The following is a 71,261-nucleotide window of genomic DNA, read 5'->3' as shown; positions in this document are numbered from 1 at the left end:
ATGTGGATATGAACTTGTTCTGATCCCTTTTCTGATTGTCACCAGCTAACCAGTGTTTACCCACTCTGCTAAGGCCACAGCCTCAGGCATGGACACTGATGTCTGATTAAGTGGTGAGAAGCCTCTTTTCACCCTCCATGGCCAACATGGGCTTCGCAGGACACTGACTGGCAACTGAAATGCTGAGATGACGGGCACCACCTCCAGACCCTTTATGTTTGTAAGGGTGGCTCCTAATCCCCAAGAGATGGGGTATTGCCACTGATGTGAGGTCTTGGCCACATGGGGACGGGGGCAGTTTCAGAGGCTTCCATGTGACCATGTGTATACGACAGCTTCTCAGCCACTAGGTGAGGCCCCGGTATGGGACCGGTGACACATTCAGACATGCCCACTCTACTTACTCATTTAAGAACTGAAGACAGGGGATCCCTGGGTGGCGCAGCGGTTTGGCGCCTGCCTTTGGCCCAGGGCGTGATCCTGGAGACCCGGGATCGAGTCCCACATCGGGCTCCCGGTGCATGGAGCCTGCTTCTCCCTCTGCCTGTGTCTCTGCGCCTCTCTCTCTCTGTGACTATCATAAATAAATAAAAAATTAAAAAAAAAAGAATAAGACAAGGGTGTTTGTTTAAAAAAAAAAAGAACTGAAGACATAGCCATGGGGTGGGTCTGTGGACTGAGTGGGCCCGTTACAGACAGATTTAGTCAGGAATTCATTTGTCACCTGGTCCCCGTGTGCTCCCAAGTTAGTCAGGGAGCATGAAGATGCTTCGAGTCTCTGAACATGGATGCTGGCACAGACCAATGTACTGCCCTAACCAGACACCAAATATTGGACACCCCCTCCCTAGTGTCAGTAACTTTGTCTATACAAATTCTAGACTGTGTTTGTACTGTGAGCGAATTATGAAAATTTGCAGTATACCCAAGCCCCAGTCTCATCATTAAGTAAAAGAAAATATTAGAGCAAGAAAATGGGCAGATTTCTTATGAATCTAACCCTAAGCAATCCGATGATTATTGTCTCCTTTCTTGTAGCTAGATTAATATAAATCGCAGAGAATGCATGTGATAAAGTGTGATATCCCAAGAATTAAGTTGTTATGAGTTGCATTTAACTGGGTGATCCCCCAAAAGACACCGATATCCCTGAAAATATATAAAATGGATGCTTCACATCATCATGGAATGTTGAAGTATTTAAGATCACAGCATTCATGTAAGACAAGATCTGTTCTTGATAGAAAAAAAAGTGAAGCCTCAGTTCTCTGAATTTCCCAAAGATATGGGACGAATAATACCTCAGATATGCAATTCATTGGCATCAAGTTCTCCAGGTAATTTCTCTGGGATGAAGAGCAAGCATTGTGATAGATGACAGGGGGTCTGTTCACAAACATTTGTGTATCATTTTTTCCCCAGAAACTAGCAGTTATGTCCCCTAACAAAGAAAAGAACAGAGATGTAAAATATATTCCTATTGGATAGGCACTGTGTGTGTGTTGGGAAGATGGGAGCGTAGAATGCTGTTCCAGAAAAGATTCCTTCAAACTACATTACAAAAATCAAAATGAGCTTGTAAAGCTTGAAAACCTTTGTCTCCTACGTTTGTGGGTAGAGAATTTACGAGTTTTAACACAAAACCTCACAACCCGCCGTAAGTGTGCTGTCCTTCCAAAGTGCCTTATTTAACGGCAGATTCCAGGGAGCACTGGCATTTACTCTAGAAAGCACTTCCTGCTCTTTTTCTCCCTCGGATAGATCCAGAAACAAAACTACTTTAAGAAATGAAGTCACAATTCCGTGATATTTAGGAAAAATGGCTTACATAAAAGCATCCAAAATAATACTCCTTTTGTTCAAAATTTAGGAGGTAAATCATCAAGAATTAATATTAAAATAGTGTTATGTATGTTGTGAAATGTAAGGTTTTCTGGGAAATGACACCTGCCATTTTGCCAGGCACCCCCAAGTATTTCACTGGAAACAGATGAGGAATGGTTGGGTCATCCAGCTCCTTAGTGTGATGTGTGACTTACAAACAGAAAAACACAGCATAGAGTTTTAGATGTGTGCCTCGGGGCTTTCTTACAAGAACCCCTGAGCCAATGACAAGCATTAAGAACATTATAGATCTACCTTTGGATATAGAGTGAAAGGCAGGCAGCATTGTACAGGGGACTTGAGGCAATATTTTTAAACCTAGGATTTTCTAGTTTTTCTTGAATATGGCTCCCAAAGGAAAATGTACATGTCAAAACAAAGCAGGTGCAAGCAAAAGAATTCTCACAGAGAGAGATGCAATTGCAAGGGGATTCGACATCGCCTCCAGGCATGTTTGCAATAAGAGTATTAATGACCGGGTAAGAAACATGGCAAGAAATATTTGATGCTGCTCAAGGGACAATAAAAGACCTGGAAACTTGCCTTCATTCAGTGGAGGGGAGTGAAAAGTGGGCACATGTCTACTTGCTTCTATAAATCTTCATACAGTGTTACGTAAATATTACACAATCCCAGAAAGAATACAGGTGGGCCATGTGGGAACATGCGTTCCCAGGGCCTGGGAAGGGGCCAAGGTCCAGAAGCCCGCCGGTGCTGATGGTCATGCGACGGGGACTGTCAAGCAGCCAAGTCTTTAGTACTGATACACACGCCCAATTGTTCGGAATTGTATTTTCCAGATTTAAACCTTGAGAAATACATTCACAGAAAAGTGCTATATATGAAGAAGTCAGGGAATATATATATATATATTTTATATATATATATATATATATATATATATATTTTTTTTTTGTCAGTAGATCATGTAGTTCTGCACAACATTCCCTGGGTTCAACAAATACCAACTCATGAAACACACTACCATATTTTTAAAAGAACACACTAAAGTTGATAATTCGTGCTCACATGGGATACAGATACCAATCCCAGATGTGATATGCCCAAGAAAAAAAAAGGGATATAGAGAGGGAGCATGAATTTCTGCCTCAAGCGCCCCAAGCCACATCACTTACTAGCAACACAGTCTTGAGAAAGCCATGTAGACTCTTTCTCTTCAACTATTAAATTGAGATATTACCACTTGCTTTACAGCGTTGTTGCAAGATTTCATGCAATCATGCCTGTAAATTGCACAGTGCTGGGCGCATGTGGGGAGATGGGCACAAAAATACATTTGTATTCTTCCTGTGTCAGGTTCTGTGGCCAACGTCAGGGTACCCAACCCCTGGTTTGCTTAAAGTAAAATTCTTTGCAGTGCCTAAGTCTTTTAATTTATTCAAAAAACCATGATCAAATTCAAATGTGGATTTTTAGGCTACGAGTAGATTATGAATCCAATGCCTGAGAGAATGTAATTATTTCAGAAGAATAAGACACTGCTTTATGAAAGCATTCTAAAAAGTGCTCCAGACATGGAAGAAATTGCACTTAAAATGGATTCTTGTCCTTGTTATTTAATGCACTGGTGATGACAGGTGTGCTTTGGGAGTTAGATGTTTAATTGGGTCACTAATTCACACCATGGTAATAAAAAAAAAAGTAGTTCTTTTTAGTTTCATACTGAGAATAATGATTTCCTTATCTTACCCAGTTAGATTAAACATATTGTGCAGTCAGCTTGTCAATTATAATGATTGTGTGTATTGGAAAATGAGAGACCCTTCAGGGCATTTTTTTATGGTGTAAAAATTGAACTTTATTTTATTTGCTTATTATCTGACTCTCTGACTAGTATGTGAGATCCATGAGGCTGTGACCCTTATCTGTTTTCTTTGCTTAAACGGTGCCTGGTACATAATAAATATGCAATCAATTTATTTTGAAAGATTTGAATGAATGAAGGCTTTCACCTGGAAAGTGAATGGAATATTTGATCTTCGAGAGTGACTATCCTTGAGGCATGCATTAGACAAAGGTTATAAAAAAGAGGGGAGAAAAGACCCATCAATGAGTGTTCCCCCAAACGTTCCTGACTTACCATTTGAGAATTTATTTTCCTCTGTGCATAGATTTGTTCTAGGCCATTCTGGGGCTACTATTTTGCTTATGTGATAAAGATCCTCTTCTTTGGTGACGGGTTAACAGTAGCATTTCCCTCGAGGCTGCTACACTTCCCTTTCTTTTTATAATAGGAGAAGCAAGTGTTTGCAGAAGGAACCCATCTCTAGTGAATTTAGGTAAAGATACAAATATGAAAGCTGTGAATGCAGATTCTAGTTTTACCAAAAAGTCTGAACAGAATAGAGAATCCAGAAGTGGACCCTCAACTTTATGGTAAACTAATATTCGACAAAGCAGGGAAGACTATCCACTGGAAAAAAGACAGTCTCTTCAATAAATGGTGCTGGGAAAATTGGACATCCACATGCAGAAGAATGAAACTAGACCACTCTCTTGCACCATACACAAGGATAAACTCAAAATGGATGAAAGATCTAAATGTGAGACAAGATTCCATCAAAAATCCTAGAGGAGAACACAGGCAACACCCTTTTTGAACTTGGCCAAAGCAAGTTCTTGCAAGATACATCCATGAAGGCAAGAGAAACAAAAGCAAAAATGAACTATTGGGACTTCATGGAGATAAGAAGCTTCTGCACAGCAAAGGAAACAGTCGACAAAACTAAAAGACAACCTACAGAATGGGAGAAGATATTTGCAAATGACGTATCAGATAAAGGGCTAGTTTCCAAGATCTATAAAGAACTTATTAAACTCAACAGCAAAGAAACAAACAATCCAATCATGAAATGGGCAAAAGACATGAAGAGAAATCTCACAGAGGAAGAAATAGACATGGCCAACACGCACATGAGACAATGCTCCGCATCACTTGCCATCAGGGAAATACAAATCAAAACCACCATGAGATCCCACCTCACACCAGTGAGAATGGGGAAAATTAACAAGGCAGGAAACCACAAATCTTGATTCTATATACTGTAAATCCCTCCACTTCCCCTGGAACTTTCCAGTGCTGCTTGGTCAATAACTGGCTTTTCCCCTTACCTTCTAGCAATTCTTCTGGGGGAGGGTCCTGCTGTGCTGATTCTCAGGTGTGTGTACCTGGGGAGCTGCCCCGCCTTCTGCCAGGTGTACGGCTCAGTGGGAGTTTATCCTGTGAGCCCCCTGCTCAGTCCCAGGTACAGGGTGACACCAGGAGGGACAACAACAGTGCAGGCAGCCAGCTGTGCAGCCCTGGAGTCAGCTCCCGCAGTAACTACAACAGCCCCCAGTGTGCAGGGCCTGGGTGCTCCAGGGCGGGGCTGCTGAGCTGCACAGCTCTGGGCCTGGCAGCAGGAGTGACCTGGCTGTCCTGGGTCCTCCCGGCCTCTGCCTGTCCCGGGGGAGCAACGGATCCTCGGCTGTGTCCCTCGGCGCCCTGGGCCAGGGGGCTTGCGACACTGTGAATGGACCTAAAGTACCACGATGTGAAATTCAGAAGCATCAGAGTAAATTTTGTACCAGGTTAACTTATCCCTTATTACAAATAAAATATATAAGCCCTTACAAAAGGTTTACGAAAATCATAAAATAGAGTAACAATGCAATGACAGGGAGGGGAAGGCTCCATTGGGCTATAGCCACCACGAGCCCCGTGGCAGGAGCTGGGGCGGGCTCCCGAGGTGACCAGGGGGCTGCTCAGGGGTCGAAGCAGGTTGTTCCGGAGGCAGGTGGTGGCTCTGACACTCTGGGGACCCCAATTGCAGGCTCCTGGGCCTACTCCTCTGGGGTGGCCGCGGGTGCAGGTGGCTCTTCCTCATCGGGGCAGGGAATCATAGGTTCGACCAGCATCTGCACTACCTTAAACTCAGGAGCCAGCGTCTCGGCTTTGACCAAGTCCTCAGCTCCAGCAGCCAGGACCAGCTCCATCACCCTGAAGCTTCAGCAGGCCCCACAGTCGGAGCTGGGGCGGGCTCCCGAGGTGGTTCACAGGGTTGCTTCGGTCCTATGGCTGGTTGCTCCATCGAGTTAGGAGGCTGCTCGGGCACATCCATGACCTCGAGAGCAGGGGTGGCACCTGCTCCTCCTCCAGGCTCGCAGGGGTGCAGGGGGCTCCTGCAGGGCGGAGCAGTGAACTAGACCAGTGACGACTTTGCCTCCCCAGTGGGTGCCTCAGCGCAGGCCAAGCCCTCAGCCCCAGCAGCCAGGATGGCCTCGATCCCTTCAGGCCCCGACGGGGCAGTAGGCCCCACGGTCAGAGCTGGGGCACACTCCAGAGCGGGTTCAGGGTGTTTTGCTCGGTCCAAAGCTGTAGCTCCAAGAAGACAAAGTATCACCATCAGGGCAGACTGTCCACGTTGCTCCCAAATCAAGGCCACTCTTCCCACTGCTCCACATGTGTGGGGGCAAGAGCCCTGGGAGGTGTCCCCAGCCCACAGCCCGTGGGGTGGGGTGTGAGCCCACCCCCTGCTCCCGGCCCAGCTGCATAGAGGCTGGATCTGCCGGGCACGCCCTGTCCCTGCTCAGCCACCCCCTCTGGCTCCGCTGCTGGAGGCGTCTGAATTGCTGGAGGTAACGCAGGGCATGGAGTTCCACGTCCGAGCCTGGCATGCGCTGCCTCATGAATTCCAGAATCATCCTCAGGGAGGGAAATTCTGGGAGCTGACAAAATTCATCCCGAAAATAATCCAGCCATATTTCCAGCATGCAGGAGATGGCCCTGGGGAGGGACAGGAGGGCACAGGTGTCAGAAGACAGGGCACCATCACTCACAGGTGTCCTGAGGAAGCCCTGCAGGACCCAGGGACCTGGCATCCCTTGCAGGATGTTGGAGGCAAGTCCTGATCCTCGTCCCCTTGCCACCTGGCGGACCTGCCTGCCACAGGCCTGCTCCCCGAGGAGGGGCTGGCACGCAGCCTCTGTGCTGGGGAGCCCACGGCCAGTGGAGTGACCATCACCATCTCTCCTGGGGAAGCGGGGGTCCCTCCTCAGCCTGGTCCCTGCCCAACTGCCCCTTGAGTCCACCGGCAGGCGTACGGGGACAGGGGGCATCTGGCCTGTCATTGCCCTCACTGCACACACTGTCTTCTGGGTAGGTCCAAGCCAGGAGGGCTCGGGCTCTGTGTCCTGCCAGGGCTTGCCAGGAACTGCCCAGGACCGCCAACTTCCCTCCTGTGGCTCTGGGCTGCCTCACTCCCGAGGGGGCCCTGGGGGTGTCCTTCCACTGACTCTAATCTCCCATCTCCCACGGGGCGGGGGCCGCCTGGTCCGGGAGCCCCCACCAGCCCTCCTGAGCACCTGCTGTGCCCCCGGGTCCAGGTGCTACCAGATTGGGGAGTGCAATGCTTCCCACCCCCTCTGCTCTGGCCCCAGGTGTGGGGCAGAGAGAGGGTTGCGGGGCATGGAGAAGGACTCCTTAGGGGTCCCAATGCCTCCCACCAAGCCCGCATCCCATCCACTGCTCTCCTGTGCTCTTTTCCAGAAGGGGCCTTAGACCTTTACCCTGTCACAGGAATTGCAGATGTGTGGGGTGAGGGTGCAGCCTCCCCACCCCACAGGCCCCTCACTGCCCTCCTGGAGAGGGAAGGCCCTCCTGCAGGAGCCGGAGTCACTCACATTTTCCAGCGCTGCAGGACCATGTCATTGTTACCCCACGCATCTACGATGCACCCATATCTAGAGGAGGGCGGGGGCATCCCATGAATTGTGCTGGGGACGTGACTTCTCATCATGGGGGCTGTCACCCTCTGACCCCGACTAGGCTGGAGCCCCGGGAGCCGTCACCTCTGTTCGTGGGGCCACGGGCAGCTCCCAGAGAATCGCCCGCACCTGCTGGGGACTCCTGAAGGCTTGAGCATGAAAGGGCTCCAGCCAGGCCCATGGCCCATATCCTAGTGGGCCTGAGGCACCCCGGGGTCCCCCGGTCTGGTTGCCCCAGGACACAGACCCCCGATGGACTCTCAAACCTCCCTTTCAATGGGGAAACAGGCCAGCTCAGACCCCTGGTGATGGGTGGAGGAGGCACAAGTCTCCTCACAAGTGAGGAGGATGGCTGCTGAGCACAGGCACAGCCCCTCTGGCCGACCCGCCACAGGCCAGGCCCCGGGGCTGCCCTCCAGGACCTGCTAGGCCCTGGGTTACCCTGCTCCAGGTGGGGGAGAAGCCCGAGGCCGGGAAGCTCACACCATCCCCAGCCTCCCCACCAGCAGGTGGCCCAGCCCTGGGCTGCGGAGGGGCAGGTGCTCACTCGGTGGACAGCAGGTCCAGCACCTCGTCCGTGGTGGCGAATCCACGATAGTCGTCTAAGAAGCTGCAAATGGAGATGACATCTCTGCGCTGCAAGGCGAGCAGCAGTTGTCGGACTTTGTGCTCCAGCAACTCCGTCCGGCTGGACTTCATCAGGGCGATCAGATGCCCATTCCCGGCCAAGGCCCCTGCACCCTGAGGTGGGAAGAGGGGACATGCATCCTGCAGGGAGCCGCCGTGAGGCCTGAGAATCTATTTGCAGAAGATAAAATTGACATTCTACATGGAAGAGTAGCCTTTGTCATAGTGCATGAATTTCCCTAAGGAAAGTACAAGGTGTGTTTTGGGGGTGGGTGCATGGCTCCAGGAGCATGAGAGGCAGCACACTGTAGACCCGGGAATTTCCACACAATGCAGCTGAGCAATGGCTGATTCCCCACATGAGTCCAGGAGGGGCCACGTCCTGAGGTCTTCAGTCACCCCGTCAGGTGGCAGTGGGGTGGAGGACAATGTCTGAGGCCAGGAGCTGCCTCATTCACTATCAGTGTCTTCTGAGGATGAGGACACCTGTAGGTCACTGTGGAGGACACTCCAGGGGCCACAGACACAGGCTCCGTCCAACAGGTGGGTGGCAGGAGGGCCCTGAGCAGGTCCTGGCTTCTCAGGAGGAAGGATGAGGGAGCTGCGAGGAACCGGGAGCTCCAGCAGCTTCTGTCCAATCTGGTGAAGACCATTCTCAGGGGCTGAGTGGGGGCCCGCGCAGAGGGCGGCCGAGGGGGCTCGGTGCATGGCTGCAGCATCTCCAGGTGACGTGTGGCAGGTGTGGGCTGGGGGCTCTTGCTTGGCCAGAGGGCAGGTGTCTTCCTGGGCTGCGGGGGCCCAGCTGTGCATCCACAGGCATGACTGCTTCCTGGAGGACACAGATTCCCTGAATTCCCCACAGGGGCTCCCTGGATGCTCCTGCGGGTGTGCTAGCTGGGGCTCCACCGCGCTTTCTTTTGGGGGTTCTGGGTCCTGTCTAGGGGCATCTGGGCACATTTCTTGCCTGGAGTATGGAGGGGCATTTGGGAATTGTCTGCCAATTCGTTCCTGACAGCGGGACGGGTGTTCTCCTCAGGATACTTGGGTGGTGCCTGGGTGTGTCCTAACCCATGGCCCTGGGAGCCAGCCTGGAGCCCCTCGAGGGAGACTCTGCTGCACACCCAGGCTGTCAGCCCTGACACAGGGTTGGCGAGCTGGCTGTGGGGTGTCAGCGATCAGCACTTCCTGGGCACCGGGAGGTCCACCAGGTGGGCTGAGGCTAACTTTAGGGCTACTCAGAGGAGATGTGGAATGGGACTGGACAGTCTCATCAGGGGTCTCAGTATGTGTCTTCATTGGCAGGTTAGGCTCAGGGATTAAAACTTTCAGGTAAAAATGGAGATATCATATAGAACATCCTACACAAGCTTTTATTGAACTCCATGGGTACAGAATCAATATCCTAAAACATGGTGGCTTCAGAGATGACACTTTTATTCTCTTAGTGTCCAGGGATGACAAGTGAACATCAAGAATTCACCAGGGCCCCAGGGCTTGTGAAGCCCAGTCACTGACCAAGGCCTGTCAAAATGTTCCTGTTTCTCTTGGCCTCTGGTCAGTAAAGAAGACAAATAGACTTAGGTTTCAACCTTTCCTAGACTTATACAATTTCCTATACTTCATTATTCTTCACTATTCTATCCTGCACAAAGATGCCTCCTTTCCCAATGCAAAGGATCATGGTCACAAGTAGGAATGAATTGTCGTGACGACTCAAAAATGTTTCAGCAGAGACTACCAATTCTGTGGGCGGAAGAAGCCATAATGACACTTTCAAACCACAAGCTAACCAGGTGCCCTCCTACCTGCATCTACACCTGCCAAGCCCACAATGTGGAAAAAGGCACAAGCCTACAACATATTCCAACTGAATCAAGAGAATATAAAGGATATTGGGGTGGAATTCCCTGAGGAACAGTTAAAATGAGGCATATAAACACTGGATTGAGGATAGAGACTCTTGTAGGAAAGGGAGTTTCAAAGGAATGTTTCCCAAAAGCATAAAACCAGCCAGAGAATTTTTCTTGTGGTGGACCCGGGCCACACCTAGACAGAAACTGGTATTCATCAAAACCTTCACAATCTTTGTAGATTGGGATAATAGTCCAGAGAGATGGAAGTGTAGAAGCCAAGCAATGGATGCCATATTCCCAAATGATTGGTTACAGCTACAAACATTCTGGCTGGTGAGGAGAACGAGTTCCTATGTGATACCTGCGCTCCTTTGGGAGAGTGATCTTCCGTGTCCTAGAGCACTGACGTCTAACACTCCTTGGCTCACTTGAGGTTACTGAGGAAGAAAAAGGACATTCATAGAGATATCCATTGAACATAGAAACTGATCAAATTCGGTTCAGAAATGAGCAGGGGCAGTTAGGGAGGTTGTGAAAGACCTGAAGGTGCTGTCTGATGAGAGAGTCAAGATTAGGACCTGGGCTGGCCTGAAAGGTCTCTATGAGAAAGGGACCACACCCAAATCCCTTAATCCAATCAAGCAATTATAGCCGATTGGAAGATCTTGCTCTTTATGATATTTCAGTTTTTAACTGAAAGTTAGTTGACAAAATGGATATAACATCTTGAATAACCTCAAACCCTGACCCCATTTTTAATACCATTAGGTCTAAATTCAGCAGAAGTGTTGGTAAAATACCAATAGTTCAGGAAACATGAGTCCTGAGGCTAATTCCCATGCTAAAATGTACCAATATAATTTCACTTGCAGAAATTCCAATCTCCACCAAATCCACATGGACTCACACCTCCATTCACAGAGACACACACACAGGCACACACACGGAGTCATAGAAATCGCTCTCATGAGGACATCATTAGCCTGTTGAAGCTGCTGATTGGCTCAATCCCTGCAGCAGCTAAGAGGATTAGGTGGATGTCTTTCAAGTGGCTGAAATGTCACGTGACCTTGGGGCAGTATAAAAGTCCGGGAGCAACGGAAGTGGCCATTCCTGACCATCCCTCTCTCCCACGGGACACCCAGTCTCCTGCAGCGGAGTCTGTCCAGGACCTTTCTCAGCCTCTCCTGATGGGCGTGAGGACCACAAGTGCACTTCAGGTGAGTTTTCGGGCCACTGGTCCGACCTTCCCTGACAGAGCAATGGGACAGTGAGGAAATGATGGAGGGATTGGCCCTTCCTCCACGGGTTAAGGACTCTTTCTGGTCTAACATGTTCTGAGGACAGAGACTGAACCAAGGCATGGCTGTGAATGCCCTGGACACCCGGAGGTTCCAATGCCAGTGGAATGGGGCCTCAGGTGTCACATTGGTGTGGGGTGGTGGACGAGCAGGGACAGAAGGCCTGTAAATGTCTCACTGGGCCCTGAAGACCTAGAGAAGACACAGGATCAGGGCGCCTGGGCAGCTCCGTTTTTTCAGGGACTGACTTGGGTCGGGTTGTGATCTCAGGCTCTGGAGATGGATCCAGGCCCTCACTGGGTTTCTGATAACTGAGTGTCTGCTTCTCCCTCTGTCCTTCCTACAGCTCAGGTGATCACTCTCCCTCATACACACACACACACACACACACTCACTGTCCCATAAATAATTGACCTTTTTTTCAATAGAAGAATTACCTGGTTCCCAAGGTGAAAAGAAATTCACCTCCCAAACCTTCAATGGCAGTTAATTGGGGGCACTGCCACGAACACATGGAATGGAAGTGTTCAGATGGGCAGCTTCCCATCGAGTAGAGAAGAATGTGTTTTCCCAATGAATTTGGACTTAACTATGGCTTCCTCTGGAGTCACAAGGGGCATTCAGATATGAGAGAGGGAAGCCCACTTTCCTGACGCTTTTGCCCTTTGCGTGTTCCATGGTGCATCCCACTGGACCTCAATCGGGAGAGGTCCCGTCCCTGGTTTTGTTCCCACAGGGGATTTGGAGAGACTTAATGATAGTGTCAACAAGAGTCCTTCCTTAAGGGCGGCCTTCCTCAGAGCGGGGATGTGGCTTGGCCAGGAGAGCGTAGGCAGGAAGGAGGAAAGAGAAGTGACAGGGGGAAATGTGTTTGGCACCACTGTCCTGAAGCTCACTAAGGCCTCTTGGGAAGATGGTACAGTGAGGACGCCTAGGTCAGGTGAATAGGACTCTCTTGTTTCTTTTCCCTCAGGCTACCCGAAACCCATCCCTGAAGCAGACTGACTTGTCCCTCCAGAAGGTGGGACTGATGGCGGCTGGTCATGCCCACCTTGGGCCCGACAGTCCCTTGAGACCCCAGAAAGGCAAGAGGCCACAGATAGCAGGACTGGCCCTCAGAGTTCCCAGTCCAGAGGAGGAGGATCGCAGGGTGAGTGGGGAGGCTGGCATGGGTTTTGAAGCAGGAGCTCTGCCAGGAGTCTTGAGACAGGCTAGGCTCCCAGAAGATCGTGGCCCGGACTCAGTTGTCCATCGTGACATGGGCAGGAAATCCCCCAGGCTACACACTGGGACACTCAGAGGCTCTGAGCATCAGCCCCAGGGCACCATAAGATCAGATCGAGCCTTGTGTTTGTCCCGAGTCTTAATGATGTTTCCACCTGTCCTCAACCTGACACCTCCAATCCCTCTTCCCCTTTCCTTCCTTCCACGGGATGGGGAGTAAGCATCCAGAGGTCTTCACTATACTGACACCTCACTAGCAGATACGATGTCCCCTGTCCTCATCCCATGTGCCATTCCATGAGGATGGCCTCCCATTCGTGTGCTGGACAGATTCACTGGCATTTGAGTGGATGCACTGACCGTTGCCCCTTCCTCCCACAGGTGAAGTGCAGGGACTGTGGCGCCATTGGACACAAGGCATCAAGCACCAGATGCCCCATAAAACACTGAGCACGACACTCGTTCCCGTGGCCTTGGGCTCCAGGAGGCTGAAGGAGAATGTGGAGCCGGGGAGTCATCGGGACCCAAGACACCAGGCTGGGCTGTTGAACCAGGCTGAGAGGGAGAAGGCAGGGAGACGAAGGTGAGGAATGGGGATTGTGACCCGATGCCAGGGCTGATACGACAGACCCCGAGTCCGTGTGCATGCACAGTGTGCAGGGCGGCTGCGGGCAGAGCCAGCCTGGGCGAGGCAGGCAGAGGAGCTCCCAGACTAACAGGGTCCACATTTGGGTGATGGAGCTGTCCCTGCTGATTTGGTGTGGGGTTTGCGGCTGGACAAATGTCCCTGCACCAGTGAATGTATGGAGCTTGGCACATGCCAAGGCAGACCCTTTCAGACTCTGAATGTAAGAAACTGCCTGGACGACCTGTTCAGCTCCCGATAGTTAGGATGAGGGGCAGAGGTGGGCGTAGAGTGGCTGCGGAGGGAAAGGACCAGGTTGGCCCAAGCCCCGAGCAGGTGTCCGGCTGGAATCCAGGGAAGGGAGTTCCTTCTCCTTTCTATGCCTTCATTTCTGGTGCAGGCAGGAAGCCGAGCAGAGGAAGGCCCTGCTCCACAGGTTCCCCAGGAGACCCCGGGAGGGGCAGAAGCGCACCTGGAAGGAAGACACGGAATCTTGTGACTATGTGAGGGTGAGTGTGCGCTGCGTCCCGGGCTGTGCCCTTCTGGACTCGCTGGGCTCCATGGGCCTCCTGGGGGAGGCGGGGCTCCACTTCCTCTCTGACCAATGGCAGTTGAGCAGCGTGGATTTGCACACTTTTTTCCCTTGGTGCCCATGATGTTGCCTTATGCCTGGTATTTGGGCGAACACTGGCTGTTTGACCTGTGAAGGTCATTGGCGGGCACTCCTGGAGCACATACCAACCTCAGAGAAGAACAGGCCGCTGTCCTTTGTGACACATCATCCCACACTGCCCATCCCCACTCAGGAGCTCCCACCATGACTCTCCAGCTGCAGGACTCCTATCGCCTCATGAGCAGAGAGGATGGAAGCGCTGCTCCAATGGAGGAAGCATCGCTGTGAGGCAGGACTTTGCGTGTCCCCCCCATGTCTCAAGGGCATCAACAGCATCCTGTCAGGCCTTTGTTTGGACGAGCCCTGCAGCCAGATTCCCTACTCCTAGGTCAACAGATCCCAACTCTTTCTTTCCCTGTTCCGGGGGAGGGGGTGGTTACTAAGGTCGTGGGCGTTTGTTGGTTTCTTTCCTGAATGTTCATTTTGCCTTGGTGCCGGGGCCAAACTCATGGAGTCCCGTGTGTTTTCTTTTCCAACAGTGTCCACACATGCCGATGCCCGTCTACACCAAGAGGAGGCCTTCTATCCCTGAGCCTGCCCTGCCGATGGAACCACGTACTCAGCCTCCTGACATAAGACTCCGGTCCCATTCCACCTCTCGTCTCAGAAGCCCTCAAGTTAGCCTCAGCCCACCTGGTGGACGTCCTAGTGCCCAGGAAGTGCCGATCGCTGACACCCCTCTGCCGGCTCGCCAACCCTGTGTCAGGGCTGACAGCCTGGTTGTGCAGCAGAGAACCAAGAGGCCCTGCAGAGTCTCCCTCGAGGGTCCCCAGGCTGGCTCCCAGGGCCATGGGCTGGGACACACCCAGGCACCACCCAAGTATCCTGAGGAGAACACCCGTCCCGCTGTCAGCAACGCATTGGCAGACAGTTCCCAAATGCCCCTCCAGACTCCAGGCAAGAAATGTGCCCAGATGCCCCTAGACAGGTCCCAGAACCCCTGAAAGAAACCGTGATGGAGCCCCAGCCAGCACACCTCCGGGATCATAAAGGAAGTCCCTGTGGGGATTTCCGGGAGTCTGTGTCCTCCAGGAAGCAGACGTGCCCGTGGATGCACAGCCGGGCCCCGGCAGCCCAGGAAGACACCTGCCCTCCGGCCAAGCAAGGGCCCCCAGCCCACACCTGCCACACCTGACCTGGAGATGCTGCAGCCGTGCACCAAGCCCCCACGGCCGCCCTCTGCGTGGGCCCCCACTCAGCCCCTGAGAATGGTCTTCACCAGATGGACAGAAGTTGCTGGAGCTCCCGGTTCCTCGCAGCTCCCTCATTCCTTCCTCCCGAGAAGCCAGGCCCGGCTCAGGGCCCCCCTGCCCCCCACATGTCGGACGGAGCCTGTGTCTGTGGCCCCTGGAGTGTCCTCCACGGTGACCTACAGGTGTCCTCATCCTCAGAAGACACTGAGAGCGAATGAGCCAGCTCCTGGCCTCGGACATTATCCTCCACCCCAAGCACCCTGAGGGGGTGACTGCGGACCTGAGGACATGGCCCCTCCTGGACTCATGTGGGGAATCCACACTTGCTCAGCTGCTTTGCATGGGAATTTCCGGGTCCACAGCCTGCTTCCTCTCATGCTCCTGGGGCCGTGCACAGACACTGAACCCCAAAGGCACACAATGCCCTTTTTTTAGGGAAATCCGTGTGCTGTGGAGAAGGCTACTCTTCCCTCTGGAATGTCAATTTTCTCTTCAGCAAATAGATTCTCCAAGAAGTGGAGGGAATTTCGAATGAGCACTTGTCACTCCAATGGAAATAGAAACTCAGACTTTAAGCTCTCATTGGCATACACATGTCTGCATTTGGGTTTTCAGCTGCGAACAGCCCCTGTGGGCTCTGCAAATGGACACTGTGTTTTCTCCTGAGATGAGTTTTCTAGACTGTGGTGGTAGCTTTGTGGGCACTGTGATGGGCAATATTTCATCTGCGCATTTCGATTATTCTCAGCCATAATTTAGAATCGTGTGTAGTGTTTTATTTCCCTTAATAAAATGTTACCACTGATGAATAGCGTGCATGTGTTTCATTTGATTTGGTTTCTGGGTTTTTTTAATCTCAGCAATTCTGAAACTCTCTATAGTTAATTTAATTCCTCCAGCCTTAATTAACTGAGAGGAGACAACAGCGTGATAGTTTTGGGGGATCTGTAGACTTTGAGGGTCTCCTGCACACCCAGTCTCCTTGGTGAAGTACTGCATAGGGAACATTGACCCTGTGCACCCTGTGAGGGAGCCCTGTGTACTGTATGGGCCCTGGGTCACAGGTTGGTCTTTAATGGGATGAGTGGGTGGTTTCCCTCTATACATATTCTGGATCCATCTTTAATGTTGGATCATGATGCCTCCTTTCTGAGACCTGGGCAAGGAGATTTTTTACCCTCCTGATGATTTCCTAAGGAGGCAATGGTTGACAAGTCGTCCAAATAGCACGAGACCAAGGCCACATTCTCTATCTATCTATCTATCTATCTATCTATCTATCTATCATCTATCTATCTATCTATCTATCTATCTCATTCTCTCTCTGTCTCTCTTTCTCAGGGTTATCTCTGATATGGGCCCATGGGAAAAAACAATACAACACCATGCCAAATGAAACCAAACCACACCAAGCACCTCCATACTTGTATTTAGAGAATTTCTTTTTTTTGGAAAAACAACTGACTGCTCTTTTCTCACTCCAAAGCATCTGTTTAAGGGTGTTCCCTCTGTCTGTGCAGATGCCTGTAGGTGGAGGTAGAAGAGCTCCTCTATGAGCACACTAGGGTTTAAAAAGTCAGAATGCAGTAGAAAAGCCACAGTGTGCGATCCTTCTCCCACCCCCAACCCCTAAGTAACTCCCATTCAGGCAATCATTAAGTGACCCAGGTCAGAGTCTGGCCCCTTGAGCCTCAAGCCCATGTCTCATCCCATGGATGCCGCCCTATTGCTATCTCATGGCTTCTGAGGAAAATGCAGCTTCCTGGGCACTCATGGGATGTGTGCAGTAATAGAAATGTTCCCTACTTTCTGGAAGCCTCAGAAGATCCCAGAGGTCCAAGGGTGCGAAGGCCTATCATCATGAGGGGATGCTGGGATTGGAACTAGCAAAGTAGCCTAAGAATTCTTGGACGTGCAGGAATATAGGGCGCAAGGGTGAGGATGCAGGCAGGCTTGAGCATAGGGCTTTAATGCTGGGCTCTCCAGCAGAATTGGGACTTCATGTGCAATTGAGAGGATTCCTTCCATGTGCACAGGGAGTCCAGAGAGAAAGGCTAGCGGAAGAAGGTCTGAGCAGGCCTGTTCTCCCCCTCTAGTCACCTTACATGTCTTTTGCTTCCCTGCCATCAAAACACCAAACCAAACCAAAACAAACCCAACCAAACAGAGCCAAACCTATCTTCCCAAAGCAAAATCCACTCTCATCCAGATATGGAAGACGACAGAGTTATCTGAGCAAGCTGGTATAGGTTATGGATATTAGTAATAGATGGATTTAGCACAGTTGGAAGCACATTGGGTGAATCCTCCCTTCCTTCAGCCTTGGGGAAAAATGGGGCCACTTGAAGGTGGCAGGATTAGAAGCAGTGAGCAGCCAGCTTTGAGTGTGGAAATGATGCTGAGGACCTGGGGTCAGTGTGAGCATGTCTGACAGTGTCCTCATGCATCCCTCATCCCATTGCTTATCTTCTCTTTATATTGAAAGACCATTTGTCCAAACCAGCGTGGGTGGAGTGTTGGCAGCAATGTTTTTGGTCATATACAACCAGCACCGATTTGAAAACCCAGAGCACCTACACAAAGAAATGACAAACTACCGTGTAAGTCAATGACCTACAGCCTTGTATGGCGACAGACTTCTTTTCAGGAAATTATGGGCACAAAATATATATTGAGAGGTTAACCTATAAACCCGGCGTTTGATAATATTTGGAAATGCAAAGAGGCAATGAAATGCTTATATTTCAGGAGTTAAATGCATCCTGCCTGATTAGATCATGTTGATTGAATCACAGCCCCTTCACAATCCACCCCCACCTTTGACTGAAGAGAAGGTGCCTGGCAAGGACCCATCTCCCGCAGGGAATTGCTCCATATCCCAGCAACTCTAACCTGTCCAGAACACTTGACAGTCATCCGTCTGTGTAACAATCTCCTGACAAGGAAGAGGTGGGCACAGGATTTCAGATCACTTCCACTCCAATTTTGGTCCTTGGGTGACACCTCAGAAAGACATTCTCCACTGAATGAATGTGGGTTTTGAGGTTAACTAATGGGTGCTATGTAACAATTATATTTCTTAGGGGCAAGATTGACTAATGCATTGTTGAAAGGTAATTAATGCGTGATTATACAGATTCTTATGATTTGGGAGGCCATTCTCATGCTGTTTTAAACTTTGGTGACATATACATGCATTTAATGTTTCCATTATTTCCTTTAAGAATGAATTATAACATTCACGAATCACAGTTATTAGAAAAATAATGTGACAGTTTGAATTTTGTAGAGAAAATATCAGGGTTTTTAAAATTTTTATTTATTCATCAGACAGATTGAGATAGAGAGCTAAGCGGATAGATCTGTGCCAGTTGGAGAGTGAGATGGAGCCTCTCACTGAGCAGGGATCCAGACTGTGCACGGCAGACCCCAAAACCAAACCACATTGTTGGAAAAATCTTGAAAATGTCTCTGAGTTGGGAGGTGGATCGGACACGAGAGAGGAGGTCAGTGTAGCAAAGTGCAAAGGACTCAGTGCTTCCCACACCCTGAAATACTGAGTAACACCGGGCTCCCTGGATCTAATCGACTTGGATGTGGGGACATAGATGCCAAGACATGAACACGTTTCATTGTTTGTTTCTGTTTAAGATTTATTTGTTTATTTGTTTGAGACAGGGAGAGACCACAGAGTAGCGGGAGAGAGGGGGCCCGACAAAGAGAGGGAGAGAGATTCTCAAGGAGACTCCCCAGTGGCCGTGCTGCTGGATTCGGGGCTCCCTCCCACATTCCTGAGACCCACATGTCTGGCGTTATTTTTCATTTCCAGGTAAGAAGCATGAGACAGCAAGGCCCTCAACCAGACATTATCTAGGACACTCCAAGGGCAAAAGCAGCCACATTGGAAGGAATTGGCAGCATCGGATTCCCTCCTGACGGCGGGGCTCTTCCTTATCCACCACCGTCTCCCGTCTGTGCACCCAGAGTGTCTTCACTCCATGCTCTTCCTCCGTGAGGGATTTCTTAAAATTCCATTCTCTCCCCGAGTTCCCTCCCTTGCTTATGGAGTCTTCAGGTTCCATGTGTCCTTCAATTCTTTGCTTCTGTGTGATCGCTGACATGTGAGCCCCAACATGCTAGAGCCACCACGTGGAACTGATTTACTGAGATGTCTCCAAATGGAAAAATCCCTAATGCAACAAAATGTATTGATTCCATATATATTCCAAATCGTGTATCACACACAGTATCACTAAAAATTTTAAAGACAGCTATGGTTTTCTTTTTAATATTCCCCTGGCTATTCAGGGTCTTTTCTATTTCCACACAAATCTTAAGATCATTTGTTCCAAATCTCTAAAGAAAGTCCTCAGTGTTTTGATAGGGATTGCATTAAATGTGTGAATCGCCCTGGGTACCCTTGACATTTTCATAATATTACTTCTTCCAATCCTTGAGCTTGGAATATTTTTCCATCTCTTTGTGTCTCCCTCCATTTCCTTAAAAGTGTTCTGTAGTTTTTAGGGTATAGATCCTTTACCTCTTTGGGTAGGTTGATTCCTAGGTATCTTATGTTGAATAGCAGGGGTGAGAGTGGCCATCCCTGCCTTGTTCCTGATCTTAGGGGAAAGGCTCCCAGTGTTTCCCCATTGAGAATGATGTTTGCTGAGCTGTTTCCGTAGATGGCTTTTAAGATGCTGAGGAATGTTCCTCTATCCCTACACTCTGAAGACAGGATTAGCTCGGTCCACTGCCAGAAGAGTGAATGCAATGGCTTCTTCTAAGGAAACTAAAACACTGTATTGAAACCTTCTCATCTGACCCTCTGGTAACAGGAGGCTAATGTATTTTATGTCCCCTTATCACCACAGGGGTGGGGTTCTTTTCCCATTAAAATGAGCACTTTTAATAATATCACCGTGGAATGGATTGTTCTCATCTCCATGCCTTTACTGTGCTTGATTTCTATGAAGTGGAGAGGCAGAGCTAAGATGTGGTCCATCTGTGGTGTCTTCTATTGGAGCAGCTGGTAATGGGATGATGCACACCTCACAGGAGGAGACAATCTCCCTAGAAGCTGTTTCCTGTCTCCTGCCTGAGCTCAAACCTGCCACGAGACACATGCCCTAGGATATCTCCTGTGAAAAGTCCTGACTTTGTTTTCTCCTGCTGGACAACAGAAAAGCTCATGAAGGGGAGTCAGGTAATCCTTCTGCTTACATTCACCCACCATGGCCAGGAACCTACCCTCCTTGTCAAGCTCACAGATCATTAATTGGATGTGGCCTCCCAGATTAAACCTCCATATACTGCCATGGAATCTAGCCTTGGGGCTGTCCCCAAAACCCAGTTTCAGCCCAGATTTCTATTGTGAAAACAATTCCAGCCTGAAATCTTGCCGCAGGTTGATGGAGCCAGGACTCAACACATTGTAGCCTGGAAACAGGTATGAGGTCCACCTAGAACTCCATCCAGGATTGGCAATTCCAGTTTCCCAGGTAAGAACTCATGAATCTGGGGATCTCTGGGTGGCTCAGCGGTTTGGCGCCTGCCTTTGGCCCAGGGCATGATCCTGGAAACCCGGGATCGAGTCCCACGTCAGGCTCCGGGCACGGAGCCTGCTTCTCCCTCCTCCAGTGTCTCTGCCCCCCTCTCTGTCTATCATAAATGAATGAATGAATGAATGAATGAATAAATAAATCTTTAAAAAAAAAAGAACTCGTGAATCTGTTCTGTGGGTCGCTCTGCAGATTCTTTGGTCTGTCCTCATGACTAATAGATCTTGATATAGAGAGACACCCCTCGATTGACTAATGGATACCTGGACAGGATGAGCATTGACGTCCAGACACCTAACCAGAGAATCCATCTGCTGACTGCCCAGCCTCCACCGTCCCCACAGTGTGCTATCCAACCATCTCCCGTCATCCCTCCTAGGGGTCTCAGCTAGCCTTGGACAGAGATGGTGTACTTCTGGTTCAATCTACTCCCTCCCCCTTAATTTATCATACAAGCATCTTCCTGGTCAGAGCTCTCATAATTGAAGAGACCCTGAAGAATAATGTCCCTATGTCCCATTGCATTTCTTCTTAAATGGCTGCTGGCGCTTCCCCTATATTGAGCCAGTGAGTAGGAGTGAGAAATTCCCATGGGGGGAGGATATGAATTTGAGCTGCAGGTGACCTAGAGGTGGCTGTGGAATTCCACTCAGGGGAAGCAGGCAAAGAAGCCTCTGTGAGGAGCCAGCCTGGAAATAAAACAACTGTTTCAAGGTTCTGAAATACTGGGGAGAAAAAGCCTGCACACCAAATCATATGTGGGAATTTTTTATTAAGAATAAAAAACCACACAACTTCGTAATAACATTTTAGAGCAAAAACAAACAAAGCAGATGCAATATTCTGAATAACAATTTCAGAGAAATAATATCAACAAGTACAGAAAATGTCTTCTAGGAGAAAACATGGTGTAATTTGCAGAACTCTGGATGGGATCTTTTTCTAAATCAGAAATTCAGACATTTATAAAACAATTTCAGATTAACTTGTTAATTTCTGTTTACAACCAAGTTACAAATTGCCAGGATGATTTCCCTACATTTGTTAGAAAATGGATTTCACTAAGACAAACTTGACATTCCGGATTGGGAAGCACGCTTTGACAGTCCTATAGATTTACCTAACGAAAAACTGTAGCATCTGTGTAGTGGGGGGAGTGTATGTGTAGGCGCACAAAAGCAGGACACCCAGCACGTTGTGGACTTGACCGTTTCCATCCAGTTCAGCGGAGGAATTGCTGGTTCACCACAACAGTCCAGGTGGAGACATATCCTCATTCCCACAGACACCTCCTCAGGGTCCTCTGCTGTGGAGGACAAGTCCCCGAGTCCATGAGCTGTCTCATTCCCTATGACAGTCTTCAGAGGACGGGGTACCTGCAGGTCCTCTTACGGAACTCTTGGCAAGACATGCACACAGGTTCCCTCACTTTTTATGACACAGTAAACTGTAATGGTCAAAAGAAACACAATTTCCAGACATGAAAGAAACCCTGACACTTTATATCTCTAATCTGTTTTTGTTACATGAAAATCTAAAAAAAAGCGTGATTTCTTCTGCACAGATCCTATTGTCCCTTACTCTCCAGTAAGGGTGCATGTCCAAGTTTGGATACAGAGTGAAAATAACATTATGATGTGATGTTACAACTGCACATCTACGGTCACACTCAGAGGCGTTTGCTGGTCATGCAATAATTTCCATTCTACAAAGAACTTGTCAAACTCCTCTGTAAGAAATGAAATGATAACACAGAACACCTATAACCTGACCTCAAAAAGCTTTTGCTAGATTCATGAACTTGGCACTGTTTTCCAGAGGTATCAACCCAGGTCCAAATTTGAATTTGAACTGGTCTGAAATCCAGAGTCCACTGCTTCTGGGTCAGGAGGTGCCACAGAGCAGATGGTAGCAAAATAGTCATAAAAAGTTATGTTCAGTGGGAGGCTGGGCATTTCCCTTTGGAATAAGAGTCCTTGTTAGTTTGCTTTTCTTCAGTCTTAATGTGGGAGAGAGTGAAGGGAACATAATAAAATCACTGTGGTTCAATCAGGTCTGGATGCAGTTATTGCCCCAAAAGTAAGTACTTAATTTCCTTCCTACAATTTCCAAGCATTGACCAAGACACATCGCTAGCAAGACCCAATACATACTTATGTGTTCAGACAAAATTCTTTCAATATAAATAGAAGAAAAGCATTGGGAAGTGGGGAGCATGAGGAGAGGGTCAAACATACTGACTTCAACCCCAGGTCCTCAGCATCATATCCACTCTCAACCCTGACTGCTCACTGCCTCTCACCTGCAAGTGGCCCCCACTCTCCACAAGGCTGAAGGAGAGGCAGGTTCCTGGATTGACCCCATATGAAATCCACACTATCCCAATATAAGATCATGACAAAGACCCAGGTTTAAATATCAGTGTCTCCTAGTTTCAGTTGAAGGCCATATCCCATGAACACACCAGATAGATGGTTCTTCCATACATACAGAACACACACTTCACACAACACAAAATATTTCCAGTATGGGTCTGTGTTCGGGTTTGGAGTGTGTGAGTGACGCTGTGTGTGTGGGTGTGTGTGCCCATGTGCACCAAAGTTAGGAGACACATCCCTGGACTGCTTCCCCAGAACTCTGTCCCTTCTTGCTCGTCCTCTTGGTAGGTCGGGCTCTCCCTGGCACACGCGGGACTTTGGCCACGTCCCCGACCACCTGAGGTGGGAGCATCCCAGCCGCAGTGGTGAGCAGGTCGACGGTCGGCTGAGGATGATTCTTCGGCATCTCAGGTCTGTATTTGGAGTGGTGAAGGATGACTGCGTTCGCAGGAAGAGCAATTTCTCTTCTCCTGACATTAAGTTCAGGCTTAGGGCGGTTGCATTCTTGGAGGCATCTCCACTGGTCTAATGTCATTTGTTGCCTTGAGGTCTCTTCCCCACGCTCCTCCAACTCAGGAAGGTTCACGGAGGGATCCGTTGCCGGCTCTCCTGAGGCCTCACCCACCACCATGGGGTCTGCCTCGGGAGATGCGAGTCCTCCCTCTTTGACTGACTCCCTCCCAAGGTCTCTCTCCAGATCAGTCTTCTGCATATAAAAGAGGACATAGGCAGGTTGGCGCAGCGCGCAAGTCACATCACAGGCGCTGACCTTAGCATCATCCATTTTATACCACTGGCCATTTCCTGCCTTTACGAAACAGAAGTAATGTCCGCTGTGGCAACTCCTCCCAGCGTGCACCAGCACGGCATAGAGCACATAAACCAAGGGTCCTGCCCTCTGCTCAGACAGGTAGTGTTGCATGTCAAGGCGCTCAGGATATTGCACCTCCTTAGTCATTTTGTTGCCTGTCAAGTCTGAGAATCGTCTCAAGACCAGGATGAGGACCTTCGGGGAAGTGTGCAAAGTCAACACCTTGGACGCAGGCACCTTCTCCAGACACTTACTACAATGGTAGGCATTTTCAGCTTCCAGCAGTTCGGGCTTCACCAACTGCTCCAAAGCTTGGCTGACGCTGTGAGCATCCCCGATGTCCAGGCTGATGTCCAGGTAAGGTTCCAGAGTGCTCGAAATGCCTTGGCAGTGGAGACACTGGATTTGAGACCTCCAGTACCCCCCAAAGAGTTGCTGGATGAGGGTGCTGTCCTGAGGACACTCAGGGTCTGAGAGCTTGTCCTCAGGCAAGCATGCTTGCTGCATTGCAACCAGAATGAACATGAGATACTCATGGGCATCTTCCTGCTTGTGTCTGTGGAAGGCGGCGAGCAGGAGTGGCAGGGGCCGGAGCACACGTCCAGGATGGCAGAGAACCCGCATCAGGTGAGCCTGCAGGGTACACAGCATGCAGGATGTCTGCCTCCTACAGGTGGTCCCGTGCTGCTGGGACAGCATGTAGCTGGCGAGGGGCTCTGTGTAGGTCAGACACTGTAGGGTCGCATTCACATAGCAAGTGTTGCCCATGTTCTGAAGCCCGGCTCCCACCTGGGAAAGGCTCTTCCAACTCAGAGGCGTCTTGGTGGGAGGCAGCCCTGCTGATGCGGGAGCCAACGGGTCAGTCGGGGAGGAGAGAGTCTTTGATGCAGGAGATGTCCTCTCGGGCACAGAGGGTCCTCCGTGGACTTCAGCACCGCCGATCCTTGACCAGTATGCCTGGGGTTTGGGAGAGGCGCTGAACTGAGGCTCCTCTGAGGGGTGGAGGTGGGCAGCCTCCATGTCTGCAGAAACAGTGTCCACAAGATACATTCAACCAGGAGCTTCAGGTCGCAAAGGGATGCTCCTCTCACTGAGCCGTTTTCAAATGGCAGATAGTGAACCTCACCTCCACCTTTATGGCTTTTGGGCCCTGGGATAAGGCACAAAGTCCTCTAATCCACTCTAATTGCTTGATTGGATTACGGGATTTGGGTGTGGTCCCTCCCTGACGGAGACCATTCAGGTCAGCCCAGCTCCTATTCTTGCCTCCCACAACAGGCAACTTTCAGATTATTCTCAACCACATCAACTGTCCCTGCACCTTTCTCAACAGAATTTGTTCAGAGTTTCTATGTTCAGAGGAAACCTTTTTGAATGTCCTTTCCTTTGAGTAACCCCAAGGGAGCCAAGGAGTGTTAGACGTTAGTGCTCTAGGACAGGGAAGATCACTCTCCCAAAGGAGCTCAGGTATCACATAGGAAATCGTTCTCCTCACCAGCAGAATGTTTGTAGCTGAAACCAATTATTTGGGAATATGGCATCCATTGCTTGGCTTCTCCACTTCTATCTCTCTGGACTATGATTCCAATCTACAAAGATTGTGAATGTTTTGATGAATACCAGTTTCTGCCTTGGTGTGGCCCGGGTCCACCACAACAGGAATTCTCTCACTGGTTTAATGTTTTTGGGAAACATTCCTTTGAAACTCCCTTTCCTACAAGAGTCTATATCCTAAATCCAGTGTTTATATGCCTCATTTTACCTGTACAAGACCGCGGGACCTTGAACACAAGGCACCAAGCACCAGATGCCCGGTAACACACTGGGGTGCAACCTTCCTTCCCCTTGCCTTGGGCTCCAGGAGGCTGAAGGAGAATGTGGAGCCGGGGAGTCAGCGGGACCAGCGGCACCAGGCTGGGCTGTTGAACCAGGCTGAGAGGGAGAAGGCAGGGAGACGAAGGTGAGGAATGGGGCTTGTGACCCAAACGCCAGGGCTGATACGACTGACCCCGAGTCCGTGTGCATGCACAGTGTGCAGGGCGGCTGCGGGCAGAGCCAGGCAGGGCGAGGCAGCCAGAGGAGCTCCCAGGCTAAGAGGGGCCACATTTGGGTGATGGAGCTGTCCCTGCTGATTTGGTGTGGGGTTTGTGGCTGGAGCAGTGTCCCTGCACCAGTGAATGTATGGAGCTTGGCACATGCCAAGGCAGACCCTTTCAGACTCTGTATGTAAGAAACTGCCTGGACGACCTGTTCAGCTCCCTGTAGTTAGGACGAGGGGCAGAGGTGGGCGTAGATTGGCTGAGGACGGAAAGGACCAGGTTGGCCCAAGCCCCAAGCAGGTGTCCGGCTGGAAGCCAGGGAAGGGAGTTCCTACTCCTTTCCCTGCTTTGATTTCTCGTGCAGGCAAGAAGCCGAACAGAGGAAGGCCCTGCTAAACAGGTTCCCCAGGAGACCCCAGGAGGGGCAGAAGCGCACCTGGAAGGAAGACACGGAATCTGGTGACTATGTGAGGGTGAGTGTGCGCTGCTTCCCGGGCTGTGCCCTTGGGGACTCCCTGGGCTCCATGGGCCTCCTGGTGGAAGCGGGGCTCCACTTCCTCTCTGACCAGTGGCAGTTGAGTAGGGTGGATTTCCACCCAGTTTTCCCTTGGTACCCATGATGTTGCCTCCCACCTTCTATGTGTGTGAACACTGGCTGTTTGACGTGTGAAGGTCATTGGCGGGCACTCCTGGAGCACATACCAACCTCAGAGAAGAACAGGCCGCTGTCCTTTGTGACACATCATCCCACACTGCCCATCCCCACTCAGGAGCTCCCACCATGACTCTCCAGCAGCAGGACTCCTATCTCCTCATGAGCAGAGAGGATGGAAGCGCTGATCCAATGGAGGAAGCATCGCTGTGAGGCAGGACTTTGCGTGTCCCCCCCATGTCTCAAGGGCATCAACAGCATCCTGTCAGGCCTTTGTTTGGACGAGCCCTGCAGCCAGATTCCCTACTCCTAGGTCAACAGATCCCAACTCTTTCTTTCCCTGTTCCGGGGGAGGGGGTGGTTACTAAGGTCGTGGGCGTTTGTTGGTTTCTTTCCTGAATGTTCATTTTGCCTTGGTGCCGGGGCCAAACTCATGGAGTCCTGTGTGTTCTCTTTTCCCACAGTGTCCACACATGCCGATGCCCATCTACACCACCAGGAGGCCTTCTATCCCTGAGCCTGCCCTGCTGATGGAACCACGTACTCAGCCCCCTGACATAAGACTCCCGTCCCATTCCACCTCTCATCTCAGAAGCCCTAAAGTTAGCCTCAGCCCACCTGGTGGACCTCGAGGTGCCCAGCAAGTGCCGATCACTGACACCCCTCTGCCGGCTCGCCAACCCTGTGTCAGGGCTGACAGCCTGGTTGTGCAGCAGAGAGCCAAGAGGCCCTGCAGAGTCTCCCTTGAGGGTCCCCAGGCTGGCTCCAAGGCCATGGGCTGGGACACACCCAGGCACCACCCAAGTATCCTGAGGAGAACACCCGTCCCGCTGTCAGCAAAGCATTGGCAGACAATTCCCAAATGCCCCTCCAGACTCCAGGCAAGAAATGTGCCCAGATGCCCCTAGACAGGTCCTAGAACTCCCGAAAAAAACCGGGATGGAGGCCCTCCCAGCACACCTGCAGGATCATTGAGGAAGCCCCTCTAGGGATATTGGGGAGTCTGTGTCCTCCAGGAAGCAGACGTGCCCATGGATGCACAGCCCGGCCCCTGCAGACCAGGAAGACACCTGCCCTCCATCCAAGCAAGGGCCCCCAGCCCACACCTGCCACACCTCACCTGGAGATGCTGCAGCCGTGCACCGAGCCCCCACGGCCGCCCTCTGCGCCGGCCCCCACTCAGCCCCTGAGAATGGTCTTCACCAGATTGAACAGAAGCTGCTGGAGCTCCCGGTTCCTCGCAGCTCCCTCATTCCTTCCTCCCGAGAAGCCAGGCCCTGCTCAGGGCCCTCCTGCCCCCACCTGTTGGACGGAGCCTGTGTCTGTGGCCCCTGGAGTGTCCTCCACGGTGACCTACAGGTGTCCTCATCCTCAGAAGACACTGAGAGCGAATGAGCCAGCTCCTGGCCTCGGACATTATCCTCCACCCCAAGCACCCTGAGGGGGTGACTGCGGACCTGAGGACGTGGCCCCTCCTGGACTGATATGGGGAATCAGCACTTGCTCAGCTCCTTTGCATGGGAATCCTGGGTCCACAGCCTGCTGCCTCTCATGCTCCTTGATAGGTTCAGGGGATACGTAGACATTGAGGGTCTCCTGCACACCCAGTGTTCTGCGTGAAGTACTAGCCAGGCAATGTGGATCCCTGAGCATCCAGTATGGGTGCCATGTGCTCCACATGGGGCCGCGGTCGCACATGGTCTGTAATGGGATGAGTTGACAGTTTCATTCTTTATATATCCTGAAACCCACTTCAATGTTGGGTAATGATGCTTCCTTTCAGAGGCCTGAGCATGGAGATTTATCTCTCTCCAGATGATTTCCTAAGAAGGCAAAGTTTGACTAGTGGGCATGTAATGGTCCAAATAGCACAGGACCCAGGACTGGGTAGTTCCCTCTGACTGTCTGTCTTTCTCTCTCTGTCCCTCGTTCTCAGGCATATCTCTGAAGTGGGCCAATGGAAACAATACAACACCATGTGATACCAAACCAAATGAAACTCAGCAAAACCAAACCAACCCAAACGAAACCAAACCAAAGCACATCCATAGTTGTGTCGTGAGGATTTCTTTTTTAGGAAAAACATTGACTGCTCTTTCCTCACTCCAGAGCTCCTGTTCAAGGGTGTTCTCTCTCTCTGTGCATATGGAGGGTAGAGGAGCTCCTCGATGTGCACACTAGGCTTTTAAAAGTCAGAGGGCAGTAGAGAAGCCACGGTGTGGGATCCTTCTCCCACCCTCAAGCCCTAAGTAACTCCCATTCATGCAATCATTATGTGACCCGGGTCAGATTCTGGTCCCTGGAGCCTCAGGCCCCTGTCTCATTCCATGAAAGCTGCCCTATTGCTGCCTCATGGCTTCAGAGGAAAATGCAGCTTCCTGGGCACTCAAGGGATGCATGCCACAACAGAAATATTCCCTACTTTCTGGAAGCCTATGAGGATCCCAGGGGTCCAAGGGTAGGAAGGCCTATCCTCACAGGGGATGTCGGGATTGGAGCTAGTGAAGTAGCCTAAGGATCCTTGGACCTGCAGGTGTATAGGGCACAGGGGTGAGGATGCAGGCAGGCTTGAGCAAAGGGCCTTCAGGCTGGGCTCTCCAGCAGAACTGGCACTTCATGTGCTTGAAGGGGATTTGGTCCATGTGCCCAGGGAGACCAGGGAGAAAGGCTAGCGGAAGAAGGTCTGAGCAGGCCTGTGCTCTCCCCTCTAGTCACCTCACGTGTCTTTTCTTCCCTGCCATCAAAACACCAAACCAAAGCAAACCAGACCAAATCTATCTTCCCAATGGAAAATCCACTCTCATCCAGATATGGAGGAAGACAGAGTTATCTGGACAAGCTGGCATAGGTTATGGATATACCATGAGCCTGAGACACTAAATCTCAAATTGTCAAGAAGCAAAACTTATATATGGAGAACAATAAAATTCATTCCAGTGACAAGAACCAAACATAAAGAATGTATCTATAAAATATGAGTGTAAAAAATTGAAGTTACCAAATGTCTTAAAATCAAAGAGTTGAGAAAACACGAAACCAGTGGAAAAGGGGAAAAAGACAAAAAAGCATCACGGAATTTTAAACTGCAGATATAGGAATCATTAGATGAACAGTCAAATTCTCTATACTGTGTTGTCCCACACCTGGAATACGCAGCCCTTTGATGTCCATACACATGGTGTTCATGGCATCTTGGGAGCTGATCTCCCGGGGGAGGGGCCTGCTGCACTGATGCTCAGGGTCTGTTCCTGGTCCGGCTTACACGTCCCCTTGCCTCGGGGCTGGGCTCACTGTGAGCTCTTTCTGGTTTTCCTGCGTGGCTTTGTTCCCTGAAAGCCCCCTGTGCCTCTTTAGGAGACCAACACGAAATGGCTGGAATCTGATCTCCAGCCTGAGAGCAGAAAGATCAGGGTCCCGCTCTTCAGTAAGCACTCAGGGCCAAGCAGGAGTCACTGGGGTGTGCCAGATGCTGCAGATGCCTGTGGTGGGCGCCCAGACCAGTCTGCCAGGAGAAGAGAGAGGGTTGCCCTGTTACTGTTCCTTCCAGGGTCTCTGCACTGAGACCTGTCCCCCGGGGGTGCACCTACACTCTCTGCCTATCCCAGGGGAAGGGGCAGGGTCCCCACTTCCCTGTCCTTTGCAGGATTCCCATGTGGAGAGTGGTCAGCCGATTAGGCAAAGTGGTTCCAGTTTTAGGGCCAACTGAGCTGTGAGGCACCTTGCACTCTTGTTGGCCATGACCAGTGTCCACACCCCAAGGCTTGGGAACCCCACCCCCGTGGGCACCCCCATTCTTTCTGGGACTCTGAGAATTCTGAGACACTGTGTCCAGAGTAGTGTCTGCCCATTTCACCACCTGAGCTCATTTCAGGCAAGGTTGTGTCTCACCGGATCAGATTGCTAAGGCAGATTGAAATGTGGGCTCTGTGGCCCTTCCCTTTCCCGATTCTGGGGTGCGTAAACTGCCCGCCCTGCCATTCACCTTCTGATATATCACTTTGGATTCACGTCTCGCATCTCCCACCTTGCAGAGGGTGGTCGCTTTTCTACTGAAGAGTTCCAGCAATTCTTTTATTAAACGTCAGGTGGGATTCCTACCTTTTCACAACGATCGGATAGCATCTACCTACCATCAAGGATCCAGCTGAGCGGAGGTCCCCAGTTTTCGACAATCTTGCCCCTTCACTATCTTATTTCTTTGCAATTGTAATTTTGCCAGTGTTTTACACAGTTGAGCTCACTGAATTTTTAAATATATTTATTCTTGCGATAACAATAATCAATTATCTCAGGTTCCTCGGGGAGTTGGTACATACACAAAGCCTAATATATTCAGTAAGTAATTATGAAAATACAAGTATTGTGATGAATCAATTTTGAGTTTATGATGTGCAGAGGAACAGGGTTAGAGGATGACAATACCTTAGTTCAAATCCAACAGTAGATACGGATGCATTTATCGGAAGCTGGAACGCCCACTGTCCTCCTAATTTCTGTTAAATGCACCGAATCCTATTTGGGAATTTTCAAATCGGATATAGAATACGCTTCTTGCTCAACTGTTGTTTAACTGATGTAGCAGGATCTGATGACTCTACCTTTGCTTATTTAATAGAGGATGCTCAGGCATAGCTGGTGGTTTCCCTATCCTGAGGAATCCACACACATGTAGAGAAAGTATCCTCTTCTCTTTTATAACGTAAAATAAATATGTGTCACTTGCTTCAAAAAGTTAAAATACATTGACACCAGACCTAATGAGGTATGAATACATGTGGAAAACCATTTGACTTTCTAATACAGCATTTATAATCATTCCTTTATGTATGAATGTGTGTATTCTTTGAGTATCTGTGTGTGTTGGGGGTTTGTTTCAGGAAAGAGGGTCTACCTGGAGGAAGAGCAGACCTTGCCCATCCCACACCCCTGTCCTCCAAAGCCCCAACTACCCTGAAAATTCTAGTGATGAGTGACCTGTCACTCTTCCTGAAATTTTCTCTCTCCGACAACAATCATGTCTAAGTCGAGTTGTGACTCTGAGCCTGGGCTGTGGATCTCCTCCTAAATAGTTCCCTCTGTGCCCTGAAATCCTGTGTCAGTCATTCTGGCCGGAGCCGCTTTGGAAAACCAACCATCCTCTAAAGCCCTGGATCCAGGAATTCTAGATGAATGAAGACTGACAAGTATTTTTGGAATTAAAGGGTTTAAATTCACAAAGTGGAGTTAGATTTTGAATGACTACATCCAATGAAGTGTCTTTTATTGTTGATTTGATCTGAACTGACAGGAATCTTAAGTGAAATGGCAATAGGGCAGGACACATGAATGATGAAGGAAAAAGCCACAGAAAAATCCACATATGCAAGTCAATGTGTATAAATTTCTGTATCCAAACCTCTGCTGGATTAACATCTGCATTCAGACACACACACACACACACACGCTCACACACCCACACTATGAAAACCCACAGAATCATCCATTCAGCTCCCTGCACGCTGTGGCCAGCACCTCCCGGATGACCTTCTCCCACCTGTGCTATCCACACCTGAGCAAGTCCACCCACCTATTCCCATTGCATAGGGGAGGTCACAGGAAGGAGCCTTGCACCGTGAGCTCAGACCAGCAGAGGGCGACGCTGGCCAGCCCAAGTTGTTCCTAGGCTTCCAGGAGGACCCCACTTTGTGCAGCTGCTCAGGCTGGCAGGTGTGCAGCTCCACACTTTGGGCTGCAGCGTGTGCATTTGCTAGAGCTGCAGAGGCACGATGAGTATTGACAGAAGGTCTGGGGACGTGGTTCCCACCTTGCAACTCTAATGTTGCCACAGCTGGACACTGCCTGCTGAGGAAAGGAGAAAAATCTTTCCTGTGCTGTGCTTCCAATGCTCCGCAGTCCTTGCTCATCCCCTGTGCAGCCCCTGCACCTGGGGAAACCATGGCTTTCATTGGAAGCCTGGAGGCCCTACTGGGAGGTCAATATTGGTTTGGAAAAGAGTAGATCAGGTTGTGACCCTGTAAGTGCCAGGAAGTTTCTGATAATATTGCCCTGCGAGTAATGGGTCCTCCTGCTTCACCGCCGGCCAGGACCTTCCAAGCAGGGAAGGAGGGCTGAGGAATAGCTCTCAAGAGCAATGTTACTCCCTATCCATTTCTCCATCGACTGTGTGTCCATCTATCGCTGACGAGCCTCCCTGTCATCCATCTCTCCTCCATCATCTCTCCATCATACACCTAGAAATTTCTCATTCCTCACAATGCACATATTGACTTTCACATAATAGGAGATGAGATGACTTTCCTGCCGCTCTGCACCTGATTTCACAGAAACTACTAAGGCAGGACTGTCTTGGCCCAGTACATGGTAGTTTTTAAACGTAACTGTCTCATGTTTTCAAATGACTTAGCCTGTGAATAAATCCATTGAAAATGACATTGGCACAGGCATGTTGACTCCTCTCTTTCCTAGAAAGTCCTGCCTGCAAGGCTGCTGCTTCCTGGTGAATAGCTCCATGTCCAAGAGAAGAGAAAAAGGAAACACAGGAGCCCCCGTTTGGACAAACACCACAATGTCCTCCATTAACCTGGTCATGAACATGTCTGCACGTGGCCTGGCCCAGAGCCTGATCCTTTGTCCTCCTGAGCGCTTGCCCCATGGCCCATAGCCTTCCCCATCGCTGTGACACAGTCAGCACACGAGCTGCACTGGAGCTTCAGTTCTGTGAAAGCAAGCGTTCCAGAAGACATAGGACAACCACCCCCTTCTGGACTCTTCTAAATAGCACATGAGATAGTGAACATGCGTGTCAGCATAGATATCATTAAATTCGGAATAATTTGTGTGGAGTCAGTCTTCTTGGATGTGTAACTCATGAATCGAAAGTTGAGGAATAGATCGGTTTTCTGAAATAGCTGCAGTTTTGAACACCTGACCCAGGGTCACAGGGCACAGAGGGTCCCATTCGGGAGCAAATCCACAACCCGAGACTCAGAATCACAACAGGAGACCAGACGACACCTTCTGCAGGGTTTGCCTTGGATTCAGGAGCCTAGGATCCTGGGAAGCTGTTGCCCATCCCTGCCCAAGGGGACTGTCACCTTCTGGGCCTCCAGAATGAGGGTACCGGTGCCCACGTGTGTGCACAGAGGACCTCGTGGACCTGGACGCATGTACACACCAAGGAAGAACGTGTGGGTGGAGGTATGTCCTGCAGGTGACACCCGCCTCCAAGGTCATAGACATGAGGCCACAGTGGCCTGGGGACATCTGGGGGAAGCACCCGCTAGGATACTCCCTGTCCCACAGTCAAGACGCCGAGCATCCCCATGGGCACAACGGCTTGTTGGTGTCAAACCGGGGAAGACTGGACAGTCATGTCTGAACCCAGGCGTGTGTCCAGGCTGGGGTCCTGGGTGCACACAGTCCTTCCCTGGGGCCTGTGGACAGGGCTGCGGTCGTGTCCCTGTGTGCACAGGCCATCGCCTGCAGGGAGGGGGGAAGCATTGGCAGCACGAGCACTGCCCCTGCAGCTTCCTCCAGGAGTGGGTCAGGAAGGGGGTCCCAGGGAGTGAGGTCACTTCCGTGTCACAGAGCCCAACAGAACTTGGAACCCCCGTAACCAGGCACCCGCATCCAGTGCAGCCCCAGCTCAGGCTCACTTGGCTGGAGACATCTGCTACTGGAGGATGTTCTCTTGCTGCCGGCCCACCTCTCGGGGCTCTGGCTCCCAGGAACCCCGGGGGAGCCGCTTGTTCCAATGCTGTAGGCATTGGCTCCAGGATAGATACCAAGGCGTCAGGGCGGTGATCCGGAGGCGCCGTCAGGTAACACAGCGCAGGCCAGCGCAGGCCAGGCCAGGCCCTGTGCCACCATCCTGGGAGCCTCATCCCCTCCTCCTCAGTTTCAGGGTACCAGGAATGTGTGGGCAGGTCCCATGCAGGCTGGGGGACGCTGCAGGGCGGCACATTCCCCGGGGATCCCTTCAGGGTCACCCTGATGTCACAGTGGGCAGGGGGGAAACAGGGTTCCTGAGGTCCTCTACCCCCCCCGGAGTCACCCCGAGGCCCTGCAGCCACATCCCTTTCCTCTCTCCAGGGGCAGTGGGTGCCGCCTGCACTGTGGGGTGTCTGGGTGGAGGCAGCTGGGGGTGCGGCCCAGGCGAGGGGGCCAGACCAGGCGCTGAGGCCTCCTGCCTGACTGCCGGGCACTGTCTCCACAGAGCTCCACCAGGGACGTGGGGCGCGAGCGGGAGGAAGGGGTCGTCTGCCCCACCGCCTCCAGGAGCAGGGAGGTGCCCTGCGCAGCTAACAGAGGCCAGCGCGGGCTCAGGGTGAGTGCAGGGGCTGGGACCCCCGACACCCGGGCCCTGATGCGGCAGGAAGGGCACCGGGTCCCAGAAGCCAGCCTGCTACCCCCTGGGCCCCCCGACACTCCTGCTCCCACATGAGTCTGGATCCCCTCCTCCCCACACCTGCCCCCATGGCCCTGCCCCTGCCTGGGCCAGATGCAGAGTCCCTGCACACAGATGTGTGGGAACATCAGAATAGAGCCCTCAGGGGAGGCCTGGTCCCCCGGGGGTTAGCGCCTGCCTTCCGCCAGGCCTGATCTCCGAGGCCCGGGATCGAGCCCCGCCTGGGCTCCCTGCACGGGCTGCTTCTCCCTCCGTCTGTGTGGCTGCCTCTCTTGGTCTCTCTCTCTGTGTCTCTTGAGGTCCTCGTATTGATCCAAATATTTTGAACATTTATCCTCTGAGATTGTTTCTTTATTGCATAGTTGGTCCTGTTTGTGTAAGAGACAGGCAGGGAGCTTGAGCGGGAGAGGGAGCCCCAGCTCCTCAAGCCCACAGGGCCCCAGCGCAGGGCCTGCCGGGGCGGGATCCCAGGTCTCCTGGCGGCTCCCTGCAGGCTGCACGTCCCCTCTGTCCCACCTCAGGGTGCTGGGGCCGCGGCCGGGAAGGGGCATCAGATTGTCCCGAAGAAGCTCAGCCGGACGGAGCTGCTGGGGCACGAAGACCGACAACTGCTGCTCGCCTTGCAGCGCAGGGACGTCATCTCCATTTGCAGCTTCTTAGACGACTATCGTGGATTCGCCACCACGGAGGAGGTGCTGGACCTGCTGTTCACCGAGTGAGCACCTGCCCCTCCGCAGTCCAGGGCTGGGCCACCTGCTGCTGGGGAGGCTGGGGATGGTGTGAGCTTCCCGGCCTCGGGCTGCTCCCCCGCCTGGAGCAGGGTCCCCCAGGGCCTAGCGGGGTCCTGGAGGGCAGCCCCGGGGCCTGGCCTGTGGCGGGTCAGCCAGAGGGTCTGTGCCTGTGCTCAGCAGCTGTCTTCCTCCCCCATCATGAGGCCTGGGCCTCCTCCACCCCGTCACCAGGGTCCTGAGCGGCCTGTTTCCCATTTGAAAGGGAGGTTTGAGAGTCTATCGGGGGTCTGTGTCCTCGGGCAACCAGACCGGGGGACCCCGGGGCACCCCGGGCCCACTCGGTTATGGGCCATGGGCCTCGCCGAGCCCTTTCATGCTCAAGCCTTCAGGAGGCCCCAGCAGGTGCGGGCGCTTCTCCGGGAGCTGCCCGTGGCCCCACGCACAGAGCTGACGGCCCCCGGGGCTCCGGCCTAGTCAGGGGTCAGAGGGTGACAGCCCCCATGATGAGAGGTCACGTCCACAGGACGATTCATGGGATGCCCCCGCCCTCCTCTAGATATGGGTACATCGTAGCTGCATGTGGTGACGACGACACGGTCCAGCGTTGGAAACTGTGAGTGACTCCGGCTCCTGCAGGAGGGCCTTCCCTCTCCAGGAGGGCAGCGAAGGGGCTGTGGGGCGGGGGGGCGGCTGCACCCTCACCTCACACATCTGCAATTCCTGTGACAGAGTAAAGGTCTAAGGCCCCTTCTGGAAAAGAGGGCAGGAGAGCCAGGATGGGGTGCGGTCTTGGTGGGAGACACTGGGATCCCTAAGGAGAACTTCTCCATGCCCCCCAACCCTCTCTCTGCCCCACACCTGGGGCCCAGAGCAGAGGGGGTGGGGAGCATCGCACTCCCCAATCTGGTGGCACCTGGACCAGGGGGCACAGCAGGTGCTCAGGAGGGCTGGTGAGGCCTCCAGACCAGGCGGCCCCCACCCTGTGGGAGATGAGAGATTAGAGTCAGTGGAAGGACACCCCCGGGGGCCCCTCTGGAGGGAGGCAGGCCAGAGCCACAGGAGGGAAGGTGGCGGTCCTGGGCGGCTCCTGGCAAGGCCTGGCAGGACACAGAGCCCGAGCCCTCCTGCCTTGGAGCTTCCCAGAGCGACAGTGTGTGCAGTGAGGGCAATGACAGGCCAGACGCCCCCAGTCCCCGGACGCCTGCCGGTGGACTCAAGGGCCAGGTGGGCAGGGACCAGGCTGAGGAGGGAGTCCCGCTTCCCCAGGAGAGACGGTGATGGTCACCCCGCTGGGCGTGGGCTCCCCAGAACAGAGGCTGCATATCAGCCCCTCCTCAGGGAGCAGGCCTGTGGCAGGCAGGACCGCCAGGTGGCAGGGGCACAAGGAGCAGGACTGGCCTCTGACACCCCGCACGGGAGGCCGGGTCCCCGGGTCCTGCACGGCTTCCCCGGGACACCTGCATGTGACAGAGCCCTGTCTTCTGACACCTGTGCCCGCCTGTCCCTCCACAGGGCCATCTCCTGCATGCTGGAAATATGGCTGGATTATTATGGGGACGACTTTTGTCAGCTCCCCGAATTTCCCTCCCTTATGAAAATTCTGCAATTCGTAAGACAGCACATGCCAGGTTCAGACGTGGAACTCCGTGCCCGGCGTAACCTCCAGCAATTCAGACGCCTCCATACAGTGGAGCCAGAGGCTGGGGGTGAGGAGGCCTGGGGGTGACTGAGCTGGGGACAGGGTGGGCCCCGCCGATCCAGCCTCCATGCAGCTGGGCTGGGAGCAGGGGGTGGGCTCACACTTCACCCCACGGGCTGCAGCCTGGGGACACCTCCCAGGGCTCATGCCCTCACGCACGTGGAGCAGTGGGAAGAGTGGTCTTGACTTGGGAGGCACGTGGAACGTCCGTCCTAATGGGGATACTTTGCCTTCCTGGAGCTACAGCTTCAGCCCAAGGAAAACACCCTGAAGCAGCTCAGGAGCAAGTCCCAGCTCTGACCGTGGGGACTGCTGCCCCTTCGGGGCCTGCGGGGATCCAGGCCGTCCCGGCCGCTGGGGCTGAGGGCTCGGCCCGCGCTGAAGCGCCCGCTGGGGAGGTGAAGCCCCTGCAGATAGTGGTCACTGCTCTAGTTCACTGCTCAGCCCTGGAGGAGCCCCCAGCACCCGCGGCCACCCCAGAGGAGGAGCAAGCCCCGGCACCTGCAATCGGGGTCCCCAGAGTGCCAGAGCCGCCACCTGCATCTGGAACAACTGGCTTCGACCCCTGAGCTCGCCCCAGCTCCCAACGCAGGGCTCGTGGTGGCTGCAGCCCAACGGAGGCTTGCCCTCCCCTGGCATTTCACTGTTTCTATATTTTCCATTTTTCTTTAACCTTTAACCTGTATAATGACTTATGAGTTTTATTGTAATAAAGGATAAGTTAACTTCACACAAAATTGACTCTGATGGTTTTAAATGCTACATTGTACTTAGGTCAATCACAGTGTGGCAGGCTCGGAGCCCAGGGCACCGGGGGACACAGCCCAGGATCCGGTGCTCCCCTGGGAAAGGCAGAGGACGGGAGGACACAGGACATCAGGTCACTCCTGCTGCCGGGCCGCGGCAAAATTTTGAGGGTACTCAGGCCCCTGCTAATTTGTTTTCCAGTATTTTTGGATTGCAAGAGCAGTTGCAGGGCACCCAAATGACATTAGAAATTTTATGCGGGCTCTAGTGAGGCAAGGAGGGTTGTGTGACTCTCCCAGGTCTACAGGGAATGGTGCTGATCTCTGGACGGAACGTGTACATTTTTCTAGGATCTGCCAACCTGGGGACATTATCCACTTGGCTTCCCTGCCCTCATGGAGGGTATATGCCTCAGGAGAGGAATGTGGAACATGCTGAGAGGGTTTCCGCATGAAAGGAAACCAAGCAGTGGAGTGGGAGAACTGTAGCCTCGTTGTGTAAAAGTCTTCTGGGGAACAATCAGAAATGGTCTCCAAATATCAGACCCTCCTCTTGAATAGAAAATGTAGTCAGTGTTTTATAACAACCACCCATGAACAATCCATAATAAGAGACATAATAGTAAAAGTAATAATCAAGAGCAATGTAATGATTGGAGGACGATCACAGTGACTTTAACGCTATTAAAGCAATTAATACTGCCAAGTCTCCTACAACAAACCTAAGAAGTTGGGAGATTCCGGTACATATTTCTCAAATTCCTTGTCAAATCACAAGATATCAGGACCTTCTTCCTGGGGTATCTCAGGCTCTGAGCCCCATGTTCTGATCAAGAAAATTATTTCATAAGGCCAAAACAGGTAGCCTGTGGCATAGAAAGTCAAACCAACTAGGTCCAGGTAATGGGGGATCTTGGGAACTTGTGTGCACATACCAGTGGGGGAACTTTAAAGAATGGAGGTGGAAGGGGGTCTGTCTGGGTCTGACCAGCCACATGATACCCATCAGATTTCAAGTATTTGGCCAGCCCAGGGTGCATGCAGAGAAGGCAGGAGCCAGACTCACAGCCAGGGTCCATGAACCATGCTATGACTCCCACTAAACCCCAGCATTTTCTTAGCCTTAGCATCCCATTGCCCTTCTTCCACCTCTTCCATCCAACCACTGGAGGTCCAGGTAACCATATTTGCATATAGAGGCTCTGGGCTGTTGGAGTGTGAGCCTCTGTCAACCAGACCAGCAGGGGTGACAAAGGCAAGCATCTGAGTTTCATATTGCCTTTGGGTGAACCCAGGAAGTGCTGAAGTTGCTGGAGTAGGTGGGCAGTCACCACCCGGTGCCTTCAAAAGGCAAGTTCCCCTTTTTTGGAACAACGAGAGGACTTTAAACATATCCAGGGACTCAGGCTGGCTGAGATTGTCCAATGGTGGTTCCCTGACGCTGAGCTGAAGTACAAAATTCTAAGGATATTTGGGCAGGTGTCAGCTGAAACCTCTCCAGGAAGACAAGAGCTGCTCCTTGGTTCCCAAGTAGACTCGAAAACATTTGACGACTCTGGCCATCCAAGAACAAAATCCCTATGTCTTCCCGCTCATCACAGGAGGTATCTGGACCTACAGGAGCTCTCATAAAGTTTTATTAGAGATTCAGTTAGGTCATGGGAAGCCTGGTTGGATTTCAAGTTTTGACACTATCAGTTCTCAGGGTCTGAGCTGAAGCAGATAATTCTGAGGATGCTTCAGTTCAGGATAACTTTCTCCATCATCTTCACAGAGGCGAGTGATCCCTGGGCCCCCAAGTGTTCTTTAAAAACTTTGTGGAGGTTCTGGTGGACCAAGGATGCCCGGAAATGGCTGCAGCTTGCTATGTGGAGAGGGTTTCTAGGAGGCGTTCAGAGGGAAAACCAGGCATAGCTCAGTTAACTCCCTGAAATGAGGATGGAGTAGAGATGGAGCAGATAAAAGGAGAAGGGAGAGCTACTTGGGGAGGGAACCTGAGCTCCATGAATAGGGACCACCAACCCCAACTGTCAGAGTAGACAAGCACATCTCCCCACCCCTCACCCCTGCCCCCAGCCTTATCCCCTGGGTGTTCAGGCACAGCCGTGGTCAGTGCTTGCTTTGGAAGTGGTGCTGTTTAGAGAGCGCTACAGAGTTCCTGTCCTGCTCGACGTGACATTCTCCCCAGGGCTCATTCTTTTCTCTTTTTTAATATATCTGATTTTGTTTCCCCCTTTTCTGTGTTTCAATCCTAAGCTCTCTGCCTTTTGTTCGACGCTCTTAAAAAGTTCAGTCTGATCAGGTATGTCCATCAATCTCATCATCTTGTAGAACTCTGTCTCAGAGATTTCTGAGGTGTCACAACCAATATTGTTGCCAGCTGTGCATGTTGCTCCCTGTCGCATGGAGATGTCTCTTGGCTCTCATCCTGGGATTCCCACCAGAGTGTTCTCTTGAGTTTTCCACTAGTTTCCTATTGTCACTGTAATGAATTACCATACACTTAGTAACTAAAAACAACAGAAAATATTTCTTTCTTTCTTTTTTTTTTTTTACAGGTTTGGAGGCCTAAAACCTACAATGAGTCATTTTAATAGTCGTATGGCGGTATCTCACTGGAGAAACCCCTATGGATTCTCTATGTTTCTTACATACTTCATTGTCTCATTTGATGAAAATACTTTGCTGCAGTTTTCACAATTGGCCTTGGTTCTTTAAAAGCAAATAACTTTGCTTAGTAAAATTATATATGGAGAAAATATAGAAGTGAAGTATACATAATTGTTTCATTGAAGATCTAGTAGGTTCCTTGAGACTGGAGAGTGTGCCCCATTTGTCCATAAGTCTGCAATGTGTGTTAATAAAAAACTCCAGGACCACCGTCATCATTACTCTTCCCCCATTTTGAGTTACTACCATTGGTAATTAAGCACTGTTGTCACCTCTGTGTCTACTTCATACATTTCAGCAAACCCTAGGTTTCTGTTCATCAAAACAAATGAATAAATATCCTACCTCAAGTGTAATAATATCGCCTATTCCTCCTTGAATATACTTGGCCAGGACTTTTAGATACTGGCTGTTCTCTTTTATACTTCCAGTTCTTTCCTTGGTCAAAAGCAGGGAGTCTGATGCAGGCTATGGTAAGGCATGGTTGGACAGGATGGTTAAGACCTCTAGTTCCTGTTTCTACCCTAAATGTAGAAGGGCACATTCGGTTTGGGAGTCAGCTGGAATCTCAGGAGGAATCCATTTGAGAAGACCAGAGTTGAAAGGTAACAGGGGGAGCCAAGGGTGGAATAAAAACATAAAAAATGACTTAAGCCCCAAAGATCAGTTGTATGGAGCTAATTTTCTTAGACTCAGTTTTCCTATAAGTAGATCCTTATCATTTCCCATTGCCTGGGCCCCCGAGCTGTATCATGGCTCTGTCATGCTATTATCTGAAAGTCACTAACTCTTGGAGAATATAAGCAGAGGAGGTTTGGAGACAAAAAACACTGTTAGGAAAATGCCCCATTTTCTGTTACCCATCTCCTGTTCTGTTTCACTGATGGAGTACAGATGGTTCTAAACACCTGGAAAGCCCCTGACTGCAGTTCATCCAAGTCCATCTTACCAGACCTAGGATGTGATGCACACAATCAGGAGGGAGCATTCAGGTACCAGGGAACTATGGTCTCTCAAACACTGACTATCCCATAGGACGTAGTGGGATGTAGGTAGTGTAGGTCGTGGAGTCTTTGGCCTATGTGTAGGATTCTCTCAAGTGCTCAGTTTCTCAAACTGAATAAGTCTTTTATAAACTTGTTTTGTTACCTGAGGAGACTTGGTTCAAAAAAGAATAGATTTGCACGAAGATAGTAATGGTTCTTATGGGTGATGGTGTCCATACAGACAGGTGGAAAATGACTTCATTTCAGTCCGCACTCACCAGGACTAGTAGAATATCCCTGCATCATGAGGACATTTCAATACCTCCCTACAGGTATCTGAGGACAGGGGTGTCCTATGATAGCAGAACGGCCTTCAAGGGAGGACAGAGAGTCCTTGTTATTTTGGATGCTCATGGAAGTGGGCAGTTTTGAATGGAAGTAATTGTCAAATGGGAACATAAGCTACGGACACTTTGGCAATAAAATGGAACAGCAATCTTTCAGGTCAGTTAAAGTGATTTTGACTAGATTGACAAGAAGTTGGTTTGAACGAGGACAGGGTATTTTGTCTGAGAACTTGTTTCAGACTCTGCTAACTAAAGTGAAACTCAGTCATTCTGTTCTGAGCTCCCACAGGCTTCCCATCAGGCTGTGGAAACTGCCATGTTCTATGTTACTTTGCTGGACATGTATTTTCCAATGAAAGTCTGAGGTTCTAGGGCACCTGGGTGGCTCAAACGGTTAAGCATCTGCGTTTGGCTCAGGTCATGATCCTGGAGTCCAGGGATCCAGCCCCGTTTTGCTCAGCAGGGAGTCTGCTTCTCCCTCTGCCCCTGCCTTCCCACTTGTGTATACCAGCTCTCTCTCAATTGAAAAACAAACAAACAAACAAACAAATAAGTAAATCTATCTATAAAGTCTGAACTTCTCTTTCCCGAGCAAGGAGGTGAGCCATTTGTTATGTTCCTCTCAATATCTCCTTTTCAAAAAGTGCAGGACAGTGAAATACCACTGGGCTGAAAGACAGAACTTCTAGATTTGAGTTCTGAAGCTCCACTCTGGCTTCTAACTGGAAGTGTGGGACACAGAACCAGGGCACTTTCAAATCTCAGATGCTCCTCTGGTCGGTGATCTATAGTTGCCAAACATCACTATGCAGGAGATTTGATCGGACATGTGGTTTTAAAAATTCAGATTCTTAACTTAAGAATTCCGAATATGAAAGTGTGAGAGTCAGGAACAGACCTCTGATTTTCAAAATTATTCTAGGTGACTAGAATCAACTTTCTAAAAAATATTTTTTTTATTTATTCATGATAGACACCGAGAGAGATGCAGAGACACAGGCAGAGGGGGAAGCAGGCTTCCTCTGGGGAGCCCGATGTGGAACTCGATCCCAGGACCCCGGGATCATGATCTGAGTCAAAGGCAGATGCTCAACCATTGAACCACCGAAGCATCCCTAGGTGACTGGATTCAATTTGGCTCTAGAAACACTGATTTATATTACCTCCAAGGCCACTTCTAGCTCTAACATTTTAATATTCTAAGAATTCTTGTAAATCTGAGTGTGACACTTATCCTTAGTTTTTATGATTGAACAAGAAACCCGGTCTGTGGGTGTGTATGCGTGTGTGCATATATGCATAATATGTAGCATGAAATGTAGAACCATATCCAATCCCTAATTCTTGGTAAATGAGAACAATGTTAGTGAGGAGAGAGAAGGGAGGAAAAGGTATGGCACAATTTGCACATACTGGGGAATAATCTATGTACATTTATGCTGTGAGGGAATTGTGTGATTTGTAAGGGACAAGAAGCCTGAGGAAGTCATTTTTAACTTGAGTGCCTGAGTAAGTGGTAACAATATTTACTAAGATCTAGAACAGTAAATGAAGATCAGTTTTGGAAAGGAAGGGATAAAGTGCAATAAAAACTAGTTATTTGTGGGTGCCCATCAGAGATCCAGTTAGGGAAGACCAATGCCCTGTAAAACTTTAGCATGAAGTTGAAGTTGGAAATACAGTGTAGGATTTTTATCAGACAAAGCTCATTTAGGTCAACAAAAATCATGCTGGGTATTCAGAACACGAAATTTAATGCAAAGGATTGCTTACACAGGTAGCAGATGGTCAAATGTCCACAGAGATTAATAACTACGGGCCCAGAGGAGGAAATGGGAAAGGCGCTATCAGCGGCAGGGGTCCGAAATCCTGGTGTTAGCTACCTACAGCTGGAGGCTGGATGTGTGAGTATGGGACACAGCACAGCTGGTGCTCAGACCTCTAAGTCAAGAACAGCTCATGAATGATGCTTAAGACTTTAAGGAAGGAGTGCTCCATGGCTGGGGCCCAGACAAGTGGGGTGGAGACATCCTGCAGCCAATGTTCAGACTTTTGAGGAGAAGATACGGCCAAACAGGGGCCATGGAGAACCAGGGTACACAGCAAAACAGGTTGTGGCCCAGCCATGCCTTTATGGGTGCTGGGTGCTGTTAGTTCCTTCAAGGGTTATTGCAAGGCTGCTGAGAAAGCCAAAAGGAGTTGGAGCCTGGAGCCAACCATCTGTTGCTGTTGGGGTGCTGCTGGCCAGAGCTGGAAATGAAAGGGACTGTCTTCACCCTTCATCTTATTTTCCTGTCTACTGCCAATGTCTTGCATTAAAGGGGCTAATGGGAAGCAACTGGCCTCAAGGTCTGGAAGATGCAGTGTGCAGGGCATCCATGCACTGCCGTGGAGTGGAGTAGAGAATGGAGGCTTGGAGCCTGGAAAGGCTGGTGAGGAGATAATGCCACATCAACAGGAGAGGCTGAAACCACAGGAGCTCCTGGAATTGCTTAGAGACATGTGTAATATGAAGATGGATGAATCCAGGGTGTGTGCAATCGCAGGAAAGGGAGAACATAGGACAACAGGGAAGAAGAGAAAGAAAGTAGCTGGAAGACTTCTATCTTCAAGGGCAGAGGAGACAGGAATGAAGGAGGAGACAGACCACATTGTGAAATGCTTGCGATGTATCGAGGTAACAAGAGATACCAACCATAGATTGCTGAGGGTGCCCCTGGAGTCTTTACAAAGAGCATGGTGACCAACACATGTCTAAGAGGTCATGGTCTCCTCATTAAGAGAAATCCCAGCAGGCTGAAGGTGGTAGAGGATGTTTCTGTAAGTCGAGAAGCAGAGGAAGACACTATACACACCACTGTTAATTTTGCAAGGAAACAGGAGAAAAAAAAAAAAACAGAAAGAACAGGGTATGAGGCCTAAATACATTTAGATTCTCAAAGGCAGTTAGTTTTATCTGAGGCCTGGGTAAGCAACTTCTGGGAAGACCCCAGGACCTGTGATACTTGCAAAAAGAGAGCTTCTTCCACCCACTCGTCTCTTGTGTAGTTTTCAGAATAAAAAAATCAGCCCATTAGCCATGAAGATATGTAGCAGCACCAGAACATTTTTTAGAAAAAATGTTTTGATTTCTTATTTTACAGCCTTTATAAATTGGCTCATCCTTGGAAGTAAGTTGTGTTTTATTCTGCTCTCCTTTATTTACATCTCTACAGAAAGCAGGCTTAGTCAAATAGGTAAGGACATTCTCCAGACTGAGCCAAGGGGCTGTCTTTCTTCTGTTCTGGAGCAGTGTGCTGTCAGTCTAGGATGACAGTGGCCTATGACATATATATTGCTAGCCCTGAAAGCTGGGAGTCTGAATTTTGGCAAATAAGGGCAAAAGCAAACCTGTGTGCTGTTACCATCAGCCCAGACAAGCAAGGATCACAAGGTCACAGGAGGGATCTTGGAAAGTGTCCAACTCTTCTGCAGCTGTTTCCACTTCTTCTTCCACCCAGCTGCTCACCGGAGCTGCTATAAATAATCCCTGTTCAGGCTTCTGCTCTCAGCCAGGACCCCATTTTGTGGACAGGCTAAGAACATAAGACCAAAAGCCAAAGTGTTGCTGTGACTAAGCCGGCAACAGTGGCATCTTCTGGGGTCTCTATCTCCTCCGCTGTAATGAAGGTGTTGAATTAGACTATCTCTAGGAACCCTGCTCTTGAAGAGGCCATGACTGCTACATTCTCACTACTAGAGACCAGCATGAAGACGCTACCCAATCTTTGGCCAGCTTAAACTTTGACACAGGCCCTTTTCATTATGGCACTTGATGTTCCAGATTGAAGAGGGAGGGGAAGCCATGCTAACAGCTATCTGTGAAGGAGCCGGAGAAGCATGAGCCAGCAGGACTGCTAAGGCGGCCACAATTTGTGTCCATCACATGGGCATGTACTATGTGGTTGAGTCGTCTCATATTACAGAGACCAGAGTCTGAACGACAAAGACCCAGGGTCACAGCTCTGTCTGAAGCCAGGGTTTTAGAACATTTCAACCATGGTCCCACCTTTCCATTCTACCTGTTTAATCTGTTAATCTGCTCACTCACTTTATCAATCCATAAAATAATTAAGGGGGCCTCTGCCAGCAAGTGAGGATTCCGAAGGTCAACATAACACAGTGCCTTCCCCCAGGCCCCTCACGGCCTACAGATCGTATTTCTCTGCAGTGTCAGAAGCTGGATTGACAGCTTCATTCAAAGAATGCCCATGTTGGAGGTCAAGAGAATAAATCCAGAGATGTTTGCCGCATGGAGCTCACAGCCAGAGGATCTTTGCTTCTCACTTCCTGTAGCTCCGGCTTGGCTTTTAATTATTCTTCCTTTTTTTGCAGCAAAGTGGTGTCAGTTCAGCTCTACAGCCCCCAATCTTATCTTCAAAGGAAAGGCACTCAACCTCACAGCGACCATCCATCTTCTGACACTGCATCCTTCTGTGTATAGCTCCATGGGCTGTGTGGAGAAAGCAAGGCCTCAGTTATCCAGTACTTGGTGACCAGAAAGCAACATAACATCACCCAGGCCAAAATCACAATTCCCTATTACCGAGTCTCCTGCGGACACCGAGTACACGCCTAGCGATCAAAAAAGCACATGTCACCTGAGCAGCTGTATGGGAGCTCAGATTCCCTGCACAACTTACACAGTGTCCCTACTGGGTATTCAATTCCTTTTGCCATATTCATTTCTAGGATATCTAGAAGCAGAGTATGTCTTCCTGGGATGGAGGCAGTCTACTTTCTATTTTCAATAACATTCCTTCCCAATGTGTGATTGTTTTCATGTCTCCAAATTAATAGTCTCAGATATATGACAAAAGGTAAAGATGGTGCTGTTTATACTGTAGGCAGGTCAACGATAGCCCACATGCAACGATAGACCACAGCCATGTGGCTGTGGAGTTTCAAAAGTTTAGGTGCAAAGATAAAAGAAACCTGAGGCTGATCTGTTCTGTAAGAAATATCAATGAATAATGGGTTTAATTCTGGAATTCAGGGTGATGTGGACAACAAGTTTTTCTTCAGAATAAAGATTAAGCTGAAAAGAGTAAAGGTATTTTGAGATAAATGATTGAAAAAAGTTTTTGGTGATAGATGTTCTCAGGAGAAATAATACAAAGAACTGGCAGTCACTCCCAAAGGGAGTTCTTGGAAAATACAGGTTTGAGGAGGAGAAAGAACACATATTGCTGTCATATACCTGAGATAATGCCATGCTGAAGAAACACTGAGCCTGTTCGTACCCCAGTTAGGACTCAGACCAACAGAAAGGAATTGCACAGCCTTAGATTTCTGCTCAAAGTAAGAGGAAATTTTTAATAGAGTCCAAAGTTGAACTGGGGATATTGTAATAGACTACTGAAGTTCATCAGGCATCTAGCTAATCAACTGACATGGAATACTCATAAGGTGTTTAAATACTTAATTGAGGCAGATAATAAGAATGAGAATGATGATTTAAAAACAATGATAAGCAGACAATAATAATATTGTACTTTCTCAGGGCACAGAGGATGTGCCTGCCTTTGTTTAAGCAGAGTATAAAAACAGAGGGATTGTTAAACCTTCCCAAACAGTTATTTCTCACTTCAAACAATGAGTAATGGAATCTCTGGATAACACAAGGAGACTCAGCAAAACACATCAGTCCCAGGCCCCATGTCTCTGTATGGTTGCATTGATAAGTTTGGACCAATGAAACAGGAATCAAATGATGCAGATGCTTCTGTGCAATATTTTTGATCAAGCGCTTTACTTACTTTTCAGCCCTTCCTGTCAGAGCATCTTTAGAACCAGATGGAAGACACATGTTTAGGACACAAAGTTGACCTTCCTCCCTAGACTCAAAGTAACTTGGTGGAGAAGAGTCTTCTTTCTAACCATAATAGTCAACTTACTTGTTTTTTGGATTTTTCCCTAAAAGAAAAATAAACTATTTTTTCATTTACTCTCTTTTTAAATGTCTTTGTTAAAAAAAGTTTGCCTCTAATTAACATAACAAGTATCTTAATCTTTCAAACAATCCTATTATTATTATTACCACTTCTAGAAAGGAAACTGAAGCACAATGGTTTACACAACTTAGAAGGATTAGACCTGAGATCCAACTTCAGGTGTTTTGGTGTAAAAAAATCTGTATTCATTTCCTCTTCTCAGTTCCAGCTCTGAGATTCTGTGTGGTTGTTGTGATTGTGGCGCTCCTACTTTGAGCCCACACTAGGCTTGTTGTTAGGATTCAAATGTACCTGAGCTGAGTTTGGGAACAAAGGACCCTTAATGAATCAGAGACTTGTTGAATGGGAATGGAGAAGATGGCTTAAAATGTGCTTCTCTACCTGGATCCATTGTCTGACCTCCAGGAAAAGACAGGAGCAGAAACCAAGTAAGTGACCTGATAAATGAGACTTTGAAATGTAAGGGCATGTTTTTATACCTGTTTTCAAAAGTGCAAGGTGAAGAACACTTCCCAAGAAGGCCCTTTGGATCCCACAGTTAGAACCACGGTTCTACTCCCATGGCTTTCCTTTATAGTCTGCATCATTTATGGCACTTCTGAGAACTGTTTTTGTGTTATAGTTTTTATGAATCTTCTCATATCACCCATTCACTTATTTGTACATTTGAATTTTATCAAATACTTATTTAGTATTCCAGGGAACCTATTTTTTACCAACACACAAATAATAAAATAGTAAACTTCAAGTAAATTAAGCATGAAGATCATACTCTAATTACATTTTTTATCTCCATTTTACCTGCTTTTTCTATAGTGCCCAAACAATTGCTTATTAAGTGCTATATGTATTGGTCTGGTAGGCCTATTAAGGCCCGATTGTGTAATAAGTAAGTGCAGAAATCCGGAAATCATGAAGTAGTAAAGTGCTTCATAATACATGAGGAACCCCCATTAGTCATGACTTAATAACAGAAGTATAGTTGAGAAGGGATGGATATAAAAGTTTCTTGGTGGGGGGGCGATGGCACCTGACTGTCTCAGTTGGGCATCAGACTCTTAATTTTGGCCCAGGCCATGATCTCAGGTCATGGGATTAAGCACCACATCAGGCTCTGCGTTCACTGGAGAGTCTGCTTGAGATTCTCTCTTTCCCTCTGCCCCTCTTCCAGCTCTCCCTCTCTCTCTAAAATAAATAAATAAATCTTTCTAAAATGTCTTAGGGATAGAGTCTTGGCAGTACTGAGCAAAAAGAGATCATTTCAAAGCTCTCAAACATGTAAAAGCAAACCAATCAAGATGTTAGTTGTTTAAATGACATAATTTTCTATTCATATGTGAGAACTAGAAAGAAATTCTAAGTAATCTAAGATTAGGAGATTTAGACCAACTAATAAAACATAAAAATAGGAAAAAAACACAAAAAAAGAGACTAAGAATCTCTTATCATAAGTTTTTTTTTTTTTCATTTAGGCTACAAAAGCTACGTGTGCTTGAAATTTGCCTCTGAAATTTTCTCTCATTTTAGAGCTATCACTTTGGCACACACTGAAGCTGTGTGGATGATTACAGAAGATGGAAAGAGAGCTAACTGTGAAGAGAAGTCTGAATCCCTTGGTGGAGCTTTGAGGGAAATTAACCAGATACCCTTCTGGGTGGAGATAGTTCAGCTCAGTAATTTTGTATTTAAGCTCAAGAAAAGATTTCTAGTAACTGCTTTGTGCTGGGACATTTTTAGAATACAGGGATTAGTCATGCACTTTTCTAAAGCCTGAACTTTCTCTCAAAAGACAGATTGCCACCCTTACATCTATTAGGATTTCCCTCTTACCTGAGAAAATGTGAGCAAGGAGAATGAGAGCAGCAGAAACTAAGAAAAAAATTCTCATGGCTCCAGACATCAGTAGAGAGAGGATAAAGGAGGTATAGTTGCTAGAATCCAGCTCTTTTATCAAGGGAAGTTGATTAAAACAAGTTCTACAGCTCTGAAAGGGCTGGAAGTCAACTTCAGTTTGAAATGTCCATTAAAAGGAAGCTATTCTTCATGCTCCACTGAGTAACGTGTGGGCTGCTGGATCAGGTGTTACCTCAATGATGTCTCTCGGAGAGTAAGGCACACAGCTAGTCCCCCTGCCTGCATTCCTACATTCTATGTCTCTGCCTAGGCATCTATTCTCTGAAGCCCCATCTCAGGTGCCTACACTTCCAGAAGATCTATAACCCCCACTCCTTTTCTTCTTCAAGATGTTACTTGCAACTTGGTCTCTTATAAGATTATCTTGGCAGTTACTAATGGGTACCTGTAATAATTGCTTTTCAAAAATTATAGTATGTGAAGAATTTTTATCCATCCAGTTTGACTATCAACTCAACGGAAGAAACCAATTCTCCTTCCATCCTTCTCTTTCCATTGATTCCTCATAAAGTGCTTTGCAGCAATAGCCGTTCAAAATATACAGGTTCTTTGACTTAATTGATAGCTGTCTAACTAGGGAAACTCCTGAATAGTCAAACAGTTAATTCACAAATCTTACTGAACTTTTAAAGATTTTACATTTGTAAATATTATTATTAAGGATAATGGTATTATGACAAAATATGACCATACCTCATATGTTATGGGAATAGCTTTCATTCAACAAATATGGGTTGGAGAACTATGTATATGTTTATTTCATTTTACTAAGAAATTTGAATTTTATCCTAAAATCAAGGGGAAACTATTGAAGGATTTTTAAGCAGGGGGGTTATTTGAAATATTAAAACTCAAATGAGGAGTTCCATTTCAAATAAAGCAAAGTGAGCTCCTGACAAGAAGACCCTCCCACTAATAACAAGTGAAACTGTGGGAAAAAAAATTACCTGAAGAATATGAAAGTTAAAATAAATACAGGCGTATTTAACTTTTTGGAAAAAAAGTTAGAACTTGGAAAAATTAAACAGCAAAGAGTACATTCTTTCTGATTGCAATGTGGCATGGAGAGGCTAACTCAAAACAAACAAAATTATCTATCCTCTTTCTGAACTTATAAAGGCAGAGTCAAGGAAGACCATGGCTGCTGGAAATGAAGACTCAGAGAAGGGAGCTTAGGTTCTTTGTATGAACTCTCCCCATGACTTTTGTTGACTCCCAAACCATGCATGCATCTAATTAAGGTAAAACAAAACAAGATAAACACACAAATACCTCTGAGATTTGAGCTGCTGCTCATTACACACTAGGCAATACCTGTCAATTGAGTTTATTTATTTATTTTTTTTTATTTTTTTTTATTTTTTATTTTTTTATTGGTGTTCAATTTACTAACATACAGAATAACACCCAGTGCCCGTCACCCATTCACTCCCACCCCCCGCCCTCCTCCCCTTCTACCACCCCTAGTTCGTTTCCCAGAGTTAGCAGTCTTTACGTTCTGTCTCCCTTTCTGATATTTCCCACACATTTCTTCCCCCTTCCCTTCTTTTCCCTTTCACTATTATTTATATTCCCCAAATGAATGAGAACATATAATGTTTGTCCTTCTCCGACTGACTTACTTCACTCAGCATAATACCCTCCAGTTCCATCCACGTTGAAGCAAATGGTGGGTATTTGTCATTTCTAATAGCTGAGTAATATTCCATTGTATACATAAACCACATCTTCTTTATCCATTCATCTTTCGTTGGACACCGAGGCTCCTTCCACAGTTTGGCTATCGTGGCCATTGCTGCTAGAAACATCGGGGTGCAGGTGTCCCGGCGTTTCATTGCATTTGTATCTTTGGGGTATATCCCCAACAGTGCAATTGCTGGGTCGTAGGGCAGGTATATTTTTAACTGTTTGAGGAACCTCCACACAGTTTTCCAGAGTGGCTGCACCAGTTCACATTCCCACCAACAGTGTAAGAGGGTTCCCTTTTCTCCGCATCCTCTCCAACATTTGTTGTTTCCTGCCTTGTTAATTTTCCCCATTCTCACTGGTGTGAGGTGGTATCTCATTGTAGTTTTGATTTGTATTTCCCTGATGGCAAGTGATGCAGAGCATTTTCTCATATGCATGTTGGCCATGTCTATGTCTTCCTCTGTCAATTGAGTTTAATAGAGATACTTTCCTGTTAAAACAAAATGTCAGCCTTCTTCAGAGGGTATAGGAGTATTCATATCCTCTTTCACACAACATTCTCTGTGTCCAGGACTTCAATGATGTTGAAATAATCAGACAAATGACTTTAATATATTCACTTTAATCTGCTCCAATAGTAAAGAAAATACACTTGCAATGAGTATTAAACATGGGAAATGTCATTAGAGAACAGAAAATATAAAGAAATGTTGATACTGAAAGATATAATACCTGAAAAAGATTAACTGAATAAATTTGATAGCATAGCAAATATGACAGGATCAAGAGTCACTGAATCAATAAAAATTATGCAACCTATAGATCAGAGAGAAAAAAGATTGAGAAAAATAGACCTTTGAGGGTCTGAGGGATAATATCAAAAGCTAGAGCAGACAGGTCATTGGAGTCTGAGAATGAGGAGAGAAACCGAATGCATTAAAAAGTAGTTCGAGGAAATAATGGCTGAAAACTCTCAAATTTGGTGAGAAGCACAAACTGACAAAACCAGGAAGCTCCTTGAATCACAAAGAATATAAATACTATGCTCAGGCACATCACAGTCAAACTTCTAAAGTCTAGAAAAGGGAGAAAATTGTGAAAGTACACAAAGAAAAAAAAAAACACGTCCAGTTCAGGGAAATAGCAATTGGCTTCTCCTCAGAATTGAAAGAGGTCAGGTGACTGTGCACACATCTTGCAGCAGCTGAAGGAAGACAAGCACAACACTGCCACAGCCCCAAACTCCATCTGCAGGAAAGATTCCTTTAAAAAGGGAAGATAGAATAAACATATATTCAGGGCAAAGAAAATTGAAAGTATTTTTCTCTAGGAGAGATTCCCTACAGTAACTATAAAAGGAAATTCTTCAGGCTGAAGGGAAATACCAGAAGGAAATGTGGTTTTCAAGGAAAATGAAAAACATCAGAAAAGATAAATATCAGTGTAAGTACTTAAAAAATACATTGTCTTTTAATTTATTTGAAATTTATGTGACTTCTTAAAGCAAAATCTGTAACATTGCCTTGTGGGTTTATACTGTATGTGGATGTGATACATACAAAAAATATAGCAAAAGACTATGAGAATAGGAAGAAATAGGTCTACCTATATGATTACAAGCCTTCCAAATTTTAAGAACAATGGATTAACATCAACCCTAAGTTGGATGTGTATTGATAATACCAGTGAAGCCATTAATTATAATACATATATTTAATGCAAATTTTGACACAAATATCACAGTAATCTGAAGAAGATAAGAGAGAGAACAGAGGAACAAAATCAAGTAGAACAAAGATGTCAAAAATAGTCAATTGATAGACCAACATCCTACTAATCTATCATTAATTACGTAAAAATGTTAAGGGACTGAATATTCTCCTTAAACAGCAGAGATAATCATATGGATTAAATAGGAAGACAAAACTACATGTTATCCATAAAGGAATCTTCTCTCCAAACATTTTTTTCCTTTGAGATAATTATAGACTCACAATAAGTTCCAAAAATGGTACAGAGAGGTCTTAGGCACCCATCACCCAGCCTACTGCAATGGGGACATTGTCCATAATTGTGAATTGTCAAAGCTAGGAAATAAAGTGGCAGAGTAACCTCAGATCACAAATTATACGGAAAGCATTAAATATAAAAAGACAAAGAAAGGCTGAAAACACATGAATGGAAAAACATAAACTATGAAAATATCTAGAATAAGGAGGCTGGAGTGCCAATATTCATTTCAGATAAAAAAGAATATTATCAAATGGAGAGTGGGATGCTGTGTAACACTTTTACACAATAACTGGATGGATTAAAATGGGGAAACACAGTTCTACAATGAGAGCAGAAGATTTTGATGTCATTCTTTCCAGCAAAGGCTAGAACCAAAATTAACAAACACGGGTTTGATGTAAACAACACTACCACCACGTTGAGTGAATTGGTATTTATGGAATACAACCCAAAATGACTGCAAAACACACATACACACCTTTTTCAAGTACATATGACACATTCATCAACACAGATCGCATGCTGGGCTATAAAACACATATACTTTTGTTGAACTATTGATTTCTCTCTTTGGTGTGTCAGTTCCCACTTCATGTGTTTCGTGGCTCTTGTTAGGTTTGTACATGCTTATAATGGTCATGTGTTCTTAAGGGGTTGACGTGTCTACCACTATATGGGGTTCTCTTGTCTCTCGCTCCATCTTTTTCCATCCTTCTACTTTTGACCTCTTCATTTCATTGAATCCAGCGTGTCCCTTTCACACAGGCACACAGCATATAGTTGGATCTTTAAAAACTTTTTTTAAAAACCATTCTGCTAGACTCTACCTGGAGTATTTAATTCATTTGCATTTAATAACATAATTGATGAGGTAGGATTTACATCTGCCATTTGCTATTATAGTTTTCTTTTTTATTATTATGCATTTATTTATCTATGGGGGGGGCGGGAGAGAGAGAGAGAGCTTAAGTGGAGGGTGGGGAGGGACAGTGGGAGAGAGAGAATTCCAATAAGGCTCTGTGTTGGGCTCAGATTCACAATCCTGAGATCATGACCTGAGCCAAAATCAAGAGTCAGAAGCTTAACCAGCTAAGCCACCAGGTGCCCCTGCTATTTGTTTCCTAAATTTCTCCTCCACCCACCTTTCCTGCATTACTGACTTCTTTTGTGTTAAACAGATATTTCCTGAGGTACCATTTGAATTTCCTTGTCAAATATCAGTGACTCTTGATCCTGTCATATTTTCTATACTCTCACATCTATTCAGTGAATCTTTTTCAGGTATAACTTTCAATATCAATATTTCTTTCTATTTTCTGTTATCTACTGATATTTCCCTTGTTTAATTAATTATGGCACTATGTATGTTTATGTTGTAAAAGAATTTGCAATTAATTTTAAACAACTAGATTCCAATGGTGAACAAAAGCATTATTCTGTATAGCTTGGTTTTCTCCTCTTTCTTTTGTGCTGTTAGACAGAAGTAGGAGTTTTGAAGTACAAGAGACACTCTGGGTGACCTTGAAGGAGAAATCTGCCATTTTATGGAAAGAGCCACAGGTCAGGGAATGCCAGGCAGCTTCTGTGTGCTCAGCATAATACCTGGCCGACATCTTGCAAGAAGACAGCAACCCAGTGCAGGCCAACAACCACAAGGGACACAATTTTTCCCCGACAGCCCCAGGGGGATGCAAGGGGATCTCTTGCCTCAGATTAGATCAAAGTCCCAGCTGACCCCATGCTGTCAGTCTCCTGACACCCTGAGCAGGGAGGCCAGATACACCATGCCTGGACTTTGGACCCACAGAATTGTGAGAGAGGGTGTGCTGCTTTAAGCAGGTAACTTTTGTGGTACCTTGTGACACAGTGAAATAAATGAGTCCAGCAGTCTTCCAAGGTAGATCTCTTTGGGGGAGCACATTTATGTGTTCTTGCAAGGTTTCTGTTGGTTCGTGGCATTGCACAGTTTCGTGAATGGTTGATGTTCTTTCTAGTTGATCTTATGAATTTCCCTCCACCCAAGCAATGTATCCAAAAATGACTTACTTCTGAGTCTCTTTGATTGAGCAGGTCACATTATTTGGGAATACTCCCTTTAGGATGGTTTCAGCCCTGCGGTCTTTTTTTTTTTTTTAATTTTTTGTTTTCAATCATGAGAGACAGAGAGAGAGAGAGGCAGAGAAATAGGCAGAGGCTGAAGCAGGCTCCATGCAGGGAGCCCGATGTGGGACTCGATTCCAAATCTCTAGGATCATGCCCTGGGCCGAAGGCTGCACCAAACCGCTAAGCCACCTGGGCCACCCAGCCCAGTGATCTTGTGTGGTATTCACCTGGTCCATGGGAGCCATGCCCCTTTTGCCCTACCTCATATCATAAGTTATAAGTGACCCCATGGCTGATCTTTCTGTCCTGCCACCGTGGACAACTCCAGCCAGAGTTCTTCACCTGTCAACACGTTCAGGTATAGAACCACAGGGTGGCAAGTTGAATTTCCCACGTAGCCTCTTGAAGCTCCCCTCAATACAGTGTGGATTGTGTGGATTGTGTATAAAAGTGCTGTCTTCCTCACCCGTCCCCCTTGAGAGCCACAGTGAGGTCCCAATCCCAGCCCACTAACACATTTTTCCAGAGGAATTTTGTCCTCTGCCTTCTCTAGCTTTCTTTTATACTCTCAAGGCATAGACACAAGGCTAAGTGTTTCAGAGCACATTTTGTGGTCAACTTCTTTGCTATTCCTATCCCTGGGGTTCAGTACTTCAGTTGGGAATATGAGAGAAGATGATTCTTAATGTTTTGTCCTCTGACATTTGGGAATTCAGAACAAACTGATCAATCTTGTTCTACAGACTCTGCCATTCCCTTTCCATTATTGTGAGGGGGTTTTGAAATGGACCCCGCATCAAGAAGGGACAATACATGGTGAGCATAGTAAGACCAGAGCCACAATTTCAAACTTAATGGAGGTAAAGTCATGCTAAGCAGGAGCATTATGTAGACTAGAGTGGAGATACTTCAGGGGAAAACCAGTGTCTCTTCCTGACCATTTCCCTCTGACCCATCCACCATATAGAAGACTTTCTTCTTCAGAAAATGCAGAAGACTGACATCCAGAGATCTCCACGAATTACTATGGAAATTAACAGAAATTTATCTGAGGAAGCCACGGGCAGCCACTTGACCCCAGAAAGTGCTGATTTTAATAAGAAATTGCTATGGGTTGAGATTTTATTATTTTATAAGGAGGATTGCTTGTCTCAGGAAGAAGGGGGATGGATAAAAAAAAAGTCCTAGAAAGAAGCCAAGTGAAGAAAAGAGGGGAGAGCAAGAGAAATAGAGAGGGGTGATTGATGAGTAGGCGAGCATCGATGGGATGCTATACATAGATGCTGTACATCTATGGGATGTTATTAGTAAGGAAATATCAGGGCCCAGCCCCTGGTCCACCTCTCTGTATGACTGAGACATACGCATGAATCCTTCCATAAAAGAGACACCAGTTAGAGTCCAAAGTGTTTTCAATTTGGGTGATCAAGGAGTGTAGTGTTTGGAATGAGTAGGGAATATCTGGTCTCATGGTCCTCTCTAAACCATCCACAGTGCTCTTGCTGTGAAGAGCTGGGGAGGAGTACCCACCGACAGAGGATCATTCAACTGTAGATTCTTATGTTGCCCCATTGCCCACTTCCCTGAGTTAATTCCTGCAAAAATGAGGGAAGCAGTCGGGGTTGGCAGAGGTGATCACTCAGATCCTTTTGGAGAACAATTGAGCAAATGTAAATAGATCTGACAGTAAGACCAAGGGAAAAGCCCTATCAGTCAGACTCCAAGCATGAAAACGGCTCCCACACCAGGTAGTTTGATGGAGAAGATTTAAATGCAGAGGAAGTGATAAAGTGTTGGCAAAGCTGAACATGCAAAAAGGGAGCAGTGAGGCGGCCCCCATGTTAGTCCTAGCTGGAGGTCCCCACTGCCCGATGGCAGGGGGAAAAGCAGGAGTCTGTAGTGTGAGCCCAGAGACTAGGACTGGCTGGCAGGAGCTGTGCCTGCAGCATCAAGGCTGAGGGAGAAGCAAGGACATAGAAGCAGGGGCTTTGCTATGGGAGATAAGCCACTGCTGGAGCAGAGAGCGTGGGAGAGAAATCTGCGGCTCTCCCTTCTTCCCATCTACCCTTTTGCCACCACACACTTGCATCAACTGAAATCAACCATAAGCCAAGAGGCTTGAAGAACATAGTTTGCAAAAAAAGAAAAAAAAGGAACATAATTTGCCGATAATTGTGCCAGTTACACAGAGCAAAGCAGAGAAAGGACAGGGAATGTATCTGTGCAAAATGGTACAATGGTAGCTCAAATGTAAAGCAAAATCATTATGTGAAATTAAAATCATATGTGAAAACTGAGTGATCAAATTTCAGTAGCTGCTGTAAGATGAATAATTTTCACTCTTGTTATATGAAGCTACAAATTTTATTTCATAAACAAAAGCTATGGATAGTCAATCATACATGCACAATCCATGCTGAGCATTTTAATTCGACCTCTAACATCTTAATTTATTGGCAAGAAGAGAAGTACAAAGTTGGGGCCATGGGCATTAACTGAGTAGGTATGAGTTGCTTAAAAACACAGTGTAAATATTAGAATCAATGACTGATCGCTTATTGATATACCCAGAAATAACATGAATAATTTATTGTATGCTATAGAATTGTAATTCCATTAACAGAGATGCAGATGTCATTTCTGTTTATCTATTTGGTTTAAATTATTATACAAAGATAGATACACAGAACAGGACAGGGGTGTGCACATCCATTTCCAGCTTCCAGGCTATGACCTTGAAGAAATGAAAGCTTCTCTGGGTCTCAGTTTCTTCAAATATAAATGGAGATAATGAAATCATAAGTCGATCTTGAGTCATATGAGGAAAATATGGAGGAAAGATTTATAAATTACAAGAGACTCTACAAATACATAGTAGTAGTATCCGATTAGGCTACTCGATGCCCACTTGGACCTAGATTTTTTTAAGGATTATCTTAAAAAATAAGCAAAGAAACAAAACCAAGGGAGAAAGACAGGAGAATGATTCTGAGACTCACTCACAGTGTGACCTGGGTAAGGCACACGACTTCTCTTGTCCTCCCTTGAATACCAAGTCCCACTTTGAAGGCCAGGGGAGGGCTGGTCTGGTTCACCTGATCCTCCGTCGGCAACAGAAAAAGTTCATCTTGCAATTTCCAACAACCTTCTCATCCTCGGTGCATATCCTCCTGCATTTGCCCCGGCCAAGCCAGCACGGCTCACAAACAGCAAACTCACCTAGTTCAAGAAATAGTAGCTTATACACCTTTCCAGGGACTCCCTGAAAATGAGGAGAAGTTTAACAGCCACAAAAGAATGAGGGTGGGGGTGGTTTGTACAATTGTAAAGAGTGTTTTTAAGAACCAGCCCCAGATTTTCAAAGAGCTTTGCTTTTTTCAGGATGGAGTTGGGGAAGAGGTATCGTTGAAGGAGGGATAAGCCCCATCTCTGTTCTCCACGTGGTTAAGGCCCTTGCATGAGTCAAAGTAAGCACAGGGGGATGAGGTGTCATGTATACGACAGAACCATAAAAATACACACCTGATAGTTCTGCAAATGTTACATGATGAAGGTGGAAGGGCTACCTTTTGGTTTTAAAAGATCCTTGAAAGTAGAGGTGAAGTTAGGTTTAGTTCTGGTTTGGGCCTGGCAGTGGTGGTGTGTCCTCAGTAAACTGCTTGTTTTCCGCTTTCTCATTTCTCATATAGACATTCTAGAAATGCTTGTCTACACTGTAAGCTATTCTAGTGGTCACATGGAGTAATTTAGGTGAGTCTATTTCACCAAACAGTATGTAGCCCATTAGTTATTTTTGTAGTTGTTAATGTTCTTCCTGTAGAAGATGAGAGCACAGAGAGAGATTGGGGGGCTCTTCATCGTGGACAGATCTTCCATAATGGTAATGAGATCTCCCTTTATTTGATCCTTCTTAGACCAATAGCAGAGATTGGGATGCATTTTATTGGGTTTGGGAGCAGAGCCGGTAGGAGATGGATGAGCATGTTCCCCAAACATTGCTCATTAGCTGGTATAAGCTTGATCCTCTAAACCTGCTTTAGTTAGCACCCTGAGCTAATGAGACCAGCTCCAAATCTCTATGGACAAAATTCTATTCCAGTAACAAAGAGATTTCTCTATAAAATGGCAAAGCAGGTATGATGCTGGCTACAAGAGGAAGAGAAGGCAGAGGCAGAAATCTGGGATTTCAGGCAACTCTATTCTCACTGTCATTTCCATCCCTCCTTGTCTCTGGAGGTCAGAGGAAGCTGACCAGCTAGGGGTCCTAAAGGTAGAAAGTATAGGTGAGGGATTCAAGTTACCTCCTGGAAGTGGCTGGGAATATTCAAGTTCTGCTTGGCACCCAAAATTTAAATCTTCACATTTTGGATATTAAAATTAGTGCAGGAAATAACACTGTGTAAAACAGTATTCCCAGCTCCCCCCATCTGCTGTCGAGGGACAGCAGAGCACAGAGGCTGCTTCTTTATCCTATTTCTGAAGGCCAGCACTCCCAGGAACCAGGAGGGAGGTTTACAAAAGAGGGAAGGGGGAGGGAATAGCAGTTTGCTTAGAAAATGCCACCGCAGATTCAAGAAAATCCCATGAGAAGCTCAATGGGGAGCCGACCATTCCTGTCAGTCTTAGGATGGTCCACAGAAGAGCCGGCGGCTTGACCATCTGCCTCTTCACCATTCCATCCATTTGCAATTACCTGATAGAAATTGAGCCAAAACGAAGAGAAAGGCAAAGATGAAACAAGACATCTTTCTGCTCAGGATCATCTCTGAGAGAAGCCTCTTCAGAGCAGAGGTTTGGGGTCTCTGAGAGGACAGAAGGCTCACTTATATTTGCGAGAAATGGGGAATGTTCTTGGTCAGTGAAGTGAATCAGTAAAGAAAGCACATTTATATGCTCCATTTCCCAGGATCAAGGCCCCATGTGATGGTATCCATAAAGCCTTATCTTCGGAGAGTTCTGGCTGGGGGAGTGCAAGGAACACGAGGCAGGAGCTAGAAAAGCAGGCGCCTCCCACTGATCCTCCTGGCCCAGCAAGTAGGAGCCTGCTACTCCCCTTCTCTCTCACAATTCAGTTTTCTCTCCCAAAGAATAAGGAGCAACTATGGTTACTGAGAGACAACACAGTTCCTTCTGTCAGCCTAAGGTTTGTGTCCAGTTCGAGTGATGATGATTGGGACATGCTTGGAACACAGGGATTGCCCTGTAAGAAGAGCCCAGAAGCAGGCACTTTCCTTCTCTGGCTTTCCTTTGTGCTCCCTGTGAATGTCCCCAGGAGCAAAGGGAAAGGGGTGGCAGTCATTTCACCAAAGGAGCTCTGCATCCCTGAGCCTGTACCACTGTCACCTGGCAGCACGAAGGCATTATTACCACATCCTTTTCATTCATCAAGAACCTGGGTATCAAAATTAACATTCATATCCCGGTACCCTCAAATGAATCCCATCCTATTGCCTCTGCTTATTCAAGCATCTGCTCTTCATTTTGGGAAGGCAAGATGGGGGCACTGAGCCACATAGACTAAAGTCAGATTGGTTTAGCAAGTATGTGACCTCGGTTGTTTAGTTTGTTGAACTTGTTTCTAAATCTTTAAATGGGGATGTAATAAAGGTATGTACTTTATAGGATATCTAAAAGGTCTCACTGAAATGAATATAAAGTGGCTACCAGACTGCTCGCTTGGACTCAGTGCAGATGTACCTAGAGATGGGGTTGGGGTGTCTCAGGGCCTAGCATACCATTAACCCCTCCCTGGGATAAGCGTGCCATGGTGTAGGTGGGCAACTTGGTAGGAACAGGCTCCGAGTCGTGGGGTCCCTGGTGCGATGCTGGCAGATGTCCTCACAGGGGAACTGGGAGGCTAGAGCCCAGGGAGGAGAGGCAACAAGGGGCCGTGGATAGCGCATCACAGATGGAGGCCTCGTAGGATCTCCTGCACTAACAGGAATGAGGACGATTCCCTACCGACATGCAGGCCTGTGCCCCGTAGTGTTGAGCGGGTGGCGGGACACTCCCCTGTGTGCCCGCTCAGGTGAGGGCCCAAGCGCTCCTGCACCTATCAGCCCGGAGGCCGAGCAGCCTCCTCTGCTGCAGTGAGTGTGCTCAGAGGTTTGGTTTATCATGTTCCCCAATAAAAAATGTAACTGTCACCCCCTCCTGCCCCCAGACACATGCAACCCCCTGGTTCATCACTGATCCACTCCCACCCTGGACGGTCCAATCAGCACTAGGGCTGTACAGGGTCAGGAACCTGACTCCAGGGGACCGCTGTCAACTTCGCCATCCTCTTAGAGGACTAGGAGCCACGGGGATCCCTTCTCCCAAAGAAACCCAAACCGAAGTCCTACATCTGGCATCCCAAACCTCCCTTCTCCCTCCAGCCTCCATGCAAGTTTAATGGAAGTGCTTGCCTCATTTTGGGGGGTGGCTCACCCTTGACTATGTATGGAGCGTCTTCCTTTTTTTTGTTTTGTTTTGTTTTTTTTTTTTAAGAATGTACTCCTTCACATGTGTGCCCCTTATTAAAGGAATCATAAGGAAAGAGGGACTGGTCATCGGGGTGTTCGGATGGAGGGGCCAAGGGGACCTGGGATCTCCAAGTTCAACTTGAAAAGTCTTTTGGATGACCCAGGGTGAGAATGGGGGTGGCAGGATACACCAGGCCTCAGTGGTTTCTCAGACAACAGGGGTTGCTCCTACCTGGTCTAGGGCTGATGACCCACCTCCTTCCTGACGCCCCATCAGAGACCCACTGGGATTGAGGCAGGGGTGTTTCCCGTTGTGGTGATTATGAGACTTGGGTATTGTTCAGGTGAGTCATGTGCAGGCATGTTTGGATGCCTCAGTTCAGGATTTAAGAGATTGTACTTTGGAGCCTGGGGCTGTTATTTGGCACCTGAATTGGTTCCTCCTTGCCGTGGATGGTGCTTCCAGTCTGGTATGGGGCTACACGAGAAGGCGGGAGCAGAAGTTTTCTGATTCTGGAGCATATCCAGAAATACCGCAAAGGCTCCAGAAGGTGAGAACCTCCTCTCTGGCGTCCTGTGCTTGCTCCATCTACTCCTGGGTCCTTAGGGTCTTAGAACAATTTTTATTGAGCCTGGTGGGCCATGGATGCCTTCCCTGGGTCTTGCAGGCAGTAACAAAGGGTTGCTGGAACCAGAGGTGACTCATAATATTTCCCAGAAGCTCAGGCATGCCAGCGTTAACCAGAGTAAAACTCCTACTTAATCGAAGGGGACAAAAAAGAGACAGTGTCTTGCACTGCAGGTAGGAGCATGAGGGTGCTATGTTGGGTTTTGCAACCAGCGAAACCTATTCACGTTGAAAATACAAGCAAGCCCACCGTTTAGAAACACCGTCTGTAGACTCTCCCTCAAAGTAACAAACCTCTTATTAAGTAAAGGAACATATTCATGTTGACATCACTGCAGGAGGCAGAGAAAGGGTACAAGCATGTTAGCCAAGCAGAGCAGGTGGTGTAACAATTTGAGGGTCATTTTGCATGGCGACAATCAATTCAGTGAGTTAGGTCTCAGCTCCTAACGCTGGGAAATGAACAAGGGGTAGTGGAAGGGCAGGTGGGCGGGCGTGGGGATGACTGGGTGACGGGCACTGAGGGGGGCACTTGACGGGATGAGCACTGAGTGTTATACATTGGCAAATCATAGTCCAATAAAAAATATACAAAAATTTTTAAAAACAACAACATAAAAGAAAACCCTATCACTGATGCTAAAAAAAAAAAAAATTATGTCACAGGCAGAGGACCCAAAGAGCATTTCAGCCTATGATTCTTTTCATTATTTTCATAAGATTATGTATCATGAAATTAGGAATCTTAACGATTTGGGGGTGTAGAGTTCAGTGGTATTAAGTACATTCATCCTGTTGTGCAAGCATCACCACCATCCAACTCCTGAACTCTTTTCATTTGCTAAACTAGAACTCTCCCCATTGAACACACCCCATTTCCTCTCTCCACCCCATCCCCTGATGACCACCGTACATCATTCTGTCACTGTGAATCTGACTTGTATAAGAATAATCACACAGTATTTTTCTTTTTCTGAACAGCTTATTACACTTATCATAATGTCCTTCAGGTTCATCGATGTTCTAGAATCTGTACATCATAATCTCCTTCCTTTGTAAGCCTGAGTAATACTCTATTATATGGATATATCTCATTTTGCTTATCAATTTATCTGTAGCCTATGGTTTTAACTTAAAAACATAATATGAAAAAAAAAACATAATATGAATGGATGCTTCTAAAAGTGTGGAGGTTTCCTGAATGAGTTGGTTCTACCCCTGTGAGTGATGACAAATTGTTAACCTTGGTGAGATGGAGAGGGGTCAGGAGAGGCGAGGAGGATATAAGTCTACCATCTCTATGGAAATATATCACTTTGTAAAACCAAAACCAAAACAAAGCAAAAAAACATAATCAGATATTTTTTTAGAGGATCAGGCTGGCAAAGGAAATCTTCCTCAGGGTTCCCCTATCATCACAGACCCCGTCACTGTCTCTAGAGGGGGACATGCAATATTTAAGGGGTTCATCAGAGTAATACACTCAAACTCATACACTGGGGACTTGAAGCAGCATGTAAATTATGAATTGTAGGTCTGTTGGAGAACCCTCCATAATCATTTTCCAAAAAATCTGACCTGTTTCATGAAAAGAGAGGCTACACAATGTTATATGGCATCAACAACAAAAATAATCCATGATAAAAATTTATTGATAAAAATAATGAATTACAATTGTCATCATGAATAATATTAATTCCACTACTATTAATATGGGACATAATGATAAATCAGGAGGTTGGGTATAGAATCCTCTAAGTGAATGATAAAGGGACTGTGCTGGGCCTTACAGGGTGGAGAGTTTAAAGCTCTGCGTGTGCACATGACATCTGTAACAGGAGGCAGAGATGAATAACAGGATGGAAAAAGCCAGCCAGAAGGAGGGTCTAGGCCAACTTGGGAAATTGCATGCAGACCCCTTGAGGGAGAGCCCGTGGGGCAGAGGGGGTGCAGCAGGACAGCCACCCGATTTCAGGAGCTTGGTCCGTCTGCAGGCCAGGCAGGACTCCACGTCCACACCTGCACAGAAGAGCCCAGCGTCAAGTGGACATTCAAGCTGCCATTTCTATTCCCACCCTCTCTGCCCAACATCCCTTCTGTTTCTTTTCCACTTAGACCCTGGAGCTCCAGACTTCTCAGTTCACATCTCCAAGGTCACTTAAAATATTTGCAGAGGGTCAGATGGGCCTGGGCTGTAGGAGGGTGTCACCCACGATACTCCCATACTAGCAGGGAGGACATTGCCTTCCGAGTGGTTGCCAGGCTCCCTTGGAAGACGGAGAAAAGTCGTGGGATGTGCAGGATGGGCGTTCACAATCTCTGTGCCTTCTGGTACTGCACCAGCAGCCTCTCCTGTGTACCTGAGGGGACTTAGATCTCCAGAGTTTCAGGCTGGCCTAGGGAGCCTTTTCTGTACCTCCATTGTTAGCTACAGTGGCTCTAGGATTCCAGATCAGATCAACTCATGTGGATGTTCATATGGACAGAGACACCAGCTCCCACCTTTCCAAGAAGGCAAGAGTGACTATGGGGGCCCCTGATGTGACTTATGTTGTGGCAGTTCTGTTCATCCAAGGACAACTTTCCGGGACTTCCAGGCTGGCACAAGCAGCCAGTGGGCCTAGAGGGAATTTTGAATTTTAACAGAGGCATATGTGTAAAGGATGTCCTTCAGGAGGCTCCTGTGGTATCGAGGGCTGGTCCTGCTTCTGGAGGCTGACTTGGAATATTTCAAGGTGCTCCTGAGCAAAATAAATATCATGTAGTACAGAAGGGATTGCTTTCCTGTGGACAAACTCTACTGAAGGTTGTATATCAAACAACTGCAGAAACAATTCATGGCAAGAAAATAATGAAAATAATGATGAATAACAAGAACAATCACAAAAATGATCATAGTTAGGGAACTGTAATTGCTAATGATAATCATAACCTAAGGAGATGGGAGATCAGAAGACAGGTTTCCCTAAGTGAGGGGCACAAGAATATCATTTTTCTTTTATTATTATTATTTTTTATTTTTTTTAACATTTTTTTTTATTTATTATTTATGATAGTCACAGAGAGAGAGAGGCAGAGACATAGGCAGAGGGAGAAGCAGGCTCCATGCACCGGGAGCCTGACGTGGGATTCGATCCTGGGTCTCCAGGATCGCGCCCTGGGCCAAAGGCAGGCGCCAAACTGCTGCGCCACCCAGGGATCCCTATTTTTTATTTTTTAAAGGAATTTATTTATTCACAGAGACCCAGAGAGAGAGAGAGAGAGAGAGAGAGAGAGAGGCAGAGACACAGGCAGAGGGAGAAACAGGCTCCATGCAGGGAGCCCGACGTGGGACTCAATCCCGGGACTCCAGGATCAGGCCCTGGGCTGCAGGCGGCGCTAAACAGCTGCACCACCGGGGCTACCCAGGAATATCATTTTTCATGGGGTAGTTGGGGTCACTGTTCTAGATTCAACAGTGAAATATGTTCCATGAGGGCAAAGCCTGTTAGCAAGAAAAAAAAGAAGCCCAACCCAGTGGTGGGCATTAGTTCTAGTGTGCCAACTATGGAAGAAGGGCCTTGTGGGCAAAGGTAGAAGGACCTTGGTCCGGGGCCCTGAAAGAGCCCTCCCACCTTCTAGGAGCAAGGACAGCTGGTTGACAGGGTGTGGCTCCATGTAAGGAAAGACAGGGCACTGAGGGGGACACTTGACGGGATGAGCACTGGGTGTTATTCTGTATGTTGGTAAATTGAACACCAATAAAAAATTAACTTATTAAAAAAAAAGGAAAGACAGGGGACCCAATCCACACCCAGTATACAGAAGCCCCACTAGAACCAACATTGAGCGCCTAGTGTTCTGTTATCCTTTGTATGCTAGCTGCCTCTCTGCCACCTGTTTTTTCTTTGCCAGGCCCATCAGCTTCAGACATCTCGATGTCCCTGTATGGGCCAATTATTACCGAACTTATTCCTCTCTGACCTGCAGGGTGGGACATGAAATGGTAGGATCCATGCATAAGCTTCCTGGAGGACTTTGTCAACAGAGGCAGAGTTTGACTCAGCTGCAAAGAGCCACCTGCCTCAAGGCAACTGCTCCCCAGAGTGACCGACAGGCAATGATTATTCACAGAGGCCACTCGGCTTCAATTTAGGACAAGGGTATGGGTCCTGCGAGTTCTCCAGCACCCTGTGTGGTGGGCTGATGCCGTGAGGGTGCACAGTGGTCAGACATCTCCCTCTGCCTGTGTTTCTTCCTCCCCACCCTTTCCAACCATGTTCGCCTTGAGATCACTGCCTAGGAAACACCCAGCACCCTGAACTCCATCTCCTCTGCAGTCGGGGACAACAGAGGAAAGATGCCAGGGAAGAGAGGGCTTGCACACAAGAGGAATCAAAGTCTACTGAGGCTGAAACTAACATAAAGACTGATGACGCTCCGTGTGACAGTGTTTTGTTGATTCGAGCATTTGAATTGTGAGCAAGAAAGAGGTCCATGAATTAATGGGGACCAAAAAATCAGATGGGTGTGGGCTGAGGAGAAAAGTTGATTAGGGGACCTTACCTCTTCTTGGATTGCAAAGAAAATAAGAGAGAAGTAGGCGGAAATATATGGAGATTGAAGCCTTTTTGTTTTTCAATGAAAATTTCAGTCTGGGTGATGCCATCACGTGTTGTAATATTAGGAGGCAGAATCAGATTAGGGAGGAGTTCTTTCAAATAAAGTGTATATGTTTTAAATTATACAGATATATATATAATTATACAGAAAATATATCTAAAATTCATGATACAGAAAGAAGAGGAACCCAACACAAATGTAGAAATAAATTGCCTGAGATGAAAGGTCATTCCTTTCCTGTTCTGAGGGAGATGATTGAAAGTGTGAAAAATGTCAAATCTAGTGGTTGAAACCATCTACATCCCAAATTATCTACTTCATTTATGAAATAATTTATACACCATCTGATGAAGGTGAAAGTAGCGTCCACGGGGACTGCATGACAATGGCAAAGGTCTGAAGTACTCCTTGAGGAGCATAGAAGGAACTGCAATGCGTGCCTTACTAGGGCTGCCAAGCATTTTTGGAGAAAGACATAAAATGACATCACATACAATGGAATACTTACTACATCCTCTGGTGTAATTATTTCCTCTTGGAAATTTTAAGGAATTTTAAGCCAGAGGAGCTTATCTCTACAGGTGTTAAGAATTCCACTCAAATGTGTATATTGACTGTGAATGGCCTGGAAACAAAGTTATTGACCATATTTTATCATCTGATCCTGTTTTCATTTCTCCACTAACCAAGAAATAAAATATAAGATTGTTTTCTCCATTTTCTTTGGATTATTAATAAATTCTTTTTTAATTCATTTTTATTGGTGTTGAATTTACTAACATATAGAATAACACCCAGTGCTCATCCCATCAAGTGCCCCCCTCAGTACCCGTCACCCATTCACCCCCACCCCCACCCTACTCCCCTTCCAACACCCTTAGTTTGTTTCCCAGAGTTAAGGGTCTCTCATGTTCTGTCTCCCTTTCTGATATTTCTCACTCATTTTTTCTCATTTCCCCTTTATTGCCTTTCACTATTTTTTTATTCCCCAAATGAATGAGACCATATAATGTTTGTCCTTCCCCGATTGACTTATTTCACTCAGCATAATACCCTCCAGTTTCATCCATGTCAAAGTAAATGGTGGGTGTTTGTCGTTTCTAATGGCTGAGGAATATCCCACTGTACACAGAGACCACAGCTTCTTTATCCATCATCTGTCAATGGACACCGAGGCTCCTTCCACAGTGTGGCTACTGTGGACATTGCTGCTAGAAACATCGGGGTGCAGGTGTCTCACCGTTTCCCTGCACCTGTATCTTTGGGGTAAATCCCCAGCAGTGCAATTGCTGGGTCGTAGGGAAGGCCTATTTTTAACTATTTGAGGAACCTCCACACAGTTTTCCAGAGTGGCTGCACCAGGTCACATTCCCACCCACAGTGCAGGAGGGTTCCCCTTTCTCCACATCTTTGCTTACATTTGTGGTTTCCTGCCTTGTCAATTTTCCCCATTCTCACTGGTGTGAGGTGGCATCTCATCATGGTTTTGATTTGTATTTCCCTGATGGCAAGTGATGCAGAGCATGATTTCATGTGCATGTTGGCCATGTCTATGTCTTCCTCTGTGAGATTTCTGTTCATGTCTTTTGCCCATTTCATGATTGGATGGTTTGTTTCTTTGCTTTTGAGTTTAATAAGTTCTTTCTAGATCTTGGGAAGGCTAAAAAAAAACATTTTTTTTTGGACAGTAAGTTTATCAGCCCGTGGACACAGGCAGCGCAGTGCATGGACAGATGCGCACACCGCTGGGGACGGCTCCCACCCGGCCAGGCTGCTCACAGCATCACCTCGGAAAAAACTCAGAAACCGTGTAATGCAGTGCGTGATTCAGGGAGTCTTCTATGAACCAAAAGAAATGTGCACTTCAATAGGCAAATGTAAAACACAAAAAAGGCGAGTAGACCTGGAACCTGTGTCGGGTAGAATCTAAAACAATCCAGAAGTTGAACTTGTTTCCTCACTTTAATATTTCATCACAGGCTCAGACCTTGACACGAAGTCCCTCCGGTCCCGGTCGCAGGCCTGCATCTGGGGGGCCAGGCCGTCCCGAGGTGCTGGTCCCCTGAGCTCCTGCCGATGGCATCGATGATGTCCTCCTCCACTTTGTGCAGCTCTCGGACTTCCTCCTCGAGTATCTCCTGTTCCATCTGATCCAAGCCCAAGGCACCCCAGGCCCCGTCACCCCCGCTCCCCCGGCCTCCTCCCAGGATGAGGCTGCTGCTGCAGGGCTCCTGGCTGTGGGCTCCTGGCCACAGATGGAGCCTGGACAGCAGCGAGGACATGGTCTGCTCCACGAGGGGCTCTGCTCCGGGGCTCCCGCCTCCCTGAGCAGGTAGGTGGGTGCTGGTTGCTCGGCCCTCCGCAGGGCTGTCGTCCTCCTTGCCACCAGCCAGCTCGTCTGCATGGGAGGCTGCTTTTCCCTTCTCGGCCAGCAGCTTGTTCATTTCTTCCATGAGGCCCCTCCTGTACCCCACAACTCCTCAGTCGGCGTCAGACTTGGAGGTCTCGCCAGGGCTGGAGATTCCAGAGGCATCTTCTGACACAATCAATCAGACCACCAGAAATCAGTGGGTTCAGAGAACACTCCTCGGGCGGGACGGGAATTAAAACGGGGTCTTGTAGAAACATCACCTCTCTTTCCTGAAGACTTCCCAGCCGAGCCCTTGCTGCCCTCCTGTTCACTGTTCTCCCATCACCGAGGCTCCCGTGGGAGGGGGCTTCCTCTTGCCCTGCAGTCCTCTTGGGAACAGATGTACCGAACGCCAAGATGCCTACAGCTAAAGACACGACTGTCCATTTGTCATCCCCGTCCGTCCACCGCCGGAAATGGAACCCCTCATCAAGCTCCATGAATGCTCAGAGGGCAAAACTCACGACCCGGCTGTGGTCCCACAGTCGTGGAAAATGTACACTGAGCTGTGAGAATTGCCAGAAGTCTTGTGTTTCTGTTTTCTTTCATTGTGTTTTTTGTTTTGCTCTTCTCTGAACCCAGCCATTGGGGACATTGGGCATTTTATCAAACGTGCTATCACTAAATCTAACATTTCAACATTCTTATATTCTCTAACCTTCCAACAAGATGGGGAAAGAGCTCTCAAAGTATGGATTTTCAGGTGGTAAATACACGGAATCTCTGAGACCCAAAGAAATGCATGTTTACAATTTGCGGTTTTGACAGGAAGTGGTGTTTTCTCACCTGGTTCTCATCATGTCGTCGCATTGCAAATGACATAATGATACTGAATCACAGCACCGGCGCTTGTAATGATAGGATGCGATGGAATCATAGAAAGACGGTCCCCTGTTGCAAGGAAGTGTCTCGGCTCCGCTGCAGCTGGAGAGGGCAGTTGGCAATTTGCAACCTCTTCGGGGCTGAAGATGTTTAACAGATAAGATGGGATCGCTTCCTGAGGTGAGCTCCAGGTGGAGACAATACTTGGCTTCCCATTCCTTCAAGAGGGAGGAAATGGCAAGAAAAGAAAACTCCGAGAGAGAGAGACAGAGAATAAATCAAAAGCTAAATGACACCCGAGAATGGATGTTGAGTCCTTAGGAGCCCAAACATCAGCACTGCCTCATTAGGCACATGCAAGGGGACATGCAGCGGAATTATCGCAGCCGCACAGGCTCTTCCAGGCAGCAGCCTGGGCTGGTGGTGCCTTCATTCAGCCGAGGAGGGAGCCAC

At 48.0% G+C, this 71,261-nt stretch overlaps 2 protein-coding genes and 1 long non-coding RNA gene across 4 annotated transcripts; 1 reads left to right on the top strand and 2 right to left on the bottom strand.

Moving 5' to 3' along the window:
• Positions 1 to 33,234: 33,234 nt before the first annotated feature.
• Positions 33,235 to 37,990, top strand: LOC144285142 (uncharacterized). Its single transcript, XM_077850390.1, has 5 exons — positions 33,235 to 33,307; positions 35,379 to 35,706; positions 36,279 to 36,335; positions 37,235 to 37,428; positions 37,668 to 37,990. Exons 1-5 carry the CDS (start codon positions 33,235 to 33,237, stop codon positions 37,988 to 37,990), a joined length of 975 nt encoding a protein of 324 aa, XP_077706516.1.
• Positions 37,991 to 43,901: 5,911 nt separating this feature from the next.
• LOC144284244 (beta-defensin 107A-like) lies at positions 43,902 to 50,184 on the bottom strand. Its single transcript, XM_077848568.1, has 2 exons — positions 49,994 to 50,184; positions 43,902 to 46,662 (listed from the first exon to the last, which is right to left on the bottom strand). Exons 1-2 carry the CDS (start codon positions 50,061 to 50,063, stop codon positions 46,520 to 46,522), a joined length of 213 nt encoding a protein of 70 aa, XP_077704694.1. The 5' UTR covers positions 50,064 to 50,184; the 3' UTR covers positions 43,902 to 46,519.
• Positions 50,185 to 58,215: 8,031 nt separating this feature from the next.
• Positions 58,216 to 60,790, bottom strand: LOC144284243 (uncharacterized). 2 transcript variants are annotated; one of them, XR_013352609.1, is made up of 2 exons: positions 60,576 to 60,790; positions 58,216 to 59,101 (listed from the first exon to the last, which is right to left on the bottom strand). It is a non-coding gene; the product is annotated as an uncharacterized LOC144284243 (long non-coding RNA). The 2 variants fall into 2 exon arrangements; XR_013352610.1 differs by lacking the exon at positions 60,576 to 60,790 and adding an exon at positions 60,184 to 60,560.
• Between the last annotated feature and the right edge of the window lie 10,471 nt (positions 60,791 to 71,261).

This window comes from Canis aureus, chromosome 15, assembly GCF_053574225.1.
Source record: "Canis aureus isolate CA01 chromosome 15, VMU_Caureus_v.1.0, whole genome shotgun sequence".
Classification (NCBI taxonomy): Eukaryota; Metazoa; Chordata; class Mammalia; order Carnivora; family Canidae; genus Canis; species Canis aureus.
This window is presented reverse-complemented; position numbering and strand designations above follow the sequence as displayed.

Coding starts and splice junctions, on each gene's coding strand:
- LOC144285142 (XM_077850390.1), top strand. CDS start 33,235: ATGGCCCATAGCCTTCCCCATCGCTGTGACACAGTCAGCACACGAGCT. Junction 33,308..35,378: donor GGAGCTTCAGTTCTGTGAAA/GCAAGCGTTCCA, acceptor TGTAAGAGACAG/GCAGGGAGCTTGAGCGGGAG. Junction 37,429..37,667: donor AGTGGAGCCAGAGGCTGGGG/GTGAGGAGGCCT, acceptor CTGGAGCTACAG/CTTCAGCCCAAGGAAAACAC.
- LOC144284244 (XM_077848568.1), bottom strand. CDS start 50,063: ATGTCTGGAGCCATGAGAATTTTTTTCTTAGTTTCTGCTGCTCTCATT. Junction 46,663..49,993: donor CCTTGCTCACATTTTCTCAG/GTAAGAGGGAAA, acceptor TTCTCCACACAG/CCCATGGAGCTATACACAGA.